Source organism: Toxorhynchites rutilus, chromosome 1, assembly GCF_029784135.1.
Source record: "Toxorhynchites rutilus septentrionalis strain SRP chromosome 1, ASM2978413v1, whole genome shotgun sequence".
In the NCBI taxonomy this organism is placed as follows: Eukaryota; Metazoa; Arthropoda; class Insecta; order Diptera; family Culicidae; genus Toxorhynchites; species Toxorhynchites rutilus.
This window is the reverse complement of record NC_073744.1, coordinates 20,047,705-20,119,793: the sequence shown is the minus strand read 5'-3', so window position 1 is coordinate 20,119,793 and position 72,089 is coordinate 20,047,705. Positions and strand designations below refer to the sequence as shown.

General features: G+C 38.5%; 2 protein-coding genes and 1 long non-coding RNA gene across 4 annotated transcripts; 1 reads left to right on the top strand and 2 right to left on the bottom strand.

The window, feature by feature from the left end:
- The first annotated feature begins 11,870 nt into the window (after positions 1 to 11,870).
- LOC129763064 (uncharacterized) lies at positions 11,871 to 13,082 on the top strand. The gene is made up of 3 exons (XR_008740785.1): positions 11,871 to 11,985; positions 12,066 to 12,849; positions 12,908 to 13,082. It is a non-coding gene; the product is annotated as an uncharacterized LOC129763064 (long non-coding RNA).
- A 6,038-nt stretch (positions 13,083 to 19,120) lies between these two features.
- LOC129773370 (acyl-CoA Delta-9 desaturase) lies at positions 19,121 to 39,859 on the bottom strand. The gene is made up of 5 exons (XM_055776971.1): positions 39,451 to 39,859; positions 20,294 to 20,559; positions 20,093 to 20,223; positions 19,535 to 20,030; positions 19,121 to 19,474 (listed from the first exon to the last, which is right to left on the bottom strand). The coding sequence occupies exons 2-5, from the start codon at positions 20,529 to 20,531 to the stop codon at positions 19,263 to 19,265; spliced, it is 1,077 nt and encodes a 358-aa protein (XP_055632946.1). The 5' UTR covers positions 20,532 to 20,559; positions 39,451 to 39,859; the 3' UTR covers positions 19,121 to 19,262.
- Positions 39,860 to 46,028: 6,169 nt separating this feature from the next.
- On the bottom strand, positions 46,029 to 69,500 carry LOC129761844 (acyl-CoA Delta-9 desaturase). Of its 2 annotated transcripts, none has more exons than XM_055759637.1 (7): positions 69,072 to 69,500; positions 52,266 to 52,670; positions 52,075 to 52,205; positions 51,787 to 51,992; positions 46,620 to 46,805; positions 46,376 to 46,551; positions 46,029 to 46,307 (listed from the first exon to the last, which is right to left on the bottom strand). In XM_055759637.1, the coding sequence occupies exons 2-7, from the start codon at positions 52,594 to 52,596 to the stop codon at positions 46,144 to 46,146; spliced, it is 1,194 nt and encodes a 397-aa protein (XP_055615612.1). In that variant the 5' UTR covers positions 52,597 to 52,670; positions 69,072 to 69,500; the 3' UTR covers positions 46,029 to 46,143. The 2 variants fall into 2 exon arrangements, with proteins under 2 accessions (XP_055615612.1, XP_055615613.1); XM_055759638.1 differs by having other exon boundaries at positions 52,266 to 52,667.
- Between the last annotated feature and the right edge of the window lie 2,589 nt (positions 69,501 to 72,089).

The window sequence follows — 72,089 nt, the reverse complement described above, 5'->3', positions numbered from 1 at the left end:
AGGAACGCTCGAAACGCACTTTTGCGGATATTTTAAAGGGCGCTTCTCCACGGGCCCAACAACAACAACCAATCAACACACAAAATGTCTTCGCCACGTTGCCCGTTGACGAAATAGAAGCGGACACAGCTAACGGGGGCACACCGTTCTTTTTCCAAGGGAATCCCCGGCGCAAAAATGTGACCACTCCCAAAGTTCAAGGACAAGCCCCTCCGGTGATACCCCCTGTTAGCATGCCTAAAAAATCGAGTGCAGCGGACAAGCAAAATCAGGTTCCTCCTGGATTCCGTGGGAATAATTCACCTTCGAATGGCCCAGCACTCGAGGGGACATCAAAAACCCCAACTGTCCCTGTTTTTCCGTCCAGTTCAACTTCCCAATCGGGATTTATAAAGTTGTCTGACCTTTTGGACCAAATCTTCAAGTGTTTTAATGTTTCCGACTCCATCAGAACCATTGTCACCGCAATGCTTCCAGTACTAAAGACAATTTTGCAGCAATTGATGCAAACATGGCCCCTCCTTGCAATGATTATCTCTCTTGATGTCTAATTTAAATAGAGAGGTCGGAGACATCACTGTTTTACAGTGGAATTGTCGTAGTCTTATCCCTAAATTGGATACATTCAAATTTTTAATTCATAACTTCAATTGTGATGTTTTTGCTCTGTCCGAAACTTGGCTTTCTTCGCGAGATGATCTCTCTTTCCACGATTTTAATATTATACGCTTGGACCGTGATGACAGATACGGAGGGGTGCTATTGGGTATCAATAAGTGCCACTCATTTTTTCGAATTGACCTTCCACCTATTGGAGGGATCGAAGCTGTTGCTTGTCATGCAAACATCAGAGGCAAAGACCTCTGTATTGTCAGCTTGTATTGGCCTCCGAGAGCTGCGGTTAGCCGCAATCAACTTGTTGACATGTGCTCACTCCTTCCTGAGCCACGATTGATCTTGGGAGACTTCAACTCTCACGGAACTGCCTGGGGGGAACAGTACGACGACAATCGTTCATTGTTGATATATGACCTTTGTAACAGCTTCAATATGACCGTTTTGAACACTGGGGAAACAACACGTGTACCTAAACCTCCTGCTAACCCAAGTGCTCTTGACCTCTCGCTTTGCTCGAATTCACTATCGTTAGATTGCAAGTGGAATGTAATCCAGGACCCCAACGGTAGTGATCACTTGCCAATCAAAATTTCCATCACCACTGGGTCGAATTCTTCTGAATCTATAAATTTGGCATATGACACAATTGACTGGAAAAAATATGCGGACGCGATTACTCTAGCCATCAATTCCAGAGATGGTTTACCTCCATTGGAGGAGTATAACTTCCTTTCTCGTTTGATATATGACAGCGCGGTTCGCGCTCAAACGAAACCCATCCCAGGTTCCACTATTCGTCGAAGGCCTCCCAATCCATGGTGGGATAGCCAATGTTCCAAGCTTTATCAGGATAAATCGAACGCATTTAAAGCTTTTCGGAAACGTGGAACCATTGAGAATTTTCAAACGTATTTTGACCTTGAAAATCAATTTAAAAACTTGATCAAAGGGAAAAAACGTGCTTATTGGCGAAATTTCGTGGGAGGTTTGTCACGAGAAACGTCAATGAAAAAATTATGGAAAGTGGCTCGAAACATGAGAAATCGCTCTTCATCGAATGAAAGCGAAGAATATTCACATCGATGGATTTTTAATTTTGCACGGAAGGTTTGTCCTGATTCCGCTCCTGTGCAAAAAATTGTTCGAGATATACCACAAGATAGGTGCGATCTTGATTCCGAGTTTTCGATGGTAGAATTCTCTCTTGCTCTCCTTTCTTGTAACAATTCTGCTCCAGGAACGGATAGAATTAAGTTCAACTTATTAAAAAACCTCCCTGATGTGGCGAAACATCGCTTGTTGAATTTATTCAATCGGTTTCTGTAGCATAATATTGTTCCAGATGATTGGAGACAAGTGCGAATTATAGCTATTCAAAAACCCGGAAAACCCGCGTCCGACTTCAATTCGTACCGCCCAATAGCAATGCTGTCTTGTATACGGAAATTGTTGGAGAAAATGATCTTGTTTCGCCTTGATCGATGGGTTGAAACGAATGGCCTACTCTCAGATACACAATATGGGTTCCGCAGGGGCAAGGGGACGAATGATTGTCTTGCGTTGCTTTCTTCAGAAATTCAAATGGCTTACGCCGAAAAAAAACAAATGGCTTCAGTATTCTTGGACATAAAGGGGGCCTTTGATTCAGTTTCAATAGAGGTTTTGTCAGACAAATTACACTCTCGGGGTCTGCCGCCTCTGTTGAATAATATGTTATATAACTTGCTTTGTGAGAAACAGTTGAATTTTTCTCACGGGGATTCGACAGTAAATCGGGTCTCCTACATGGGCCTCCCCCAGGGCTCATGTCTAAGCCCCCTTTTGTACAACTTCTATGTAAACGACATCGACAATTGTCTTACACAAAATTGCAGCCTAAGACAACTTGCAGATGATGGAGTGGTGTCTGTCGTAGGATCAAACGAATCCGACCTGCAAGGTCCCTTACAAGATACTTTGAACAATTTTTCAACCTGGGCCATTGGGCTAGGGATCGAATTCTCCACGGAGAAAACAGAGATGGTGGTTTTTTCTAGGAAGCATAGACCAGCAAAACCAAAGCTTCAACTTTTGGGTAAACCGATCACTCATGCTATGTCATTCAAGTATCTTGGGGTCTGGTTCGACTCCAAATGTACTTGGGGGGCCCATATTAGGTATCTGAGTAAAAAATGCCAACAAAGAATAAACTTTCTCCGTACAATTACCGGCACCTGGTGGGGAGCCCATCCCGAAGATCTTATAATGTTGTATCGAACAACTATTCTCTCAGTGATGGAGTATGGCAGTTTCTGTTTTCAATCAGCTGCCAAAACACATCTCATTAAACTCGAGCGAATTCAGTATCTTTGTCTCCGTATTGCGTTGGGATGTATGCCCTCAACGCATACCATGAGTCTCGAGGTTTTGGCAGGCGTACTCCCACTAAAAGATCGCTTCAATTTATTATCTCTTCGGTTCCTCATCCGGTGTAAGTTTATGAACCCATTGGTGATCGGAAATTTTGAGCAGCTTACCGAGCTAAATTTTCATTCAGGATTCATGAGCTCATATCATGAATTCATCTCCATGCAGGTTGATCCTTCTTCGTATACTCCCAACCGTGTTTGTTTTCCTGACTACATCAATTCCTCTGTACATTTTGATCTGTTCATGAAGGAGAAAATCCATGGAATTCCAGATTATCATCGATCGGGGATCGTTCCTACGATCTTCAATGCAAAGTATGGGCGTGTCAATTGTGATAATATGTACTTTACTGATGGGTCCTCTATGAATGAGTCCACAGGATTTGGAGTGTTCAACGAAATTTTTAGCACCTCCCACAGTCTTCAGAATCCTTGCTCTGTGTATATTGCTGAATTGGCAGCGATACACTGGGCGCTGGACAGCGTCGCCTCACGACCTGTTGAACACTATTACATTGTAACGGATAGTCTTAGCTCTGTCGAAGCTATCCGTTCAGTGAGGCCGGAAAAGCACTCGCCGTACTTCCTTGAGAGAATACGAGAAAATTTGAGTGCTTTAACCAGACGCTGTTATGTCATTACCTTTGTCTGGGTCCCTTCACATTGCTCAATTCTGGGTAACGAGAGGGCTGACTCATTGGCAAAGGTAGGTGCAATTGAAGGCGATATTTATCAGCGTCAAATCGCTTTCAATGAATTTTATTCTTTAGTCCGTAAAAATACCATCGCTAACTGGCAACGTAAATGGAACGAAGATGAATTGGGCCGGTGGTTTCACTCGATTATCCCTAAGGTTAGCCTCAAACCATGGTTCAAAAGTCTGGACTTGAGTCGGGACTTTATTCGCACCTTCTCCCGACTCATGTCCAATCACTGTTCGTTAGACGCGCTACTCTTTCGTTTTAATCTTGCCGATGGCAATATCTGTGCTTGTGGCCAAGGTTACCACGACATCGAACACGTTGTTTGGTCGTGCGAGGAGTATCTTGTTGCCAGATCGAATTTAGAAAACTCTCTTCGGGCTAGAGGAAGGCAGCCCAATGTGCCGGTGAGAGATGTGTTGGCTCGGTTAGACCTTGATTACATGTCCCAAATATATGTCTTCCTAAAAGCTATCGATCTTCGTGTGTGATTGTCCTTATATCCTTATATTCTCCTTTTCCTTTTCCTTCGCGAGAAATCAAATCCCTTCTTACTAACAATAGAATAAGGTGAAATGTAAATACATGTTAGATATAAGATAGGCTTAAGAATTGAGTATGATGAATGTGAGTGCGAATGTGAGTGTGAACATTGTCAACATATCCTTATATCCCATCCTTTTCCTGAAACAAAATGTCACCCTTCTAAACTCGAGCAAGCCGCGAGTAATCGGTTCTCTACTTCATTAACATTAGCATTAATAAAAAATGTTTATATATACTTGTAACTATACAGATAGGAGTTTGGCTCCTTTAAACTTATGTAACTGAGCCTGTAAAAATAAACGATTTAATAAAAAAAAAAAAATTAGATGACACTTGCCTCGAAATTTTATTGCCCCTTGCAATGCGTTCGTTTTTTGCAGGGCTCGAGCCTGCCTTCCTCTTCTTCTTGCTCATCACACTACGCGAAGCGTCCAATTTATGACGCGGAAAGAAAAACACACGATACGAATAACGCGAAAAACGAACAGAAAAACCAAACGACGATATCCAAGTTGGATTACCACTGGTGGGGTCCAATCTTAGATCGAAGCTCAACGAAAGCAAAGTGAACTGGATTGCTCAACAGTCCGATGCCGAATGAAAGTTTGCCTCAGCGAGATCCACTGTTTATACTCTAGGCAAGTGTTTGCCTTCATTCTTCTACTTTTCCTTTGTTCACGGAGAACTTAAATCCTACGATTTCCCCTCCGTTGGTCGTCGATGAGTTGCTCGTTATTGACCGCTCTGTTCGGGAAAGCACACAAATGAACAGAACAAATGTATGGGAAAATGGAAACGCTTAAAGTTTTCATGAAATTTAACCATTTACAAACCAGGGGATTCTAATGTATAACATATTAAACAAATCTTACGGTATTTCCGATTCGTTTAGTATGTAAATCGCCAAAATCCGTTCGCGGCAAAAATAGTTATTAACGTTAACTTTATTTCATAAAAACGTGACCTGTTTTCTGATGTGGCACCCTTAATGAAAGACGTAGTTCTACGTCAAAAATCTAGCTCACTTGTAGTACAATGTACTGGAAAAAAGGTAATGAAGATGGTAGAGTTTCGAGCGACATAGCATGCGCTGCCATAACTATTTCTCAAATAGTGACGTCAGTCGTTGTGTTTATCTTTGATTGCCCACCGCATCCATGTGAAAATGCTATTTTTAGGAAGTAATTTATCAATTAAAAACGTTATTTTTTTAGTGTTTCCGTTGAATATAAGGCTAGTGTAATAGCGTGAAGTGAACATTTGTGAAATCACGTCTGAAAAGACGGATAAAAGTGATATTTCCATGTGCCATTTTTACTCCCACACGTTCATAGAAACAAATAATCCACGATACAATTGTCATCTGTTGAAAAACCAACAGTTGAATAATTTCATGAGAATTTTGGCTCAAATTATCATGCAACTGTGAGTACTTTCAACATTGTTTTGAATCTTCCTTATAAGTTTAATATTGAATGCAAATAATTACGACACGATATTTTGCTTGCCAATACAGATATACTTCACCTACTGCTCCATCTTTCTATGTACCTCATTGCTTGTAGTATATGTCAAACCACGTTGAAATCAAACATCGATACATGCATACGTGATACATAAGAGAGAGAAACGAATTCATTTTGAGGGGAGTCACTTCAAAATGCAATGAAGTCCATTTGACGGTGAAAAATTAAATGAGATAGTCTAGTCGTAGAGGGAGATAGCGACTAAACGCATGTTGACAGAGAAACTGCGAGAAGAAGTTGAATATGACTATGCCGTACCCTGATATGTGGACAAACCAACATGAGATCATCGGACAAACCATGATCAGAATTGAGGTCATTAATTACATGATTTAGATATATAAATCTGATACAAATGGTATGTAGGCATGATGTTTACAATATTTGTAAATGTTATAATCCAAGAATGGTCTTAATATGTACCAAACGTTCATTTGGTGGTTGATCAAAAGTTAACTCGAACGAGGGGCGCATTGACACCAATAGAAGGTGGACTTTATAAACCTTCAAAACATGTGAATCCGTAAAAATATCCTTCAAAACTACTGTAAATGATGAAAAAGACAATTTTATTTATATGTTTGGAAACATTTGAATACCTGATTTGGCACAGGTGCACTGAAATAGAGCTTTCCAAAAAGTGAACAAATCAACATTTATCCAACTGACGATTTTCGAACGAAATTCTATGACTACGTTTTACTCCGCCACTCTGTTGCCTTATTATGCCTATATATTGTTATTTCACTGCCATAATTACTTCTTTTGACCTCCTTTCCGTACCTGTTTTCTTATCCCTTTTATCAAAGTTCACTCATACGTTCCACACCAAGGAGCTCACACAAAGCCTTCTAGATATGAACTACTTTTTAATATTAAAACCAGTCTTCCGAAACACACTTATACATGTGCATGCGATGTTAAAATTCCATGTTTTTGTTGGACACGAACATGCTTTTCGGTAGTATTCAATGTTACCAAATACACCCAATGATGCACAAACATAAACATGTATATATGAAACGCTCCGTTGTCGAAGTATTCTTTGCTCTTCGTTTTCTTTCATGCACGAAAAGAGAATGAACCTGAAACACTTCTTTGTAGAATACTTTTTCATAGAAACAATCTAGAAATTTAGTTCGTATTGCAAAAATTCAATGAACTCAGATGCTATGAGTTCATGCACATTTTGCAAGTCTGATTAAATAATCCATAGTTTCTTCCGTGAAAAGAAAACATTCTTTGAATAGAACGAAGCTTTCTATGAAAATTTTTTTCTCCATGCATGTTGCAAATTAAAGTCTGGGGAACCGACTGCACAGCGGGGCGACGTCATGCAAATGCTGGCCAAATAAATAAATGAATACCTAAAAATTTGTTTTAGATGTATGTTATCAGGAAAGTTCAAACATGTTCTTGGTATTTTTCTGAAAGTTCAATAAGGATTCCGAAAAATACATTTTGTAGGGAAGTGTTTCTGAAAAATTTCTGCATTAAATGCATAAAATCAGCTGAGTTGAAACAGATTGTCACCTGCAAAATTATTATGGAAAAATCCTCCTTTGCTCAATGTTCTTTATTTCGATACTCTCGCTAATGTATTTATACCATTCTAAGCGGGTGTTAGAGAAAAAAATAGCTTTAATTACAGGTATACTACACATAGAGGAATATCGCTAAGGAAAGCCGAGAAAAACGTTGATAAAAATTTATTTCACAATGAAACTTTGTGGATGGGACAACCATTGTTATATTGAGGAACGTACACCGGAAAGGAAGAACGTATCAGCACACACTTTATTGGAGAAACAAGTAGATAGTTAAAATGATGTTTCACGATTTCTTGGTTCATGCGCTCAGATCGATTGATAAAAAGATTATCGATATATCTTACTACAACCGGCAAATTTCTAAACGATTGACGGATATGCATCAAACAATGACAATGAAGCACTAGAAGAAAACAAACGGAACAATCTTGCATTGGAAAAGGTGCTTCGAAAAAAATAAATCAAAATAAGTGAAATAGATTTGATTGTAAAAGGAATCCCCGAACTAATAGATTTTGATAGAGATTCCTGAGAATATGTTCAATATGACTTCCTAAAATTGGAATGAAATTCGAGTTGAATTAAAATGGCAAACGTGTTGCCATTTAGAAGGCAGCTTCATTATACCCCCCCCCCCCCCCTACTTATTTGCAAAAAACTCAGACAACCAGTTTTCGCAAACCTCTTTTGAGGCCAACTTAGTATCACCAAGAATGTTTGCATGGACCGGAAGAGATGATAATTACTTGGAGTCAGGTCCGGACTATATGGTGGGTGCAATAGGACATCCCATCCGAGCTCCCGTAGCTTCTGCTGGGTCATCAAAGATGTGTGAGGCCGAGCGTTGTCCTGGTGAAAAACAACACCATTATTATTGATCATTTCTGGCCGCTTCTGGTCAATCGCCTGCTTCAAACGGTCATGCTGCTCACAGTAGAGAACCGAGTTGAGGGTCTGGCCATAGTTGAGCAGCTCATAGTGGATGATTCCCTTCCAATCCCACCAAACACACAGCAAAACCTTCCTGGCCGTCAATCCGGGCTTGGCGATGGTTTGGGCCGGCTCACCGCGCTTCGACCACGACTTTTTTCGCTTTAGGTTGTCGTACATAATCCACTTTTCATCACCAGTCACCATCTTCTTCAAAAATGGGACGAGTTCGTTCCGTTTCAGCAGTGCATGGAGGCGTTGATTCGAACTAAAGATTTTTTTGCGTCAACTCGTGTGGCACCCATACATCCAGCTTTTTTTGGAATCCAATCTTCTGCAAATGGTTCCAAACGGTTTCATGGTCTATACCCAGTTCCTGGCCAATCGAGCGAGTGTTCACATGCCGGTCTACTTGGACGATGTCAACGATTTTATCGATTTCCACGACGATTGGCCTACCAGTACTGGGTGTACCTTCGACAGCCACTACACCAGAACGAAATCGATAAACCAACGCTGTATTGTGCGAATTATTACAGTATCTGGTCCATAAACTACACGATTTTTTTTCGGCCGCCTTCGTTGCAGTATTACCTCGCAGGTAGTAAAAACGTAAAATATGACGAATTTCTTGTTTGGTGGACTCCATCTTTTTTTTTTTTATTAAATCGTTTATTTTTACAGGCTCAGTTACATAAGTTTAAAGGAGCCAAACTCCTATCTGTATTGTTACAAGTATATATAAACATTTTTCATTAATTCTAGTGTTAATGAATAGAGAACCGATTACTCGCGGTTTGCTCGAGTTTAGAAGGGTGACATTTTTTTCAGGAAAAGGAAGGGATATAAGGATATGTTGACAATGTTCACACTCACATTCGCACTCACATTCATCATACTCAATTCTTAAGCCTATCTTATATCTAATACGTATTTACATTTCACCTTATTCTATTGTTAGTAAGAAGGGATTTGCTTTCTCGCGAAGGAAAAGGAAAAGGAGAATATAAGGACAATCACACACGAAGATCGATAACTTTTAGGAAGACATATATTTGGGACATGTAATCAAGGTCTAACCGAGCCAACACATCTCTCACCGGCACATTGGGCTGTCTTCCTCTGGCCCGAAGAGAGTTTTGTAAGGACTCCATCTTTGACGCGCTATAACTTGAGACTGAAAAGGACAATCACAACACTGTAAATATCACAACCTGATATTTAACTTCTCTGTATTAGAATTATTCTTGAACCAATAAACTGTTGTAACGATTCTGAGAGAGCAGAATCGGTGACGTGATAATTAGCACGTCACTTGCTTGGACTGTTGTATCCTATCGCTAGGAACACAATCCACGAGGATAACGAGGAAGTAATCATGACGGTGATGGTAAGCTGAATCCCACTGTTCTCGATCCATTTCCTTATCCTTTTATTCCCTAAAATCAAACTTCACAGTCCTTTCCCTACATCAGCTGTCATTTGTGAAATGGCTCTCCTCGGCGAAAGCCCTAAACGACAGCCATGCCAGGGCGAAGCGTCCTGATGGTGGATACGCGACGAGTGACGATTTCTTCTGGATTGAGCCGTGAACGAGTCAACACGTTAATCGACATCCTCATTTGATTAGTTTGCCGAAATTTGCCTTCTCCATTGTAGTTCCGCGAGTGGAAGTGGTGTACTAAGTAGAGGCATCCGTTGATCGCCGCAGTCAAACGAGCTAACCGGAAGGGGTCGTGGGTGGACCGCGAGGATAACCGTCAAGGAGTCATCGAGTCCCCACAAGTGGAAGCAGCTTCCTTCAAGACGTATCCTGAACCGACGGGAGCGGTTGGTGGAGGTAAGCCTGAACCTGATTGTGACCTGAATCAGCGTCCTCACCGAGCGTGCGAGGAGCGATTAGTTGCAATCAGTTCCTGTACTTGACGGGTGAACGTTGTGTCACCGTGAAATTCTCTCTTTTCGTTGCAGACCCGCCCTGCCCTCATAGCTCTACCGACAACGCGAGCTGCTTTCGAATAAGAGAGATAGAACGAACAAAAGAAATCCGCGTGTGTACACGCGAACAATTAGTTTATTGAATTAAATATTATTATATCAATTGAAAATACACTGAATTCAAACACATTTTACATTTGCCGAATAAATCAAGTTACACTGTTCGTCTAACCACGTGTTCTATTTTTACAATTCCTATATCACCTGATACTCACCTGATACCTTCTGAACAAACACTCGTCTTGTCCTTTCCATTTCATGCTGATTTGCAAAAAAGTTTACAAAGCGATTGTCAATCATTTTAGGCCATCCATTTATCATGAAGGATATGATATCCTGCATAAATTTATCGTTCGCTGTGATTTTGGGTTAATTTTTTTGGAGTCACTCTTTTTTATTTTCTAAATTTGTCAAATAATTCGTCATAAAATTTTCTAAAAATCGGGTCATTTTCATTGAGTACTGCCACACAATCAACAATAAGATTAAAAGAATCCTAGTTAAAAGACTTCCACCCACTGTTTCATCCACAATGATTGAAAATTTTATGAAATTTTGATTGAGCAATCTTGATGTATTAGTTTTCTTTATAGCTTACCCGAGTAATAACAATGTTTTCATGATACGGCATATAGCAAACATTGTTATTACTATCTCTCCCAGTCTTTGAAATAATGATCTGGGTTGTACAGTGCATTCTTTTTTACGCCTTTTTTCCGCGATTTCCTTTTTGAGCGATTCTTTCAAAATTACGCGATTTGCTCGAAACTACGCGATGTTTTTGCGCGCACGCATCATTTACGCAAATTTAAAATAAGTTAAACGTAAAATAAGAATCTAGTGTATTGCGATAATCCAACATCGAAATGACGCAATGAGAACTGGAAAAATGAATCTAGAATCTAGGATCTAGAATTAAGTAGAAGACGTGGCTTTGGAAAGCAAATTGTTGGAATTCAATCAATATGTTTTTGCATTTCAAATTATTTGTATTGCATTTGAGAGAAGCTTTACATTCACCGTGCAGTACTCTCTGATTGTTCGGGTAGCAAAGCTTGATGTTCGCAACAAAAACGGATACTGTTTGCATACCATTAACGAAATCGTAATGTGAGAGGCAATACTCCAAACAAGCCGTTAAAAAGCTTTACGTAAAAAGCATTCCAAGACCGGGTGCGAACTGAACCAACACCAGGCAAGTGCTTTGCCCCTTCAGAAGATGACGTAAAGCTTACCTTTATCGCGAGCGTCATAAAAAGTCAAGTCGTAGTTCCACACTCCAATGGCAAGGTCCGATCGACCTCCGAGTGATCGAACAATCACGACTTTCCTCTGGTGAAAGATTTTTTCTAACTCATTCGAATACACATGCTACTGGCATGTGGTTGTTCCCATGTCGATTAGGTAACGGAAAATAACCTTCGCAGTAATGATGACCACTGAGGTAGGTCCATACTTACGACAGCTGGATGACGATCGGAGTGATTAGTATCATGAGTCATTGCACGTAGGTCAATTCTCCGCATTCACATTCTTGCCTAATTCTTCGTGGGAATTCTGGTATGAATACTCTGGTTCAGTATTCTTTGGCCTCTTTAGTTTAATGGGATGGAGTGGGTTCGAAAAGGGAGATCAATACAGTTTTGTAGTTATATTTAGGCGCTTTCAAAGAATTTTGTCAATTACTAAAAGATGTCCAGTTTTTGGAGTGAGTTCCATGCACAGAGCACGTGATCAGTGTTTGCCTCCAATGGATCTACAATATAATCTCCTTTCGTTTTGAAATAGACAATATTCGCTAGGGTCCACCAGATCACGTTGATTGGGTGCGTCATCGAAGTGAACTCAATAACATATCAACAGTTAAATATTGTGATAGGAATATTCTGCATCGCATGCACCGGCTAGGATCAGAACGGGGTCGTAGGCCGAATGCTGCAGTCACTCACGTACATGCTTCAGCCCGCAGACGTCACCGGTCACTCTACCGGAACACTATCTCCACTCGGATCGGAATCGACCGATTATCGCTTCAAACAGCTATCACTAATGAAAGCACTAATTAATGTGCCAATCGGGCACAGCATTGATCAGTTGGCGTTTGTCTCACATCATTGTGCCCTTGATTGAGGTTCCACTAATCAATCCTAATTGTTATTGGAGAAGGAGCCGCACGAAATTTTCTGCAAACGTTTTGTTCTTCCTTTTAGGCTTTCGTTTCGTGACAGACCTTCGCCTTCATCGCGAATGATTTCAAGCTTGAATACATTTTCTCACCATATCACCAACATGGTGATCAACCTACAGATGTATGCTGTATCATCTTTACACAAGCAGTGAAACCGACAATTTTTTTTTCTCATCAAAAAAACAATATTTGATCAAAATACGATATTCCTCTTTTTCCATTTTCCATACGAATGCTCAGGTAGTGACACTTGAACAACTGTAGTGTGTGAACAAATGAACGAAATGTCATGAAACTTCAAACATAAGCTAGTGACAGATGAACCTCTCGAAATGAATCTTGTTGATTTTTAGTGGCGCCAGCTGCCGGGACTTTTCAGACCATGTAGTATATTCACATTTTTGTCCAAATGCTGTTGGTTAATTTTTTTTTTACTTTTCAGAAATTATTTCCTTCTTCTGTAAAATAATATTTTGATAAAACTGACCGGGTGAGTGGATATTGACGAAGACGTTGGAAAAGTGGTATACGAAGTGTTGTATCCGAGATTAACAAAACGATAACTTCAGTAATATTATATTGAATTTACTAATAAATTATGTATAATTAAAAATAAAACGCTAGGATTTTGTGAATATATATCGGGAATCTGTAATTTAAATATTCTCGCTGAAGATTTTTCAGTTTTTTATTTTTTTATTTGGTCAGTTTTGAGCGCGATCTGTCATTTAAATCGTTTACAGTGTCATTAAGAACAAGTTAACTTTTTATTTCTCAGTGATTTTTTAAAATGATGTTGTCCATTCGGAATTTCATCTGAAAGGTCAAACGGTCAATAGAGAGTATTACCAAATACCTCATGGTGTTTGAGGAAGAGAAAATTCGTCGCAAACGGGCATATTCGTGGAAGGATAACACATGGATTTTGCAGCATGATAATGCGACAGCTTACAACATTTTGACAGTATTGAAGACATAAAAACGAATTCGCTGCGTATACTGAAGGCAATTCCTGAATACTGTTCATTGAATACAAGTGTATTGCTTCAAAAGGAGCTTATTTTGAAGGAGTTAATATTGTGTTGGGGAAAAAGAAATGTCGTATATTGTCAGTATATGGCAACACACTATACGGCTATTTAAAGACGAAAATCTGTGCTACAAGTGTCGTTTTGACAGTGTTGTGATTGAAATTCGCCATATTTTACGTTTTTACTACATGCGAGGTAAAACTGCAACGAAGGCGGCCGAAAAAAATCATGTAGTTTATGGACCTGATATTGTAACGATTCGCATAGCATAGTGTTGGTTTGATCGATTTCGTTCTGGTGTAGTGACTGTCGAAGATACACCCCGTACTGGTAGGCCAATCGTTGTGGAAACCGATAAAATCGTTCAAATCATCCAAGTAGACCGGCATGTGACCACTCGCTCGATTGGCCAGGAACTAGGTATAGACCATAAAACAGTTTGGAACCATTTGCCGAAGACTGGATTCCAAAAAAAGCTGGATGTATGGGTGCCACACGAGTTGACGCAAAAAAATCTTTTAGACCGAATCAACGCCTGCAATGCACTGCTGAAATGGAACGAACTCGACCCATTTTTAAAGAAGATGGTGACTGGTGATGAAAAGTGGATCACGTACGACAACCTAAAGCGAAAAAAGTCGTAGTCGAAGCGCGGTGAGCCGGCCCAAACCATCGCCAAGCCCGGATTGACGACCAGGAAGGTTTTGCTGTGTGTTTGGTGGGATTGGATGGGAATCATACACTATGAGCTGGTCAACTATGGCCAGACTCTCAACTCGGTTCTCTATTGTGAGCAGCTTGACCGTTCGAAGCAGGCGATTGACCAGAAGCGGCCAGAAATCATCAATAGGAATGGTGTTGTTTTTCACCAGGACAACGCTCGGCCTTACACATCTTTGATGACCCGCCGGAAGCTACGGGAGCTCGGATGGGATGTCTTATTGCACCCACCGTACCTGGCTACAAGTGATTATCATCTCTTCCGGTCCATGCAAAACGCTCTTGGTGATACTAAGTTGGCCTCAAAAGAGGCTTACGAAAACTGGCTGTCTGAGTTTTTTGCAAATAAGTAGGGGGGGTTTTATAAGGGGGGAATAATGAAGTTGCCTTCTAAATGGCAACAAGTTTGCGAACGAAACGGCGCATATTTGATTTAAATTGGATAATTTTAAGTATGTTAAATAAAGCGTCAAATTTCGATCAAAAAAATACGACATTTCTTTTTCCCCAACCCTATTTCTCCCAAGATTTCTTGACATTCTTGAATCTAGTACTCGACAGCTGGCTTTACCTTATTGTCTGAGGTATTGTGATCACCTTTGAGGTCTTTCTTGAGTAGGGGAAATAAAGAAATTCGCAGGGATCAGATCCGGATAAATGATTCCATAACTAGAAATTAAGAACTTCATCAAGGGCAGTAGTGTCGAGCAAATCCTTCACACCCGGGGCGGAAGAGTTAATCCCTCTCCACAAAAAAATATATACATTTGCATCCAGGGCAGAAGAGGCGATTTGCACCCCTGTCGGTAATGAGATCAATCATATTTATTCAATATCTTATATATAAAATTCTCGTGTCACGATGTTCGTGGTCAAACTCCTCCGAAACGGCTCGACCGATTTTAATGATATTATACTCAAAAAACTTGATAGGCATGAGAATAGGTCGTAAACTATATATGATACCGCTAGGATACCTATTACTTTATATTTGATACCGATTAGGGTGGTCCAATGCAAATAAAATCTGAATAACTTTGTTATCGTATTTTTTGCATAAATTTGGCTTGAAAAAAAAAACTTATAACCATATATAACCAATTTTCACCCTCATCTCATTTTTTTTCGCGATATATGTATTTTTATATAAACGATACCAAATAATTGATTCGTCGTTCGTTTTTTAAACAGGACGAATTTATTTACGTTGTTTAATGCCATATGGCACTTCGTCCTCTTCATCGATTTAACCCTACATATACGCAAGTAACCTCAATTCGACTAAAACTAGGAATATCGCCGGCGAGCTGGAAGCCTTTTTGGATGAGCACAATGAATTATTGAAATTATTCTAATCACACCCATGCTCGGTATGCAAAATAACAGTCACGCTATTGTCGTCAATCCTGAGAAAAAACCGATTGAAGAGCACATGTGTAGATCCAATGCGCCACAGTTACTTTAATTATTAGGAACATCATTACTCATTTTGAATTAATATTTTAATATTATCTGGTTGGAGGAGAAGGAACAAACAAAAGATTGTCCTCGATGGATTCTTATGTGTGTCGTTTGATGAATTGGCACAGTCAGGACAACGTCATTCTAGGATGTCTTGAGCTGTGTCAATAACCCATGGTCAACATATTCGCAAAGGTAGAGAGCGAACGATTGCGATTCCTATGAGACAATCAACAGAAGCGGTTCGAGGAATGATAGCGAGACGCTATCATGAGTAACACCTACACAGCCTTTGTTCAAACGACAGCACGTGTGTTCAAACAAAAGAAATGCAGTCTTTGATGGGCTCTATTACAAAATTACACGTATTTCGTCCAACATGTTGCTGGATGTATACAACATTTATATATGTTATATATTTTATATTCATAGCACGAATGATCAGATTTCTGAATGCAAAAGACGAATCCTGAGATCCGATCGATCCGGTCCATTTCTCTGTACATCATAGATCTCATCTCCATCTTCACATCACACTCAGGTTCGAGAAGTTCCCATGGTCCAATGCAATACACGGTCAAATCTTCACGTATCTGCTCGATATCCACGTGGAATCTATCCTTCATCGATCATAATCAATTAATTTTATAGATCGTTGAAAGATTTGAACACACATGTATTGCAATACATTAGTTATTTTTTATTCAACAGTCAAAATATAATTTATATGGCAGAACAACGTTTACCGGGTCAGCTAGTATCTTCATAAAAATTCGGTTCATTCTGCACCCCTTAAATCGTATATCCGGAGACGATCCGCCCCTCCAGTCGACGCCACTCAGGCGATGTATGTTTCATCTCCAGGTGTTCATAACGAAGTTACAATTTGTTTAGCAATAATATAAACCATTCTTCTTAATTTCAGAGAAATCAGAGAAAAGCATACATTTCACCCCTGTTATCTCAGCACTTTTTCCATTGGATTTCCATTGGACGGTCAGTTTCGATCGCGTTGATCGACGAAAGTGATAAAAGTTGATATATGGTGACATCGCATGCAATACATCAGGCGAGGTGAGTATGGGATAAACACCACAACAAGTAAATAACTGTCGTTAGAACGATTGGGCCTATAAGAGGACAGTTTCAGTAGTTACGCCGTTCCCCAGTTGCATACACTGGGGTGTATAACGCATCGTGAGGACTTGTGATTATGTTACGGAGCAGCTATATTAGGTTGGGAAAAAGGGAATTGATTGTTATTACGAGAATTTGAAAACTGAGTTTGATGTGAAAACATATTTACCAAAGCCCTTACTACTGATAATAGATTAAATTTTTCCGATCCAATTATAACTTAGGTATAATGAGTCGAAGAAATTAAATCTAGATGATCCATTGCCGTTGCTTAATATTGGAGAAAGTTTGGTGGTTTGGGGGAGGGTTCCTCAAAACATTTAGTGGGTCCATAGTTATGGAATGGAGAATATGTTTTACATTAAGCAACTTCAATAATAATATTCTCATATTTTTTTCCCAATTTTCAGTATATCCGTTGGAAAGTGCTCTACAAACCGAATTGAAAGTTCATGACAATTCGCAAAGCACGCAACTAAAACTATCACATGCGCTGTAGGGCTCGGAACTCATCCGCAACTCATCCGCAATTCATCCGAACTATTCTCTTCATCAACATTCAATTTTGTTATTACAGTAGACCCCCGATTATTCGCGAAATAGTCTAAGAAGGCCATCGTGAAAAACAAAAATCGCGCGGTAAAGGACTAAAAACGAGATGCAAACGCGAAATGAAAATATATCAGCATCAAAACAATGTTTAATCAATACAAATATCATCAAAATATCTATCAGTACACCAGGGGGGGCGGGGGATGTCTAACTTGCAAATGAAACACAAATTTCTAAATTTCTCGAGAAATAATGAAGCAAATGAAACGAAATTTGCCGTGTGGAGGTTTTAGGGTGCAATAAATTATTCAATGGTGGTTAGAAACCCCTTCCCCCCTCTCTTAGGGTGGGGGGGCCTGCCATACAAATGATATATATATATATATATATATATATATATATATATATATATATATATATATATATATATATATATATATATATATATATATATATATATATATATATATATATATATATATAAACAATTTTCTTACATCTATGATTAGTAAGGTGGGAGACCGATTACTAATCGAGAATTAATCAAGCAAATGAAACCAATTTGGGCATATGGAGGTTTAAGGGTGCAATAAATAATTCTATGGTGGTTAGACACTAGAATCCCTATCTCCTCCTGCCAGTTTTGCAACTTGGTTGAATTCGTGCTGGCAGTTGTTGGCTTCCGCAAAATCAAAGGCCAGACGCCGTAAATCTTTGAGAGTGATACCATAGAAAGCTTTGTCCAGTGCCCTGCAGTGGTTCGCCAGATCCTCAGACTGCTCACTCGCCGGCACATCCCAGCAGAAGTACAAATGTCAATGAAAGAGGATTCTAATCATAAATCACTTTCTGATATGAGCCTCTTCCTCAGAGCTGATTCAGAAATACCGAGGACTGCTGCAATCCGACGTTTCGAGACTCCCTCCCGAAGCCTCTGTCGGGCGATTTGAGCATTTCTGGAGTGCATTTGTTCAAATCAGTTTTCTTCTTGTGGGTCCCGTTAAAAATCTTGTTGAAAAAATTGCCTTGCCCCACAAACAATTTTTGAACTCATCCAATTTTTAAAAAAATCTCTTGAACTTTTTCACAAAAACACACTATCATCTACTATAGAATGAAGGTTTCCTTGACAGTGTAGTTTCGAACTTTCCAGTTATTTTAGATAAGTTAATCGTCATCTCCAAAACTAAAAAAATAGATCAAAACATCGAAAAACTTTTTTTACCTCATCACTTCTTGCCACTTTCATGAAATGTATCTTGTTTATATGTGTGAGCTGCTGGTGTAATAATGTTTCAAACGAATACGTTGTGGTCGATTTTTATGCTCGTTTGCTTCAAAAAGGCCAATGCGCACTTTTGCCCCGTGCGTACCTTTGCCCCGCACTACTCTATTCAATGTGATATTTTTTTTAGACCGTATTGGTTTTTAAATAATAGGCGATTTGCTTAGAAGGTTCAAATTCCCCCCATTTCCCCTACTAGATGTTCAGTAAATTTGGTTTGCGTTCGGAATTTGCGTCAAAACGGTATAAGGTTTTATCAGAATACTTTTTTAAACTGATTGACATAACTTAAAAAAACTCATTTGAAAACATTTTTGATGACGATGTCCAAGACACGACCGCGTATGACTTCTTTTCCTCCACACTTCATTCAAAACAATACCTTCTTATTGACGATCTGAGTTACACAATCCGAGATGCTGGAGCGGACAGTTCTCTTGAGAAACAAAAAAAAATAAACAAAACTATGTAGGTGCAATTCAGCTTTTTTTTTACTCAAAAATAAGTGTTCGTTACAAAAATCTTTTAAATAAATTACTCACTCCTTTCGGGTTTATCGATTGCTAATGCTAAAAAATGGAGTTCAACGTGTTGGCTCGTTGGTTTCTCCCTCAGTGAAGTCTTTCGTTCTTGAGATAGTGTTCACGTTGCAGATTGCACATATCCTCGGCTCCGGCCTGCTTCAGGCAGTCCACAATCGGCCGGCCACTGTCAACGGCCATCGTCAAACCCTTCTTGACGGCTTCGGTGGTCATGGTTTGCAGCTTGGTTGCCATTCCCATGGCGGCGCAGATACGGATGAAGGCAGTGGTGCATCCGGAACCTGAAATAAATAATCGAGTGTCAATTACCGGTGCTAGTTTGAAAAATACATGTTTGTCACCGTAGCTGCCAAACTCCCCGCTTTGGTAGTCGAACGGCAGCAGATAATGGTACTGTGGCCAGTAGCTCTTGGTCACCACGAACACCATGTTGGAGTCACTCTGTTTATGGTTTTTGTCCAATCCCCAGACGAAATGGGCCGAATTGATCAGCCAGGAAATGTTCAGCACTAGCAGATAGCGAAGGGAGAAAGCAACGAAGATCGCAGCTTGCACGGTGTCTCCCCAGTATTCCAGCGGTGCGTTGATTGGCAGCAGGACAAACAGCACCGGGTAGAGGACCCAGTAGAAGCGCTTCTGGAACATTGCGATTCCGTCCGATTCGAGATCGCTCATGTCGATCTTTTCGAGCAGCTGCTCCTGGCGAGGGCTGAACTTGCGAATGTTGGCGAAAACCTGTGCGTGCAGGAAGTCTTTGTCGCTGTAGTACGGATCGTCCGCGGTACGGAATTTCTCGTGATGCAGACGGTGCATCCGGACCCAATCGTAGATGGAACCCTGGAGGAGAAAGATGGCTCTTCATGATTCAAGTCACGTTTGGTGTGAATGATGACACCTACCTGTCCGGCCATAGTTTGACACAGCATCAGGGTGAATCTCAGCAGGGCGGACGCCTGATAGGTCTTGTGCGCCCACAGTCTATGGGCCCCAGCAGTGACGCCCAAAATTCCACATAAGGTTAACAATGACGCTGTGAATATGAATGCGAATGAGTGAAATGGAATAAATTACCGAAACCATCAACAGCTGCGAACACTCACTAAAAAGGAACGTAATCGCTGAGGTGTGAGAAAAAAGCACAAAAATGCCATAAATTCCTAAGATGTTAAGATGGATGTAAAACAGCACCGACGGCCAGCTTGCTTCCCGTTTGGTGTCACGTGAGCCACTCGGTTCACTCGGATGGGGTACCTCGGTGGCGGAACCATTTGTCGTCTCCGGAACGCTGGGATTTTCCTTATTCTCCGATCCGGGGCTCGTCGCTTCGGTCGTCGACATTTTTCCAACTGTGAAGAAGTGTTTTATTCTGTAACGAAGCGGAAGAAGAATGTGCGTAAGTGAATTGTCGTTACAATTGGATGACCAGTTGACGACTGGTCAGCCGCGATGCTGTTGCAGCATAAAAGCTAACCTTGGAAGATGTACGGTTCTCGTCGCGATAACAACCGGCTTTTTACGCCGTCACAAACCGGTTCGTCGATTAGTGCGACTTATGGGACTGATTTCCGCGCTGCTGTTTTGCTAGTAAAATTGAAACCGACTGTCGGTGTGTGGGAAGTTTCTCGCGATTTTTCCTGAGAAAATTCATTGTGTGGATAGAAAGCGTATCTTCCGCTAGAACAATGTCAAGTACGTGTGTATATATTGCATCAAAATGACGTCTTGACTCGCCAACAGTAGCGTATTAGCTGCTATATTTGGCATTGTGAATTGAAATTCGCGATCAAAGTTAATTAGTACTTTGACATAATTTCCTATTGTACACACAGGGGGCTGATCACTACTTGCGTATCGTCGGCTTTCGTTATTTGAATTATGCAACTGGTATGAGCTTGCATAAAGCTTGCGTCAGTACTGGTTTTGGTCACAACAAAATGCTGGTTTGGAATGACTGAACATTGAACCCGAACTTTGTTTCCTGTATGCAAATGTTTTCGAATTTTTAATACCACTCAGAATGAGTTTGAGAAAATGAGTTTTCTAATGAAGAAGGGGGAACGTGTTTCCTGGTCGCTATTAATCGCCGGTGGAGTTTGGAGTGGTGGAGTCAAATTGATCATAGAATGAAGACTAATGATCAAAACTGAACTGACAGATTATGAATGGAGATTTTTTAAAGAAAATGCATTCTAATTTCTTCCGTGTGCTGCCCAAAAATCCGACAGCACAAGCGTAGGCAGCTTTAGTCGTAGCCAAATATTGGCGTTATACACCCAAACTAGCGTTGACAGAAAACATTTCATCTTTGGCAGAAATGATGCCATTTAGTGTGCTGTAGAGTCAAATGCGCAAATAATGATCTGTTTTAAAAGCATGAAAATAGTTTGTATGTATACGTGCAGACACCTCTTTCTGATTTCTTTTCTCATTTCATTTGGGATTGTGCCAATAGAAAAAGTCCATACGACGTCAATGGGGATCGAACCAAGGTCGGCTGGAATGCAAAGCTACACAACTGGTGGTGCAAAATTCATGGACGATCCATCACCAATCGATCAAGTGCTATAAAATTGTTTCTATCTTTTTTTTTTTTATTGAAATTACCACTGAACTTTCTATAAGCATACAATATCCACATCGCATGTGTTTTTCATATCTCCCATCGAATTGACTCTTAAATCGTTCATTGGGACGTCTACCGTCGCGACTTTACTTCGTACTCCGGATAACAACGACCACACTATCCACATGGCTAATGATGCTTCGGCAGTTGTTCAGAAAATACGTGATAATATTGCACCTGATTATAAAATGAAGTTTGGAAGCGTTTTCTAGGAGTAAAAAAGGAGCGCATGAAGGAGAACAATATCTATCTCGGTCTGGGCCGTGTATGTGGCAAAGTATGCGGGAAGTTTATTTGTCTTTTGTTTCGCTCGCTCGTATTAATCTTATATTGCTGTACCGTATACAAATACTTACCAGTATTTGTGAGTCATGACATCTTCTGTTATGTTATGTCTCATTTAATGTCATAAATCGGGATGAAAAACATGAGCTCAAAATCAATTTTGGGTGTAGGAAGGAGGGTGTTACTGAATTTTTATGTTGTCCAAAATAGGGTCACCAAAATTGTCGATGAAATATAAAAATATAACATTCTTATGTTTCTTGATAGAGGTGAACATAGTTCTACAATGTTATAGCCCCAGTTATTTGAGATATCTTTGTAGAACGAAGTTTTTTTCTATCTCTTGAAATAACCGATATAGCGCTTTTTCCTATGTTGCGTTAGGGTTACCATGAAAAAACTCTTTTTTTATCGAACTTTTATATTTCAAATTCTACATGCAAACTGTTTTCAAAAGGCTTTGAAAACTAACTAATACAAGCATTTTGCGATGCAGAACTTGCCAATATCTCAACTCTACTCAAAGTTATTGATATTTCTTCCAAAAAATATACTTTCTTCATCGGTTTGTCATTTTTGCTGAGGCAAACATATAAAATGTTTATTGGCGGCATTTGAAAGAAAATATTTCACTCTTCATAATGTATGATTTTTAAAGCTATTCTATTGTTTCTATTTGAGTACATTAAAATTGAATTCATGAGTTTTCGGGTGAAAAAGCAGCAATAACTTTGAGTAGGATAAAAAAATTGACAAGTTATGCATTGCAAAATTAACTCTAAAAGTCGTACGAAGACAATTTTGATGTAGAATTTGGTTTATAAAAGTTGAGAGAAAAATTTTTTTTATCATGGTCTTCTTAATGCAACTCAGTTAGAATGTGTTAAAAACAACTTTATGGATGATATTCATTCTCTAGACAAAAACTGTCTTCTATAAAGTTATTACATATAATGGAGCGCTTGATTCAATGTTGTCAAAAATAGGAGGACCAAAATTTTAGGTGAAATCTAAAATCAAACTTTCTTATCTTTATAGATAGAGAAAATCGGTTTTTTGTTCTAACTTTCAAATTTCAAACTCTACATCAAAATTGTCTTAGAACGACTTTTAGAGCTTATCAAGACCAACATTTGATATGTGGAGTGAAATATGGTGCCAATATACTTTGGACCTGATCACGAACATCACTGTCACAAACGCTTTCACGTTACTTACACTTCACTTAATCTTTTTGTGTCTATCATCATTGTCACGAAAAGTTGTGTAAAAATAAACTCCGTGAAGTGAAAGAGTTCATTCCCGTTTATAAGAGACATGTCAGTTGCATAATTTCGGGCGTTTAAACGTTATGTAGGTAAATTAATAAGTGTATGAGATAATATACCCTTTAATATGTTTTAGAGTAACAAGTTTGCGATTATACCTCGATGATTCGGTATTCCAATTCAATTATTCGGACTCATTTAATGAATCATTTGCTTGGCGCGTTAGTTTGCTGATTCAAACGCTGGTTCAAAGATGAGGAGGAATACTTGGTTGCTCTTGAATAATGTAGTTATTGAACATATGGGAATGTAATTTTATTTCTTCTTACTAAAAATAACTCTAGAGATAAAGCATGACTATCATGAGTTAAATAATCGATATATCGCATACTCTTGTACTTAGCTCTGTCTTAATCGTTCCTTCCCATTCTCGTGTAATCGATATACGGGACATGAGGTTCGATATAATTATTTAGACATAAACTGGTCAGTAGCGTCGGTCAGAAGCATAATTTTCATATGAAAGATCTGATGAGTTTCAAGGAATTTGCCAAAAGCAGAAAATGATTCAGATTTTCTTTAGACGGATATCAAAATTATGGAAAAAGAACTAGAGAATAAATATTAAATTAATTATTAATTTAAAAATTTTGCAATGATAGGTTCATTTTTTTTCTTATTTGAAACTTAAATATTCTTTCATTCAAAGTATGTCTTCAACACAATATCGTTGAAAATATCTATTACGTAAAAACAAAAGATGAATGGCCTTATTCGATGTAGCTATCCTGATTCGGGTCTTGTCTACCAATTGCGAATGTTTGAAATTCAAAAACCAACTCTGCAATGTTGGAAAACATTACAGTTATTTTTTTATATTCAAAATATCAACAAATCAATATTATGCATAATCAATCATAATGACCGTTTTGGGCCAGTGGCCTCCATTGCCATTTATGGGGTTGCAAGTCTGTTAGTCTAATCCTTAAAATAGAAACACAACATTTCTATTCATTTAGGACAATCGAAATTAGAACTTTCGCCATGTTTCAATTGGTCTACGGGAGTTACATTTTTAGTCCTCAATTACACCCCTAGCGCATTCAGCGAATCCAAATAAACAAATTTACGTCCTCTGGATACGTCAGGATTTCGTTCTAAAAATGCCACCAAGCTGGTAAATTGCTGTTTGTTTATCTTTTCATTCTTAAAAAGCAAGACATGATTCAAAATGTTAGCAAAAAAGCTAAATAAATCCGAAATCAAACCTACACCATTCCGAGTGACTAGCTTTCACCATCTAAAACACAAGTGACAAATATACTTGTTTTTACCCGTGACGTGACAGTATCGTGGTATCCATAATAACACATCAAAGTTGTCACGACGGACGAATTCTTCCGGATTCTTTCTACAACAAAATACAGGAGGCTAAAATCGGACCATTCCTTCTTCTGGTTTCCGCTTACCAACAGATTTTGTCTTACATTTTTATTTATAAAGATATATTCTCTCGTTTTCGTTTTTCTAAATTTATTTTGAGCTCAGTGTAATGGGGACGAAGTCCTCAATTAGCGAGGATAAGAAATCGAGGCGGCTCAAGCCGCCAAGATGACTCGATCCGAGTCCACCTCCGATCCGCCGTCGAAAGCGGCGGTGTCTCGCACGCAAATCTGGGATCCACTGATTGCCCGGTTGCCACAATATTTCTAGCCTACCGCATTTCCTATAACATGCAAATAGTTTGACATCGTTGAGAAACAAGCCACAGCAAACATTTATTGAAATTTACTAACATTCAATTTGATTCGCGATCTGAGCAATATTTTGAAGTAGTTTATCTCGCCTACATGTCGTTACACAGGAACTTTCAAATCAAATAGAAGGTAAACGTTACATATTACACAGTCAGAAAATTTTCCATAAATCTTGTGACTACAGCTGATAGCTATAGTTATCACGAATGCTTCAAAATATTTTTTTTCTGCTCAATTCTCATGTTTTGTATTATTTGTTATGTTTCAATAAACGTGAAATAAACGAAACATTTTTATTGATAAATTCGAGAGTTTTATAAAGGAGACGTGATAGAAACCCACAGTGATATAATTGAAACGTTACGGTATTTGCAAGTGAAACAAAAATCTTGAGCGAAAATTGTGTCTGAAAATAAAATTATAGTGGTGCGTTTTGGTAGAAGTAATGGGAAATTTGAAGTAAATGGAAGTTCTAAAGAAACAAATGGAAATTGTGAAGATCAATCAATGGAGAGTGAATTCATATCAAAAAAATTATTTTGGGCGGAACGAAGTTCGCCGGGTCAGCTAGTTTGGAAAAGAATCCATGTTGCTGCTCGGCCATGTAACTTCTGCAGGTATCTGATATGTAGTCCAAAATGATGATTTCGGATAATTTAGAATCAGCACATAAGCAAGCAATTCCTCTATAGTTTATCACTTGCTGTTTGTTACCTTTTTCGAGAACCGGAAAAACAAAGGAGTTCTTCCATATTTTCGGGAAGATGAATGGACCGACATAATAAGAGACTCAGAGGTTGAGACAGGCTTGTATAGCATCTTTCAAGGACAGAAGAATAATGTCATCAGGTACAAGTGTAGAAGAATACGTGTATGTGTATGTCGCAGAAATGGGTGCGATATACTATGCTCTAGGGATCATTGAAACACTGCCCATCGACCATTATTTTATTTTTTCAGACAATCTCAGCTCAATAGAGGCAATCCGCTCAATGAAAGTTGATAAACGCTCATCTTATTTCTTAGCAAGAATAAGACATCTATTGAGTGTTTTGGTCGAAAAATTATTCAAGATTACCTTAGCATGGGTTCCCTCTCATTGTTCGATTCCGGGGAATGAGAAAGCGGACTCGCTAGCTAAGGTGGGCGCTTCAGAAGGCACACTTCTTGAAAGGCAAATTGCCTATAATGAATTTTTTCACATTCCATGTGGAGTGAAGATGAGTTCGGTCGTTGGTTACACACGATTATGCTTGGTTTAAGGGATTGAATGTAGGTCGTGATTTCATTCGCGTGATATCTCGGCTCATGTCCAATCACTACAACCTAAACGCGCATCTCTATCGCATTGGGCTCGCAGCAAACAATCTTTGTGATTGTGGCGATGGCTACCACGACATCGAGCATATTGTCTGGTCGTATATCCGGTTCCATGCTGCTCGCTATCAGCTCTCTAGAGCACTGAGAGCATAAGGCAGACAATCGGATATCCCCGTCCGGGATATCTTAGGTAGCCGTGATCCTGATCTTCTGCTTCATCTATACCTGTTCCTCAGAAACGCCGGTGTCAACGTTTAATGATGTTTCCTTCGTTGTGTCCCTGTTTCATATCCCTCCTATCTGATCTATAAACTCTTACCTAGTCGCGGCAATACATACACACACTCTTTACAGATACACGGGCCAAAGGTTGTGCAGTCCACTGATGATTCAACAAGAGCCAAAGGTTGTACCTCTCATGACAACTCTACACGAGCTGATGATTGCGCCGGCTAGTGACCATTCTATCCTGGATTCCTCGAGTCGAGAAGACGCACCACGCTAGATATGGGGTACAGACTAGGGGGCGTTGCTGATTAATGGTCAGCTGCATCCCAATAAGAAGTATCCCGTGTCGGGCACACGTACAGAGCATTGGAGACAGCAACATCCCAATTACGAGAACACTTGTAATACTAACCTCGAGCCGACCGCGAGTAATCGGTTACACATTACTAACATAGATAATAAGAAAAACTGTCAAAATATTGAACTCCCGCCCCCCTCAGGCTAACGCCATATGAGCCTTGATAAAAATATATATTTTGGAAAAAAAAAGAATACCTTAACTTTTGGCATCCACGATGTCAGAATTAGAATATATCCCATCATGTCATCAGTTCACTAAACTTTTACGCACACCGTTTGATGATTAGGCTAAATTTTAATAATCATTTGCTGCGATAACGTCGTTTAATTAAACAATATGCGTCCAACGTGCATCTATCTATCTATATATATATAATAATGGAGTGATGTCTGTCTGTCTTTCTGTCTTTCTGATTCTTATGGACTCGAAAACTACTGAACTGGGGCTGCCATACAAATTAAATAAAAATTTCTACATTATTCGTGAATTAATCAAGTAAATGAAACGAAATTTGGCATACGGAGGTTTTAGGGTGCAATAAATGATTCTATGGTGTTTGACTCTCCACCTCCCTCTCTAAGGTAATAGTAAAAGATAAATACAATGGGGTCGATTAGAATATCAATCAATGAACAGTTCTTCGATTGGACCCATGAACTTGCTCATAGTAAGAAAACGTGAATGTTTGAAGGTATTGATAACAAAAAACAAATTTTGGGTGCGACGAAGTTTGCCGGGTCAGCTAGTGTTAAATTAAAAACTGGGTGCCTGAAGTTTATCAAATAAAGTAGATTTGCAGTTAAAGGGGTACGTATACTTGCAATAACTTCAGAGCGAAAATTTAAAATACATTGATAGTTTGCAATTCTTCCGTTCACATATTTTGCAAGTCCACGATAAATGAATGAAATGACCAAAGCATCATGCCATCCGTAGAAGAATGACGGATGGTCAGAATTACTCTTAGATTTACTTGTTATAAAGAACGTAATCTATTACAATGCATGAATTGGAATTTGTTTAAAATCGTAAGTTGTTTCATTCGTTTACTAGTTTAACCAAGAGTTTGATCAATACACACAAATTATAGTCGAAAAGACACAAATGATTACTAAGCCAACGGCAGTCCTACGTCAACCTTGCGGTTATATACGACACAAGTGACTCGAGCTATAACGCCGAATAACGCCGTGCGTTCCCCCATGAACATCTTAGCGAAAGCTATGACTGGTCAATATGACGGAAGATGTGAAAATATCCAGCCAAGAAACGCGATTAGGTGATAGAGGTGTTCTAACCGTCCTCGTAGTCTGACATTCATAGCTATTTAATTATTTTACGAAGTGCATTTCGATATATGTGATTTACTACAACCAGACCCAGACAGTGTTGCCACCCGTACAGATTTATCTGGAAAGGTACAGATTTTTTTGTTATTTTTGGTACAGATTCTGTACGGTACAGATTACAGATTTTCGTCAAAAAGTACAGATTGGTACAGATTTTTTAAGAAAGAAAAATAAGAGATGAAAAAGATTTTTCCCTTCTGGTACAGAATAAAATATGGCTACACTGGACCCAGGTTTAATAACTTCTGATTGATTCACAAAATCGTGTTGTAAACAACGAAACCAGAATCCGATTGCTAATATTACAAGCGGAGTTCCCGTTTCATCATTGAATGACGCGACAAGTGTTGCGTGGAATGACGCACAAACACCTCACGGGCCACAGTTGAGTTGGACAAAAATATCAAAAGAGTCGACGGAATCTTCCATGCTTAGATGAGACTCCAGTCGATTGCGGCATACTTTTTCTAGTGCTTGATAAAAAAAGATACATTTATATTATCGTTCTAATATTGATTTGTATATATGAGGAAAACAACCACTTAAAGGTAAATATAGTATAAACTTCTCCCAGAGACCACTGGTAGCAGGGTTCATAAATTCACGGAAGCGTTGAAATTGGCACGTGCAACAAGTTCAACACGACGCCGGGGGATCCCTGCTTGGGCAGGCAATGAAATCACTGGTTGCCTGTACTGCTTGGATGATCGTGTTTCGAGATCCGTTGTGGGGGTGCAATCGAAAAGCGACACTTTATTGCACACTGGAAAGCTACAATAAAGGCACAAACTCGAAGCTGAAAGGAAAGAGCGTGTATGTGGGCCCAATGATGGGATATTACTAAATTAATGACCCTCGAAAGAATAATTGAAATTGCACCAATTGCGATCAGTAGAGGAAACTTGCATTAGACAATTCACCAGAGCATGAATCTGCTATATAGATTTATTTCATTTACCGCCAGTTTACGAAAACGCTTTGCCACTAGTAGACGGGTTCAAAGTGGAAACCACAGAGTCTGATCGTCGATTGATCATTTTCACTCAGATCACTGAGTGACTTCTTTGGAACCATTCAATGATGTTGAGGCTGCTGTGCCTTGACTGATGTTTAATGGTCGATTTCAAACGGCACACCGCGAGAACAAGCACTAAAACTTGGCATTGTTTGTTGATTTAACGGGGAGCCTTGAAATACGCCAACCTTTTACATTACGATAAGCAAAGACCCTCCGGAGCAACAACAAGCATTGGCATCGGCTCGGGGCTGGGTGCTAATGTCACACAGATGCGACAAAGTTGATAATGAGAATTCGAAAGATTTGGGTTTCGCGGCCACTCGAAGGTGAACAAAATTACCGCTCAAATATTGACTCCCATGCCAGTGCCGATATTGGGGACGGTTGCATCAGGCCGTTGGGAAATTTCTTCGCCCGATGATCGATGGATGTTTGTTTGCACGAGTTTCGAGGAATTTTTCCCTGCAATACTGTTTATTCCACAACTATTTGAGTTCCGGGCATCGTTCACACATCACAGATGATGAAATGTTGCCTTGTTTTAATAATTTACTGTTGGGAGAAATAAAAACAAAACTTAAACATCGACACAGCTGACGAAAGTGTCTCCTCAGAAATCATTGACAATATAAACTATCATGTTGAATCAACCAGCTTCCTGATTGCTTCAATGACATTGTGTTTTCCCACTGGCAACATGAAGAATTTTAGTGCTTTTTGTAAGCATCAAAAACGCTTTCGACCTAGGGCAATAAACGCAGAACTCTGCCATATCGTAAACATAGATGCAAAGTCATTCCAATTTTGTATTCTAACGAGTTTGAGTTTCTGTTTCTGGTTAGACAAAATAGGCTCCAAATTATTGGTTTACATTGCTAAAAGACCTGGGCCTTTATGTACGCGTTTCTTAATCGGAACATCGGTTCCTGACCTCTGATCAACTGCATGTAATGTTGCCCAACATTACAATTTATCTACACGCGGTAGAATCGTTAAGAAAAGGCATATGAGGAAGAACAAACCGCAAACCGTAAGTGGAGTGAAAGGTTCCCCACAGAAGTGCATTAACCGTCCGTAGTCTGGACCTGCACCAACAGTAATCATACTCTTAAACTTGACCTTGGAAGGCTGCCGTTTCTCGGATGAACCGGTTCACTGAAACGACGCTGAGTCAGGCAGGCTCTTGTTGCTGTTTTTCCTCTTGAGAGGCAAATTGTACCGTATGGAATTTTCTGCCGTCGCAAAATTTCCGATCTGTGTTCACAGTGTATACAATCGATTATTCAAAAGGAGGGGTTGCTATTTTCGTGCTTTTCAAGGTGTACTTCCGATGGACTGGTTTTGAACCCGGGGATTTTGTCGCATTTTTTCAGACAACGCAAATTTGGTTTCTGATTCGTTATCGATTGATTTTACCTCAGGCTCATCAGGTGATATCGATTTTTATTTGGCTGAATGCTGCAAACTAGTTTTAATTTCATAAGGCGTTCATCGTATTGTATGCTCTATCGATCATTACGACGAATTTATTTCTTCTAGTTTTCACAGAAAAATGGCACTTGTAATAGCTTATGAGAATATTGAGTTATCAGAATAAGTATAAGTAGCACCACATACTATTATTAATTGTGAGTTATTCGTTTGGATAAATTGTTCATAGCGATACGGTTTGCTATCGGTTAGTGTAGCGTTGTTTGATTGTTTTGATTTGGTTTCATGGCTATTGCAGCCTCCGGGCATTTGTGTGCGCAGCGTGTGAAATAGAGAAGCTATCTCATTGATAAATCAATGACGACTCAGAAGCTTGTGGTGGGATTTGAGATGATCGATATCTTTGGTATTGCAATTCGTTTACACAAGCGGCTGCATAGTTGATAAATGGAAATGTGAGTAATCACTTGAGGTATCACAATACATTTTTGGATCATTCTTTTGATGAATGATTTGACGGTCCAGAAAAAGATTGTGCCTTGCAACGAAAGATGGGAAAACTAATCTTTCTATGCACTGGATGGCCAATACATTGGAACTTCGATATAAGGAACTCTGTTATTTATATGTCAATTCATCAACGGGCTGTAAGGGCCCCAATGATGTGCTTAAGGATATATAAAATTCTAAATCTACATTTAAATCTAAACATGAATCAAATAACATCGTATTACAATTAATTACATCAAATTACAGTCATCACATATTAAAGATACACTTAAAAACAATAATCACGGGACTGTTTGTTCTGTAAAAAAAGAACTAAATCTCCGACGAAGAAGCATTCGGGATAAATGGTAATCGAACAGCATGGCTACCCTGTTGAAGAGTCTTTGTAGACCATTTAATCCACCGAACATGCCGTAGTTTGTACGTAGGGCGGGCAATCGTAACATCAAGTTATTTCGAAGAGCCCGAGGTCGAACGTTGAAATTATTTTTTTCCAGAAGACCGGGACAATCGATGCGTCCTTGTAAGGTATCAGCTATCATCAAAGCCCTGGCTGTGTCTCGACGAACCGACAAAGTTTCCAAGCTGATCAGCTGACATCGGCTCTGGTAACTCGGTAATCGGAGGGGGTCAGTCCACGGCAATCTACGCAGAGCATATCTTATAAATCTTCGTTGAACTGATTCGATCCTTTCGACACCGTTGTTGTAGTGTGGAGTCCAAACAGCTGCGCCATACTCTAAGATGGAGCGAGTGAGGGAGCAGTAGAGGGATTTCAGACAGTAGATGTCGGTAAAATTTTTAGCAATCCTGAAGATAAACCCCAGAGTTCTGGATGCTTTATTCACCATGTATGTGATGTGCGGTTTGAAAGAGAGTTGCACGTCTAAAATGACACCCAGGTCCTTGACTTCGCTGACACGCTCAATTTCCGGGCCGAACAGGACATAGTTGTGCAATATGGTCTGTCTCGTGCGCGAAAACGAGATGACAGAACATTTAGCGGGGTTAACCTCCATTCGGTTAAGAATACACCAATCGGCGAAAGCATCCATCTGTCGTTGAAGGAAGCGACAATCTTCAATCGAGCTGACCTGAAGGTAAATTTTTAAATCGTCAGCATATGATAGCCGTGGACCTTCAATTACCAGATTTACGTCATTAAAGTATATCAGAAATATCAAGGGGCCCAGATGGCTACCTTGTGGTATACCAGACGTAGCAGCGAAAAAAGGAAAAGGAAGGTCTTGAATTATAGAGACTTTAAACTTTTGCAGTTCATTCGTCTCTACTAAAAAAGGGGATTGGCAATCACCTATAACGACGGCTAGTCGACGGCCAGTGAAATATGATTGAAACCATTGTAGAAGGTTGCCGTTAATCCCAAGCCTGTCCAGTTTGGCGACAGCTATACAGTGGTTTAATCTATCGAAGGCTGCAGTCAGATCAGTGTAAATAGCGTCCGTTTGGGCATGCTTCAACATGCTGTCGGTGATGTAAGAAGTGAGGCACAGTAAATTTGTGGTGGTGGAGCGGCCCGTCATGAATCCGTGTTGGTCAGTACTTATGTACGGTTTGCTGAGAGCGTCTAGCGGTTCCAAAATAACGAGCTCAAATAGTTTTGCCAAAGCGCAAAGCGAAGTGACGCCGCGATAATTGTTAATATCTCGTCTATTTCCCTTTTTATGGACTGGGAACATATGCGATAGTTTCCAACAGGTCGGAAAAACACCGGTGGCTACAGAGAGTTGAAATATGTGGAGCAGCGGGATCAATAGGTCATTCATGTGCGTTTTGAGAAAAGCTGAAGGAATACCGTCGGGTCCCGGGTTGAACGACGTTTTGAGCTTTGAGAATGACCTTGAAATCATCTCCGTATTGATGTCGAACCTACTCAGAGTTTGGTTAGAACGGGGGAGGTAGCTCGTGACTTAGTAACGTGCATATTCAATAGACGAAATTCATGCCAATTCGTCCTAGGAGTTGGCAGCACCTTTAAGGCCAAAATACCTAAAAAAAACTTTGGTCAATGGATAAAATGTAGAAAATTGTTTAAATAAATAAAAAAATACCATTTTTTGTTAAATTACTCTGATTTTTTTTTAATCTCCAAATAATTACCGAAAGCAACAGTACCTTTCTTCCAATGTAGTAGTCTTCTTGTTGGTAGTTGTATGAACTATACATATGATTTTGTTGATAAAAAGGAAAATATGTTTTTGAGGAAAACAAATTTTAATTTTTTTAGAATATTTTTTAATGGATTTTTTTGACATTTGTTTTCCTTTTTTTATGAAAGTTTGAACAATTTCCTATTTCCTATTCATTGTCTGTCCAAAATTTGGTAGTTTTTACAGTTTTTAAGTTATTTTTTTAAATTTAAGCTTTCTTTTCGGAAAAAAATATCTCAAAAACTTCAAGGCCTACAAAAATTTAGTCATAAAATGTCATAATAGAAAATAATCCAATCTTTCATAAAAAAACAAAAAAAAATAACACATTATTATAAATTTTGAAATTTATTTTTCTAAAACTATGTATTTTTTTTTTTAATTCTGAACGAAATTATTTACAAATATAAGAAAAAATTACATTAGAAAAATATTTTGAAAATTAAAATTCGTTTTTCTCAAAAACATATTTTTTTTTAATTTTTTTTTCCTGAATTATATGAATAATCTTTACAACTATTAACAAGTCTCCCATACATGGGAAGAAGGGGTTACTTTCGGCAATTTTTCTGAGATTTTTTTTATTCTTTTTAAGTTTAATTTTTAAATATATTTGGTAATGAAAATTCAAACAATTTCCTACATATAACTCTTTGACCAAAATTTTGTAATTACAGATCAGACTCGATTATCCGGAATTTTAGACTCGATTATCCGGAGTATTTTATTTTGGATTTTCGGAAATTTTGAATAATTTGCATAATACTTCCATATTGAATAGCCAAGATGGGTATCAAACGAAAGGGCTAGACCAGTAGAACATAGTTATTTATGAAAAATGTAAATCCAAGATTGCGTCCACTACAAAATGGCGGATTACATATTTTCTCGGAACCCCATCAATATGAATATCAAATGAAAGGGATTGACTAGTAGAACACAGTTATTATTGAAAAATGAAAATCCAAAATGGGCGCCACCACAAGATGGTGATTTCTGCGTGACCCTAGTAGCTAGAATAATACACAAAGATGATCGATTGAGAGCCGTGAGTTTTGAGTCCACGATTACGAAGACCCTCTAACCCCCTTCCATCCTCTCACAGGAGACTCTCTTGTTTATATAGATCATAACTGAAGAGATAAAAATAAATCATTGTGTAATCATTTTTTTCGAAAAAGATAAATACAATTTCTAGAATATATGGAATTTGTGATGCTTATTGATACTATTTTGTGTTTGTCTGGTAGTATCACATCATTTGAAACGATTTTTCTATGATGAATTATTAACCTGATAAATGATAAACAGAACTTCAATCTCGACTAAATTTACGAAAATCACAATCTTCTTCGCAAAGCCTCGTCGGTATTTGAATATTTTTTCGTTGTTGAGAGCAAAGCAGTCTAAGAATGTTGGAAGTACTTGCTTTGCTTCAAAGATGCTTTTTTTATTCATTCAAAAAAAAAACTTCAAAAAATATTATATCTCTTTGTTTGTTTGTTTTTTTTGTTTTACGTGTCACGTTTTATTCCCTGAATTGTGTGGTCTGAAAATATTACCTCAAAAGAAAAAATACTCTCAATCAACGGTATGGGGGAAACATCATGAGAAAGATGGGTTTCACCTTCTAATGGGATTTTTGCATCATTATTTATTAACTCTACCCAAACAGCATCACAACAAAGTAATATGAGCTATGTTTCTAAGTTTTTTATAACGTTTCGATATCACGTTCAAGTTTGCCAAGTTATATCTCGAAATACCTATCCTTCGTTTTTTTGTGTATTTATATTGGGAAGCCCTTCCAATTTAACAGATATTACTAACAAACATTATCTATATATATATATATATATATATATATATATATATATATATATATATATATATATATATATATATATATATAATATATATATATATATATATATATATATATATATATATATATATATATATATATATATATATTATATATATATAAATATATATACTAACTAACCCGGCAAACTTCGTCCCGCCCATTTACTTGGTTAATTCTCGAGTAATGCAGAAATTTGTGTTTTATTTGTATGGCAGCCACCCCTAAGAGAGGGGGGAGGGGTATCTAACCACCATAGAAACATTCATTGCACCCTAAAGTTTCCATATGCGTAATTTGGTTTAATTTGCTTGATTAATTCTCGGGTAATGCAAAAATTTGTGTTTCATTTGTACGGCAGCCCCCTCTAAGAGAGGGGAAAGGAGTATCTTAACACCATAGAAACATTTATTGCATCCTAAAACCTCCACATGCCAAATTTAGTTTCATTTGCTTGATTAATTCTCGAGTAATGCAGAAATTTGTGTTTCATTTGTATGGCAGCCCCCCCTTTGAGTGGGGGAAGGACTGTCTAACCATCATAGAAACATTTATTGCACCCTAAAACTTTCACATGCCAACTTTGGTTTCGTTTGATTGATTAATTTCCGAGTAATGCAAAAAATTGAGTTTCATTTGTATGGCAGCCCCCTCTAAGAGAGGGGGAAGGAGTATCTTATCACCATAGAAACATTTATTGCATCCTGAAACCTCCACATGCCAAATTTGGTTTCATTTGCTTGATTAATTCTCGAGTAATGCAGAAATTTGTGTTTCATTTGTATGGCAGCCCTTCCTTTGAGTGGGGAAAGGACTGTCTAACCATCATAGAAACATTTATTGCACCCTAAAACTTTCACATGCCAACTTTGGTTTCGTTTGCTTGGTTAATTTCCGAGTAATGCAGAAATTTGTGTTTCATTTGTATGGCAGCCCCCCCTTAGAGAGGGGGGAGGGGTCTCAAAATATCACGAAAACCTTCCCCGGCCCCAAAAACCCCTACATACCAATTTTCATGTCGATCGGTTCAGTAGTTTCCGAGTCTATAAGAATCAGACAGACAGACAGACATCACTCCATTTTTATATATAGATATATATATATATATATATATATATATATATATATATATATATATATATATATATATATATATATATATGACGCAAGTAATACTACGTTGAGAAGGCGAACGTTGGGACTTTCAGCGCCCTTGAAAATGAACATAGTCCTACGAACGGTGTGTGTCAACAATGAATTCCAGTCATTTTGTAATCCGAGCAAGCACGATTTGAAGAATTTCAATAATTCATTGTGCTCATTCAAAAAGACATCCAGCTTCAAATTTAAGGAAAAAATAGTCAATTTTCTTTGCATAGGGCCACCCTGATTGGCAATAAATATATAATAATTGGTATCCTAATGGTATCGTATATAGCTTACAACCTTTTCTCATGCCTAGCAAGTTTTTAGTGAATAATTTCATCAACCGAATAATTTTTTCGAAGCGTTTTGGTGGAGTTCGACCTATATATACATATATATATATATATATATATATATATATATATATATATATATATATATATGTATATATGTATATATGTATATATGTATATATGTATATATAGGTCGAACTCCACCAAAACGCTTCGAAAAAATTATTCGGTTGATGAAATTATTCACTAAAAACTTGCTAGGCATGAGAAAAGGTTGTAAGCTATATACGATACCATTAGGATACCAATTATTATATATTTATTGCCAATCAGGGTGGCCCTATGCAAAGAAAATTGACTATTTTTTCCTTAAATTTGAAGCTGGATGTCTTTTTGAATGAGCACAATGAATTATTGAAATTCTTCAAATCGTGCTTGCTCGGATTACAAAATGACTGGAATTCATTGTTGACACACACCGTTCGTAGGACTATGTTCATTTTCAAGGGCGCTGAAAGTCCCAACGTTCGCCTTCTCAACGTAGTATTACTTGCGTCATTTTTATTAGTACTTAGCTGAGGAAGGTAAAGATGAGAATCGAATGACTTCGATGCCGACGACACAATCAACAAAAGCGGTCACTTGCGAGACGCTATCATGAGCAAAGCTGACACAGTCTTTGCTATTGGCAGTTAAAAACGCTATGCATTGTCATGTTTAAATCGATAGTTCGACATAGACGACATTGAGCTCCATGTTCTATTTCTGTGAAACATAAATGGTAATGGATTTTCGAGTGGAATAAACACACTTTTTAAACAAAAATTATAAATGAAAATTATCTCTACATGTCAATAATGTGTCCTTTGTAACAAAGTGGTGTCACTCTAGTGGTTCTCGACAATTGTGGAAAAATCTACGAACGAAAAATATATCTAATAATGATGTTATAATATAAATAAAGCTTAGGCGGAAATGCTAGAAAATTTGTAGAAAAATAGATAAGATAGGGTCAGGATTATGTCTTATAGGTATTCAAATAACATCGAGTAAAAATTTGAACTCAAATTGCTTTAGACTCTGCTAATCTGATAAAGTGTAAATTACTCCACAAATACGTATACGTATACAAATACTCCGTAAAATACGTATGTATTTTGATGTTTGTGTTGCGTCAAGGCAATGTTGGCACTTTGCATAGAAAGATTGAACTTAAGTCGAACGAATTTTAGAGAATATAACAGTAGATTTCACCCCGTGCGCCCGTGACCGAGTGGTTAGCGTCTCACATTATCATGCCGGGTGTTCGGGTTCGATTCCCGTTCTGGCCGGAGGATTTTTCGTCAAAGGAATTTCCTTCGACTTGCACTGTGGTCACGCGTATTCAAGAGCTTGCCCCTCGGAATACATTCAAGGCGTGTTATTTGGCTTAAGAAATCTCATCTAAGTATTAATAAATGACGCTAGTTAATGCATACGTTGAGACGGCAAAAGTTCCACAGGGAACGTTAACGCCATTCAAGAAGAAGAAGAACAGTAGATTTCGATTGAATCGTGAAATTCAATCGGTTTTAAACCAATCGGATTCTGGAATATGGGTAACTGCTCGATATTTCGTTGCCTGGTGTATCTTTGGGTTCCCAATTCATGAACGGGACCCAGAAGTTAGAAGTTTAGCCAAAATATTTACTAGAAGTAGTATATTGAACAACGTTTGCCGGGCCAGCTAGTTTTCACTATAAAGAGAAATGATTATATCGAGAACGGTTAGTCCTAGGATAAAATGTTATATATAGCTTTTCATGTAGAATCGCTTCATTTATTTTCTAACAACTTTGTCAAACATCGTATTTTAATCGGACATCTGGATTTTGAGTCACTATTTTCTGAAAAAAAGTTCAATGTTATAAAAAATATAAATCCTTTAAAAAATCAGTAGTAATTAAAATTGGTCATATGATAGTGAAATTTGTAATTTTAGGTAGCATCATTCATACCGATTTTCAATAAAATCGGAAATCTGAATTTTTCGCTCGGAAAAAGATAAACTCGGACAGTAACTGTGTTGTATTCGTTATGTAATATGCAATGAATTGAACACCCATAGGAAGCAAAAATTGGCGTTGAGCAAAATATCTTTTTTTTTGCAACGGCTCCGGTTCGAGAGTCATAAAATTACAACAAATGCATGATTTGTTATCTCATGCAGCGCTATGTGAGGGTCATATACAATATCAAACGTATATAAAATGTACGACCATAATTTCGCCTGACTCCATCTTCAGTATTTCTGAGGAAATCATTCAGAATGCAACCGCCGATACTCCACACTCCGCAGTCGAGACTCCAGTTTGGCTACGAGGCCAATAAATTCTGAAAACAAGTTCCTGCGTAAATTTATGCACCCCGTCCGAAGATCATTTTCGCGCCGAAACAGATCCGTATTTGTTGCGATTTGAATTGCAACTCACACACTAGCATGCTCTTCGATACTACCTCAGACTCAAGATTTTAGATTAAAATATGTTTTTTGGAATGGCGACGTCTACAGAAGTCAAATTCCGGTTCCAAGATCACACTGAATACGAGGCTAAACAGCACATGTTTGGGGTGGGCACAGAAACGATTCTTACCTTGTAGTGTATTGTCCACTGAAAGGTGGGATGGTACTTCTTTATCAATTCCTGGGGAACGTTTTTTCCTCCGACTGTTCCCAAACTTTGAAGCGTTTTTGATCCGCTACCAAGTCACGTGCTAGAATTTCTCCAGTTATCACTTTTCCATGAAAAAAAGTACACTTCTAGAGACAAATCACGATCACGAACTGATACTCAACGATTTCCATCCGCGCGCTTTTGCTTTGTTCCTCTGTCGCTGGAAACTGGAAACCGTTGGGGAGGGGGGGCGAATTCTCTTCTTCGAATTATTCAACAGAGCTCTAACCGCGAGTTTTTAGCCGCGTGTCCGATCGGCGCGAGCGTTCAAGTGCGAATAATCGAATCGATAAGCGGCGGGAAGCTTTCGAGGCTCGGCACTGTCGTGATGCATGCTGCTCCTGCGTTGTTGATATCGAAGAATCCGCTGCCCGACGGAAGCTCGAGGGAAGAAGGAAACAAAACCGGTAAAGTTCAGTCTGTTACTCGAGGGGGACATGACGCGCGCTAAAGAACGCCGAATGCATATATGCCTACTGGAAGAATCGTGCGGCTTTTAGATTCGCGGTTGAACTTTTGATCTGGTAAGTGGAAAAGCAAAAATCCACGCGTGAGCGTGAGTTGGACAAAATTACGATGCGTTTCGGGATTTCGGTTTCGTTGCAACGCTTCACCGATGTCAACGCATTTCACATTTCATTTTTTTGAAAATAAGTCTGACACGAAACGATTCAATTATTGATTAATAGAAAGGGAATTTAGCGCAATTGGTATATTTTGTTCTTATATTGTGTCAGGTCAACAACTTTTGTGATTGCCCTTGTAGGCAAGACGTCTTCGTATAAATAAAGCATTTTATTTTCTGCGTTGTTAACTGATCATTCGTTCGGGACAACCTCGATGGACGAATAAGAATCTTTATTGATAGTTTATTAATTGTGACAGTGAATCGTTAAGAAACCCTGTAAATTTTGGTTTACCCCAAGAATGTGTTTTGAGACCACTTTGTTCCTTTTTTTGTATTAATGATATTAAACCTCTTTCACCTTCACCTTCACCGGGTCACCTTCTAAACCTTGACCCATGAGCTAAGCTGATAGGATTGAGGAAAGAACTGGCTTCTAAGGAGTTGTGTCTAGGTGATCTGAAGAAAGACGATCCCATCACCCACCCGCAAATGGAACAGTCGTACCTAAGACGATTTCTACTTTCGCTAGCCAAGAGAATTGTATGCTGTCGGTAGGAGTTCTGAATGCTACAAAGTGCTAAATAGTGAGAGGATCGTAAATCGAGCTGTGCTGTGCAAATTCGGCTTTTTGCACCCTAAAAGTCGTACGTCGTCCATCTGTCAGACTCACTCAATCGACATCCATATCTATCATTATCACTAAACAAGCAAAAAAAATCGGAAAATCAATTCACTTTTTATTAATTCGGGTATCACTTCAGAATACATCAAAGTTATATAATTGGAGGTGAAACGAGGCGATTGGTTTGCGTGGTTTTGTAGAAGCAGCTCAAGATGGTTGAGTCCTTCACGAGTATCGACGCTTTCGCAATCGTCGCCGTCTAGCTGAATGACTGTTGAATCATGAATGTCACCGAGAATGAGAAAGAAGGAAAGAAAATGCCTTGAATTACAGAGGCTCTATTGGCGATGAGTGAGTCACAACTGATAATATGATGAGTGGGAGTGGTGTTCCGATGTTCTCATTTCCGACTCTGTAGATCCTACAATGAGGAAAATTCGTTTGCACGTGAGCTAATTTAAGCACGCAGTGCTCAAACATGCGATTAAAAATGTGTCAACTCAACTCTATACTTTGGAACCTTTGCATGTTTTTGATAGGAGGCAAAATTCCAATACCTCACAGTGGCTTTCACTCGTTGTTACATACTACGACTCATGACACAATCGAGAAACTTGCCTCGGTTGGCACTTCATGATACACAAACATGCAATCCAAAATGTCATGATCGCTTTCGGTGCGCAAGTTATAGTTTTCTCTGGCTCTCATTCACTACATACCGACACAACACCGATCCAGTGAGAAACAAAACCTTCCTCGTTTTAGTTCTTCCCTCATTCACAGCTCGCGTCTGTTGAATAATGACGTTTGTAATGCTTCATGTATCATTCATCGCTTTGTTCTCGTCTGTGCAGCGGTCATTCACGATAACGAGAAAGAGATCTGCCGTAATCTCGCAGAGTGACACATGCGCCAGAGGGAAGAATTTGCAGTACGAGGTTTCTCTTAAAATTGCATTTATAATCAGCATACGCGTACACTATACTAAAATCTGATTTGTACAAAATGTATGACGTAGTTGAGAACCCGATTGTAATAATTATGGACAACACCGATTTTTCCCAATTCTAAATGCAATCGAAACCACCATACAAATGAAAAACAAATTTCTGCACCACTCGGGAATTAATCAAGCAAATGAAACCAAATTTGGCACTGTGGAGGTTTTAGGGTGCAATAAATGTTTTTATGGTGGTTAGATACTCCCCCCCTCTCTTAGGAGGGGCTGCCATAAAAATGAAAGACAAATTTATGCATAAACCGAAAACTGATCAAGCAAATGGAGCCAAATTTGTCATGCGAATGATTTAGGGGGCACGAAACGTTTCCATGGTGAATAGACACTCCTCCCTTATCTGAGGGGGGGGGGGGGGGTACTGCCATACAAATGAAACATACATTTCTGCATAATTCAATAACTAATCAAGCTAACTGAACCAAATTTGGCATGTGGAGGTTTTAGGGGGCAAGAAACATTCTGATATTATCTGATATTATGATGATGAGTTTTGTTAGAAATACTAGGAATTTTATAGTAAAGGGTAAATTCAACGGGGTCGATTAGAAGATCAATCAATGAACAGTTCTGCGATTGGACTCATTAACTTGCTCATAGTAAGAAAACGTGAATGTTTGAAGGCATTGATAACAAAAAACAAATGTTGGGCGGGACGAAGTTTGCCGGGTCAGCTAGTATAAGATAATTACCAATACCGAACACAATTATCAATTTTTCTCATCAGTAAAAACATGTTACTTTAATATAGAGAAAACATATTTGAAATGGAAAAGGTAATTTTGCTTTATAATTTTTACTTCCTGAGTGTTTATACAACCCAATGCGAATTTTAATTGAGCTAACAACACCTAATACTATATGTGGAGCATATGAGAAATCACTTTTTTGAATATTTCTTCACTTTTCCAATTTTTTCTCGCCGCTTGAACTTTGCTTGGGTGAAAATGAACACAACACAACAGACAGCCTAAACCGAACGATCCGTTCTCGAGCGGGAACACACATTGGTTTTTATTTATGAAAATTAAAATAAATCGTTTCATATATTAAGTCATTTTTAACACAACTGCTAACATATACAATTCTACACTTACACTTGTGCTAAATTTTTCACAATACACGACCGGTCATTGATATGAAATTTCACCAAGCAACCAACATTAAAGTTCCAAATTTAAATTTTATTTTCTAGAATTAATCGTATCACTCACCCTACTTTCAATATAAAAATGTCCCCTACTTTCATGTATTTGCAATGTCGATCTCCCCCAGGCAGCTTGGTTTTGATGTCTCTGTTAGGGAACAGCCGCATGTATCGTCAATTTCGACCAATTAGAAGTGAATATTTCTGTTAGGATAGGGGTTGGGATTTTTCAATTGTTCGATAGTTAGTTTCATGACATATACAGGGTTTTCCAACTTTAAATTCCGAAAGTAAATTGGAATAAAACACACTTAGAATTCGAATTTCGATGAAACTTTTATTTCAAATTAAAGTTTGGTTTATGCCATTATGTGTGAAATACAATCATTCAAATGTCCACCTAGGGCTTCCTCGCACACCTTGATCCGGAACAGGTAATTTTCGATGACTTTTCGGCACATATGGGGCGGTATCTCGGTCATAACTTCACGAATGTTGTCTTTCAAATGTTCAAGAGTTTGCGGAGAGTTGGCATTTTCAAAGACATACGGCCCGATGACTCCACCAGACCATAATGCGCACTAAACAGTGACTTTTGGCGGATGCAATGGCCTCTCAACAATCACGTGTGGATTTTCTGAGCCCCATATACGGAAATTTTGACTGTTCACATAGCCACCGAGCTCGAAATGTGCCTCATCGCTGAAGAAAATTTGATGCGATAATTCAGCATTTTGCTGCTGTTGTTCGTTCACCCAATCGACGTATGCCCGACGCATTCCATGGTCACCACGCTCTAATTTTTGTACCAGTTGGACTTTATATGGATGTAGGTGCAAGTCCAAATGCAAAATTCGCCACAATGATGTGTTTGACAAGCCCAATTGCTGAGCACGCCGTGGAATCGAAACATTCGGGTCATCCTCCACACTGGCAGCAACAGCAGCAATATTTGCGGCCGAACACACATTACGATGATGCACAGGTTTCACAATATCCGCGACGGATCCAGTTTGTCCGAATTTACGCACTACATTAGCGATTGTGTGCTCTGTAGACCGTCCATGACGACCAAAATCCGTCCGTAATGCTCGAAAAACATTTGCCGGTTTTTCATCATTTTTATAGTATAATTCAACAAAATTAACACGTTGTGCAATGCTAAAACGATCCATATTGTAAAATGGCAGACATTCAAATAACGATATGACGCTTTGGTTGACAGCTATGTCAAACGGTTGTCAGCGCAGGGCTGTATACTTTCGGAAGCCCGAAATGGAAAACCCTGTATTATTTTATTCAGTATACAAATTGTTATGGAGTGCCGAAATCGATTGATGCAAAAATTTCATCAGTCCATCATGAAATGACTTAGCAATAAGCGTTTGAAATTGGACAATTTTCACGATGTGTTCGATTCTCGATTTTCAATTTGTACCCCAATATGTTCCCGAAAGACGTAATCCTACGTCAATAACAGCGTAGTTCTACGACAACAATGCGGTCGTGTCTTGGACACAACCTCCTATAATTTTTCGGCCAATTTGTGCTGTTTGAGAATCCTACATCTTGGTTTTTATGTGGATTCTGTCAATAATGAATTTTTTTTTACTGTATGTATCGAATAAGAGATTTTCATAAGTGCATTTGATCAATTTAAAAATTATTTACTAAGCTTTTATATAAGCATACCAGAGATAATAGGATCTGGCACTGATAGTGCACCATTTGCGATCAAATAGGCACAATTTTGAACCAAAACTCGAAAACATCATGACACTGTTCATCGATCAGGTCGGCACGTTCCGCACCACGGTATGACGCGCTGAAAAATTCACCCCAAGTTGACCCTATTAACGTTACTGGAATTGTTTTATTTCTTTTCCATAATGAGAATTTTAATTAAAGGTAGCACCGTCTCGTCGTTGACTTTGAACATTGCCCATTGGTCGTGACATTCATTCTGACTAAGTGAAAAATAACTTTATTTTACGAAGAGACCTGTGCACACAAATCGTTTGTAAATAAAATATGTTAGGCTGATGTCTGATATTCGATCCAGTTGTATAAATCCACACAAGACAGTAAATAATATTAAACAAAATCAGCATCCGCTCGATAGGGCAACCCGTTCGTGCGCATCTTAAATTATATTTTAACGTAACAGCTAGCGCAACACAGTTCAGCGTGATCTTAGCCCATGATAAGTGAGTTCCCATTGTCGAAACGCACCCACCGAACGACGGAGGGATGACTTTCCCATCAGAGCACGTGTTGTGTTTGTTATTACCGCACGCAAAACGAGAAGAGCTTCAAATAATGAGTTGCAGATTCAAATGATATTCGTTGTTTCGGCACTGGAAAACTGGCGAGCTTTCAGAAGTTACTCTTGATCGATCCACAACGTAGCGAAGCTTTCAACGCAAAATGAGTCGGCACTGGACGATAGTAACGCTTCCTAACGCCACAGCTCTCATTCTACACTCCGTTTCATGAATGTAGAACCACTCAATATTTCAAGTGATATATGAGGGGCTCATAAGGAAAGGGATGTAAGTGACATATTCGATTTTCTAAATGTTTGGTCATACCTTAGCTGTATTTGACAATTTGGACAATAGGTCAGAATTCCATATATCGGTTTCTGTAGCAAACTCAAATTGTAACGTTTCCGCAGCAGAGTTATTAAGGAAAGAAAAAGTTGATGATCAGAGAATCGATAAGGTTCACTTACACCCCTTTCCTTCTGAGCCTCTCATATGTATAAAAGTTCGGTTGTAAAAAGGAAGGGACAAATGATCTTCAAAGTGTAAAGTCTCTTAAGAACAAAGAAGGAGAAGAAGATTGGGATTTTTTTTGGTTTCTTACCTTTTATTATTTTGGTTGTGCAAAAACAAATATTTTAAAAAGCACAATAATTTGTATTAGGGTGTTGGAGAAAAACTCAACCGTGAAATTTTATCATCGATTAACGTGACACAACTTACAACTCATCTCATCAATGCGTAATGCTAATTCATTAATGACCAAGAAGTCTCTCAATTGGTTCTGTAGTTATGAAGGCGGGTGTAGAATGAAAAATCTGTTTCTTCAATTAGACAACAAATGCTTTATTTCTTCTTTTGAATAAAGTTCAAACTTCATATTTTAATATATTCAACTTTGTTTTTCATAGCACACTTGTTGATATCACGGCTCGTTCACTCCTGCTGCCTCATAATGTCTTCCAAATCTTCCGCTGGAATGTCACCATCTCCGAAGCCCCACACGGCATCCTTGTGCGCGAATTCATCGCTGAGAAAGCGCGTTCCGTCCCCGTACTTGGCCGCCCTGCGTTCGATGATTCCCTGGGAGACCGATTTGCCTACGGGTGAACGAGAAAAAGTACTCACGTGCCCATTTACACAACGGAGGAGAGTCTAGGGTACTCACGTTCATAGGCCCATCCGAGTTTGGCAAAGGCATCGATGAAACCGGTGGTTACATTGAACATGTAGTTTCCCAGCTCTCCGGTTTTGTAATCCCAGGGAAATACGTGGTGGTAGTTGTGCCATCCCTCGCCCATCGCTGCGATGGCAACTGAAAGGTTTTCCACTGGGCTGATGTTCCTTGAAGCCGAAAAAAAACGAATTTAGTTTTGAAATTGGGAACATTTATTTTGAGAACTGTTACATACTTATCGTAAGGTCGATTGCCGAACATGTGCGCGACACTGTTTACGAAAAAGGCAATGTTGAGGGTGGTTGTGAACCGAAGGGTGAAGCAGACCCAGAAAGCTACCCATATGTTTTCGGACCAGTAGTAATATGGCACTAGCACTGGGAGGCCGATGACTAGTAGAGCGAACAAAACGGTGTAATACCTGTGATGAAAATTGAATAAAACGAAGTCTCATCAATGTCGGAGTTGTCACTATTTCAATACACTGCATTTCACAACTATAGAACCACTCATTTTTTTCTGAGTTTCCAGAGATATGTAATAAGTCGGTTGAATTGAAGTATATAGTGTAGAATACAATAACTATTTTCATTCATAAAACTGGCTATTTCAACTTTATTGTTGTGTTCAGGCGCAGAACATTCAAAAAACTATAATTCCAGTGTTTCGTAACTATAGAACCAGATGGAAAAACTCTTACTCCCTTACAAAATTAACGCCAATTTAACATGAAATACGATAAGTTTCTAATTCGTAGATCATCTTTAGTTCTAAATCAGTTCAAATAACCTATTCGGGGTGGTTTCGACCAAGCTGCGCCATGCTGTGGTGTGTATCTCGTTCTACGCAGAGGATACTGATCGTTTAGGCTCTTCAAATAACTCATAGTGTTTATAAGCTGCATCTACTATTCGTTCGATCTCTCCTAATAAGTTCCTGACAGGGTTTAGATTTGGTAAACAAGCTGACCAGCCCAGAATCTGAAACCCCCATTCATTAAACCATGCCATGACCTTCCAGATTTTATGAATTGATGCCAAATAACCCAATTATCAACCTGTTTTAGATGCAAAAATAGCAGTAATTGATTCTGAATACTTCGTTGCTCTTCTGACTGTTCATTCGTGTTGATGGTAAGCCATCTAAACCAGGCCTTTTTGTGAAAATTCTAAAAGAAAATGAGTGGTTCTATAGTTGCGAAACGCAGTATATAAGGATGTCTTAGATCATTCAGAAATTATCCGCGGTTATCTGTCACTGGATGGTGTTGATGGCCATGTATCAGACAATACAAGTCAAATTGTGTTGAAGAGCAATTCCAAGTGAAATCGACAAATGGCAAAACATGAGTATGTTTGATTCGAATGATTCGAGTGAATTTGTATTCCGTTTGGGTTAGAAGTAATATGAGTTTTCCACAGCAATTGGAATTTTTTTGACTCAAGTGTAACTTTTTAAAATGTATGTTTAGTAAGAGAAATATTTGATAATTTATATCTCACAAAATATGAATCATACCGAAATAGTGTCTTAGAATAAGTTATAGAATATTGATAATTAAACGCGAAAAAATATACACTGAGAAAAAACAATTACTTTTCAAAAATATAATTTCCAAAAAAACATGAATTTGCAATATCTAAAATACGTATTTTTAATTTTTTTAATTTTTTTTTCATATAAAATAGAAGTCATGATTCAACCGAACATTATGGGTACAAAAATGATTAAAATAATTTATAAAAAGTTACTCAGATTCAAACATCGTTAGTCAGTCGAACAATCTTCCTTATAGAGTGAATAACAGTTTACCACAATGGACTGCAACAACATTTTATCGTGTTGAAGACCGTTTCCGAAAATCGGTAAGAAATGTTCATCTGAAAAACGTTTCTTGCCCGTGTCCGTGATGGAGAAACATAAGTTAATGGGATGCAATGCCCTTTTAGATACATCTTTGAAAATTCGCGGATCATGCCGTTTATCTTCGATTCACAAACACAACACGTGAATTAGATCAGACAAAAAAAAACCAAACAAAGTATGTAGGCAAGCGAACACTTCCTCCAAAGGTGTTGAAAAAAAAAGATAAATTGGAAGTTGCTGACGGTACATCTCTCATTATTTGCTTGTCTTGTGTGCATCGCAAATTAAGTGTTCAATGACCCCCATTCTTAGGTAAGATATCATCGATCTTCTAAAGGTATCCACACTCAATTATTTGTTGTTGTCACTGTGTATAATTGAGTTAAACGAATCAATTTCTATCAGATTCGTCAGCATGATGATTCTGACGAAACTGAACAACGATGTGAGAGACAATTTTTCACGCTAACCAAATCTCACTCAAATGTGCCATCCATCGTTTCGCTGTTCTAAAACATGTCGTGAAATGCAACACTATGAACTGATTGTAACTTCCTTCTCAACCTTGGTTCTTCAAATGTACATGAAAATTGTTGATTCTTACTGTAGACAATTTTTGTTGAACCACGCGATTTAGGTACATAAATAAATGGTGCGTTTGTTTCCTCGAATTCACATCAGATATTCAAGCTGCTGCTGAGTCCAACACTGATATGTTGAGCTTATTGATCTTCTCATGATTGTATGTTTTTGATTAGTTTGGACGAGGCAAACATTGTTAGAAAAGGTACTTTCCAAGAAACTCGAATCAGCCCAAAAAAACCAAATGAGTGGATCATTCAACTTCAATAATAGGAAAAAAGTGAAGAGAGCTCTTTCGAATGTTTATCAACCAAATATGTCCACCAATGACTCCATTTATTTGTTCGGCAAAAATTTGCGCTTTCCACTCATTTAAATATAAGGTAGGGGAAAAAGTTATCCATTATTTTTGAGTGAAATTCAAAATTATTTTCAATATGCTTCAAATTAATAAAATTTGTTGTCATTCTAAAGGTAGCTTCATAATGCCTCTGTCATAGAAGTTTTAGTCGATATTGGCGAAAAACTCAGATAATAGTTTTTTACGGTCTACTCTTAATCCCAATTTCTTATCACTCAGGAAGTTTTACAATGCAAAAAACAATCCAAACGTGACATGGCGACCAGGGATTCGTGGTTGAGTAAATTGTTCCACCGCTCGAAATAGACTGACTGCCCTTCGCTCCTAGACCTCACATTTTATGCGGTTTGACTGACTAATTTCAAGGAGTGGGGCTTGCGATGTAGTTTTCGCTTCTTTGATGATGTTTTGAATGATAGAAATGGCTTGAAATGACCAATTTGGAAAATTAAAACTAGAGACGAATGAACTCTCCTAGTTTTAAGTCTCTAGCATCAACAAAAACAACAACTTAAACTAAACTCTCGACCATCAGAAGCATGTAATATACTATATTGGCTTAAAAGTCCCGGGATTTTTCAACAGATGGCGTCACTAAAAATTGAACAAGATTCATTTCGAGAGGTATGTCTGTCACTAGCTTATGTGTGAAGTTTCATGACATTTTGTTTATTTGTTCACAATCTACAGTTGTTTAAGTGTCACTTCCTGAGCATTTGTATGGGAAATGGGAAAAAAATATCGTATTTTATCAAGAATTGTTTTTTGATGGGAAAAACTCCTGAACAATCAATGCAGTGGTTGACGAAATGTTATTCCTTTTTTGCTTCTTCGAGAGCACCAGTTTATCGGTGGTTTAGTGAATTTAAAATGGGCCGTACAAACACCGCAGGTGCACCTCGCTCTGGGAGACCAAAAGAGACTCGTTTTGAACGATCGTAAAGTGAAGTTACACGAGTTAGCTGAGGCCGTAGGCATTTCAAAAGAACGAGTGTGGTACATTTTGCACGACATTTTGGACATGAAAAATCTAACGCGCGATGTTTGCTGACCGTCGACAAAAAACAGCAGCGCGCTGATGATTCAACAGTCGGTTTGGCGTTGTTAAAGTGTAATCGAGTGGACCTCTTTCGACGTTTTGTAACAATTGATGAAACGTGGTTCCATTACCATACTCCTGAGTACAATGGGCAGTCTGCAGAGTCACTGACAAGCCACGAAAGCCGGCCAAAGCGGTCAAAAAACCAACGGTCGGTCGGGAAGATTTTAGACTCCGTTTTCTAGGATGCGCATGGCATAATCTTTATCGATTATCTGCAAAAGGGAAAAACAATTAACGGCGAGTATTATTCAGCATTATTGGGCCGTCTGAACGACGAAATAAAAAAAAAACCGCCCAATATAGTGAAGAAAAAAGTTCTGTATCATCACGACAACCCACTATCGCATACGTCCTTAAAAGCGATGGCCATGTTGGACCAATTACGATTCCAATTGGTTGCTCACCCACAATATTCTCCAGACTTGATCCCCAGTGACTGCTATATGTTCCCAAGCCTCAAGCGGTGGCTCCAGGGAGTGGTTAGCGTCACACCTAACATGCCGGGGGTTCGGGTTCGATTCCCGTTCTAGTTGGGGGAATTTTTCCTCAACAAAATTTCCTCCGACTTGCACTGTGGTCATGCGTTTTCTAGAGTTTGCCACTCAGGATGCATTCTAGGTGTGTAATTTGGCATAGAAATCTCAACTAAGTATCTCAGAAACTGGGGCATATTTCGAAGACCTAGACGTTTCGTACTACAGAAAGGGAATTGAAATGATGGAAACTCGCTATACCAAGTGTATATCACTCGAAGGAAACTATGTTGAGAAACAAATACAGCTCTGCCCAAATTGTTTTTATTAAAAATCCCGGGACTTTCAGCCCATGTAGTATGTGCCGCACATCAGCGGAAAATTAATCGTATTTCTGTTTCTATAGAGTGCAGATAAACAGGATGTGAGGGCAAGGACTGCTTTTACGAATCGACCAATCAGAACGCGGGATTTTAATTAAGATCATGGTTGAGATTGCGATGAATAATTATGGAGTGCCCTAATCGATTGGTGCAGAAAACTGGTAAATTCATCAGGAAATGACTGAGCAATAATTGTGAGTACAAGAGAAAGCTTGTATCTTCGATTTTGACCAAACAGAACGCAGGATTTTCGTTTGGGTAATGGATGAGATTTTCATCAATGTAATAAATTGTGATGAAATACCCAAATCGATTGACGCAAAAATCTCATTAATCCATCATGAAATTACTGAGCAATAAGCTCTTGAAATTGTTTTTTTTCATGATGTGATGAATTTTCATTTTCCAATTTGTACCCCCAATATGCTCCCGAAAGACGGAATCCCACGTCAAAAGGAAATATGGTACTTCGCACTACTATAGAAATATAGTAGCAAAAAATGATTTTATCGCAAGTCGCATCTCATTTTACAGAAAACCAATTAGGAGTATTAAAATGTGAATGAGTGAAAAAAACACACAAAAAACAACACAACACACTGTAAAAACATCACACTTAATGTTTGCGAACTCACTTCCTCTGCCACATGACGACCTCATCCGCCTCGAGGTCGCTCATGTCGATTATCTTCCGCTTGGCCACCACCTCCGGATGGGGCGTCAAGAACACCCAGCCCACGTGAGCGAAAAAGAAACCCCGCTTGGCGTTGTGAGGATCCGCGTCCGTTTCCGAGTACTTGTGGTGCACCCTGTGGTCGTGGGCCCAGGTGTAGGCGTCTCGCTAAAAACATACAGAAACATGATCAGTGAATTATATCTATTCATTGCAATTCTCGTTAATTTGATTCGATTCCTATCCATACCTGCCCACAGATGGTGAAGAGGAACATCAACAGCACGCGTAAAGGCCACTTGGCTTTGTACGATTTGTGGGACCACAGCCGATGGGCCCCGGCTGTTATTCCGAAGCCGGAACCCCAAATAAGTAGGAGAGCTGGGAAAACAAACATATCGTTCCAGAAGTTCTGGTTATTCTAGAACCATTTATACTCACTCCACACGATTGTGTAGAATTTAACCTGCAACGTGAGCAGCTGCCACACTCCTATGACGAAGCCCACATGCAGAAAGAGTTGTGCAAAAAAATCTGGCCATCGGATTTGTGGCCGAAATTCTCCCTGAGTGTTTTCTTCCTTGTCCCTGATTTGATTGTTGTTATCATCGCTGCTGACTAGTTTATCCGCACTGCTGGCTGAGGTTGTACTGTTGTGAAGTCGTTGATGAACTGTCGTCGTCGTCATCGTCGTCGTGGGTGTGGGAGCGCCCTGGCAACCGCCGGCACTGCTAACCACCGGAATCACTGGGTCTCCAATGTCTGGCGCCATTTGTGCTGTTAGCGCTTGAGGAACGTTGGCCGGACAGGTTGGTGTTCGAATAAGATATGCGCGAACCACAGCTGCTGGAGAAATCGATAAAGCAAATTGGGAATTACATTATCAAGCACGAACAGGTGAGTACTAGTGTAAACAAATTTCTGTAATTGCCAACGCTAGTGAGGAAATATGATCTTATCAGCTGGCCGTTGCATGCGACATCGCATCGGCTACGAATCTAATCATTTCCAGGGAATGGGACAGTTGTGGTATTGATTAGGTCACGCGAATGATTCATTTGTGGGCTACCAGACGGGTTCAAGGATGGATATTCCTAGATTGTGACTTGATTCAAAAAGAATACCATATACGTTTGATGAATCTCAGATCCGACACCAGACGAATATCTCGCATCAGTTCCGAAGTCGATCACGTTATCATCATTATTAGAACAGTTTGAGCAAACAGGTGCTAGCATTGATTGATTGAAACTCGAACAACTGGCTTTGAAGCAACAAGTTAACGGTGGTGATAAAATCGGTCACACCTCCAACTCCCAATACTTCCCATTTCCCAAATGTCTACAAACATCCCACACATCCCACTGAACTATACTCGTTTTACGATGCGTCTACTCATATCCTGTGAGCGTCCAATATGAGTCAGCCCCAAACAAACAGAGAGTGGTTTTGTCTATTTGCCGTCTCAAATCTTGCACGAGCCAAAAACAAACGCGACGCGTTATCGGCATGGTTGAATTTGTTGTTCATTTGTTCTTTTGTTTTTGTGTATATTTGCCCCGCCGTTCTGTCGGCTCGTGCCGCCAGCTCGAATGGGTATGAACATATATGTGTTCAGGTTTGGAGTGGATCGCGACGTGAATGGCGACGGGTGCGACACACGAGGGAGATGATGTAATCTAGAGGTGCTGCTCATTCTTACGAAATTGTTCTCTACGCACTGACGCTGGGGTGGTTCCAATTCAATCGTACGATTAACACGTTGAGCCTCAAATTTTTCTGGCTACGCTTTCTATTCAGCCCGCATCATGAGTGTTTTCATAAAATCAGTGTTGGCCCTGGCTCCCAAAAATACTTATTGTATAAATACGAAATAGTCAGGAATTCGACTAGAAAGTAGTCACAATTTGTAACACATCCGAAATCAAACCATATACTTTTTATTTTCTTATTTTGTAGCTGTCAGTCCCAGTCAGTCAGTGTTTTTCTTCCAAAAAGCTCAATGTCGGCCCGTAGGGACCGACGCTGGTCTCAACGTGTTAATTGATTCGGCGACAATAACTGTTAACTTTTTCACTAAATTTAGTAGGTTAACGACTGATTATTATTCTGGCCCGACTACATTACATATTTAAATACCAGATTTCAGATTCAGTTTCAGATTTCGCATTTAGATCTATTTTTGATTCGAATTCCGTAGCGGTTCCTCGAAGATTCCATTATTACACATTATTACACACAGATCCAGAATTTTTAAATCGAATATTATACTTTGATTACAGATTCTGACTCCTTAACACATTAAGAACCGCACGTTTTGTAGCAAACTTGAACGCGTCATTTGTTCGGATTCCACGAATGAGATCGTTTCCTTCGATGTGGATGAGACGAAGGCGAGGCATCGGTAGGCCTTGTTAGATTCTTGGGAAACCAAGGATTTAACCTTCAAGTGTAGAAAACACTGGTTATTTCGGGATTCATCCGTAACAGACGGAACGCGAAACACGAGAAATCCCGTAAGCGGTCCGCAATGAGTTAAGAACATACCAGAATGAGATGCCCATTTTTCGAACACTAGCCTCAGCTCCCAGTTTCTAAACTATATTTCAAGCTTCAGGGCATAAATACAGTTTTAAGAATCAGAGCACAGATATTAAATGTTACTACAGTTGTAGACAAAATAAAAATACCTCCGTCATGTGCTTAAATTTCATTTCAAATATTTCATTAACCCATAGACTCTAGCTCCTTCCAGATTAGTTTTTTCTGGAACAAATCCGTGAAAAATTTCTTCCTTTCTTTCTTCCTTTGAGTGGTTGAGTTTTTATTTTTAATCCAGTCTACACTTATGGTTAAAGTGGAAGGAAGCCACAAATGGCTGCCACAATGGCCCACACTTCTTTCATCTCCGTCCCTTACCTCTCGTCCAATATGCCAAAAAATTTCAATAATTTTGCAAACAATGGGAAGAAAATTATCGTTTTCACACATTTCCCATCAAGTAATATCAACCAAACTCTAATCTATTACTCTCAAGATATTAAATTTTCATCTGCCGTGGCAATGTATGATGAAAAACGTCGGAAAACTCGAGCTGGTGCTCTGAAAGTTAATTCATTTTTTCAATTTTCCGCAATGGTTTTGTTTGTATTGGTTATTTTTTCGACACTGATGCCAGACAACATCATCGAAACAGCTATAACAGAGATGGCCAAACGGTAGTCCGCGGTCTACCGGTCGCCCGCGTAGGTATTCCTAGACGCCCTAGCTGGTCTAGGATAGTGTCACCTCCAAACGCAATAGATTTGAATATATAATCCCACCTTTTGCCGTGAATATTTTATAAGGTGTTTATGCTAACCTTAATAAAACATATCAGTTGTAGAAGTAGATTTTTCTTCTCTTCTATATCTCTTCTATATCCAGCATCGGCCATAACTTGTAATAAAGCAAAAAATTGTCACTAGGAACAATTTCAACAATGTTTTCTCCAGAAATATCATTTATTAAATGACCAATTGAAAATGCTGAAAACATCCGGCGTAAGGTTTCGAAAATCAATAAAAACTGAATTTTCGAAGAAAACTTCGCCTTTGAAGAGTGCGAATGCGAGTTTTAATGCATCATCGTTATTTTAATTTTAAAACTATGATAAGTAATGTGAATTAATTGTGCATATTTCTTTCAAGGAATATAGCCATGAATAGTGCAACAGTGATGAATGAGAAATAATAAATTTCTATAATTAAATATCCAATATTTCCGATAGAGGGTCCTTATACCTCTAGGTAATTGAGGGATACAATAATCATCTTGAGTGAATTTTTATGGAAAATAAATGCTTTGTATGTTCATGAATGACAATTTCCTTAAAAAAAATCGACGATATTGATTGATGATACTTTACAGAAAATAAAGTATTACTTATCAATTATTTTGTAACCGATAATTATTTTTATTCTAAGGAATAATTTATCATTGAATATTTATTAGTATGACCTATGTTTTTCCTTTAATTAAAACGTTGATCTCCGCTTCGGTCTCTAGGGGCCGATGTTGAACTTTTAGGTAGGAAAATGCTAACTGACCGGGACTGACAGTTACAAAATAAGAAAATAAAAATGCATACTGTTTGTTTTCAGATGTTTTACGAAATCTGACTACTTACTAGTCGAATTTATGACTATTTTCTATTCATGCAATAAGTATCTTTGGAAGCTGAGACCGACACAGACATTGTGCAAACGCTCTTGATCCGGGTTGAATGGAAAGCGCATCAATAAAAATTCGAGACTCAACGTGTTAACCCTCCTAGATCCGAGCATACAGTCTCACAGACAGACCAAATTTTGAGAAGGTTGAATTAAAAGACTATTGAAACTGAATGAAGTTGAAGAAAAAGTATTTTCTGGAGTTTTTTTATTTAATTTTAACTTTTACTAAAGGGTGTGTCACATCAAATTGCATCACGGAAAAAACGCTGTAGAAATTCGCCCAGTAGACCGATCCTTTTGAAAATTTTAGACAGAAAATAATAACTATTAAACAACTTTTGGCAATTTCTTTTTATTCATACTTCGAGCCCAAGCCCGTATGCTCGCACCTTCCTCTTTACCCCGTCCATAAGGTTCTGTACAACGTCAGATTGTAGTTTTTTTTTGAACAGAAATCCATTTTCTCTTGAAGTCCGCCTCCGATTTCACAACTTTTGGGTTCTTCCGGAGGGCCTGCTTCATAATCGCGCAATATTTCTCTATTGGGCGAAGCTCCGGCGCGTTGGGCGGGTTCATTTCCTTTGGCACGAAGGTGACCCCGTTGGCTTCGTACCACTCCAACACGTCCTTTGAATAGTGGCACGAAGCGAGATCCGGCCAGAAGATGGTCGGGCCCTCGTGCTGCTTCAATAGTGGTAGTAAGCGCTTCTGTAGACACTCCTTAAGGTAAACCTGCCCGTTTACCGTGCCGGTCATCACGAAGGGGGCGCTCCGCTTTCCGCAAGAGCAGATCGCTTGCCACACCATGTACTTTTTGGCAAACTTGGATTTCTGCTTGCGAATCTCCTCCGGAACGCTGAATTTGTCCTCTGCGGAGAAGAACAACAGGCCCGGCAGCTGACGAAAGTCCGCTTTGACGTAGGTTTCGTCGTCCATTACCAGGCAATGCGGCTTCGTCAGCATTTCGGTGTACAGCTTCCGGGCTCGCGTCTTCCCCACCATGTTTTGCCTTTCGTCGCGGTTAGGAGCCTTCTGAACCTTGTATGTACACAGGCCCTCCCGCTGCTTGGTCCGCTGGACGAATGAACTTGACAAATTCAGCTTATTGGCGACATCCCGGACCGAACTTCTCGGATCACGTCTAAACTGCTTAACTACGCGCTTGTGATCTTTTTCACTGACGGAGCATCCATTTTTGCCGTTCTTTACCTTCCGGTCGATGGTTAGGTTCTCGAAGTATCTTTTTAGTACTCTGCTGACCGTGGATTGGACGATTCCCAGCATCTTACCGATGTCCCGATGTGACAACTCCGGATTCTCGAAATGAGTGCACAGGATTAATTCACGACGCTCTTTTTCGTTCGACGACATTTTTCCAAATTTACGAAAAATTTACAGTGAAGCATGGCCTACGTGATCTATACACTCTTATCTGATTATAAGCGAAAGCTGAAGATATAATTCCTAAAAATTAAATTACAGCGTTAATACAGCGTTTTTTCCGTGATGCAATTTGAAGTGACACACCCTTTATTTTAAATGAATACAAATAACGCCTATAAATACACAACAGCAAAATTACAGAGACAAGCACAGCCTGTGGTTGAAACTTTGTTATATTCTCTAGTACTACATTCATTTTCTAACAATTTTTTGATACAGTCAACGTTGATAGATAAGAGTTCGGCTCCTTTAAACCTATGTAACTGAGCCTGTAAAAATAAATGACTTAAATAAAAAAAAAAAACGTTGATAGACCGCCGGCTAACATTTAAACAATTAGTCGCCCGTAATGGCCAAAAGTTTGGGCACCCTTGAGCTATAAAAACCACTCAATAAAATGTTATTCCTGAGTCATAGAGTTTCATGTTATGAAAATCAATAAAATAAAATTCTGTTGATATCAGTACAGCTATTATTTTTTAGTGATGAAACGGATAGTAGTTTGGCCGGATACCGAATATCCGGTAAGCTTCGAGGCCGGATAGCCGGATATTCGGCTTTTGATTTGCGAACATGAAACTGGAAGAAACTGTATGTGTGCATGAACAAAAAAAAAAAAGGATTACATTTCAGGGAGAAGGATCAACATATTTTTGCAATAATATAATGAACAATGATAAAACTTTCCGTTTAGAATGAATTTTCTTTAATAGAGTATCAAATATTCTACAAGGAATCTTGAACAGATATTTTTCTGATAAGGATTTTCTATCACAATGATGAGATTTTAGTGGGGTGTGTCCTCAGGTTTTATGGTTTTATGGAGCAATGCGTTTGACTTCTAATATCGTTTGATGAAAGAACAAGATTTATAAGCTCTCACCTCTCCTGTATATTCGAGGTAATTTATCATTTTGCTGCATAAAACATATAGTCAGCGACGAAATCGACTGTTATGTGAAAACACTTCAAATCGATCGCAATCACGATCCTAACATTTGGTGGCCATTCTAAGAAGTATCGTCAATTAACAAGATTTTTTAGAATTAATATTTATCTAATATTAATTCTAAAAAATTAGATAAATAATATTTATCTAATTTTGAATAAAAGTCTGGCATTTTAGTAATCAAACATTATTTTTAATTATGTATGAATGATGTTAATGAGCTATTTTCTTATGGTTTATCTTGTGTTAATGAGAAATTATTTATATTTTCTAATATCCGGTATCCGGTCGGATACCGGATAGTTATCGGATATCCGTTTCATCTCTATTATCTTTACGTTTAATGGTTCTATAATGGTTCTATAACTTTAACATTCGTTAACCAATTCGCTGCCAACACTAAATTATATGAAGTCATTCCCACTGCCATTTATATTTTGAGGGTTATTGTTTCTAAAACCCTGTTATTTCTTGGTAAGAGCATATATATTATCATATTATCAAAAAAATTCCTGTAGTAAATGTAATTTAAATGTAAATGTTAGGCAAAATTTTGCCTCCTGTATTTTGTTGTATTCGTCTCTTCCAGTAAATCAATAAAGTGGAGAGAAAAAGCGGAATATTTTGGGAAAACTCTGAAGGAAGGTAGGAAAATTTCGAAAATTTAATTCTCACATGTTCGAAAATTACATCATAATAAGCATTGTTAGTCCATTCGACGTATGCGCTATCGAAATTGATCTTTGTTCGTAAGTGGAAATGGATTCTTAGGCGAAATAACCCATTACCATATATTATATCTATAAATAAAAATGTAAGGCCAAATATGTCGGTAAGCGCAAAATCCGAGGAAGAAATGGTTCAATTGGAGTCATATATATTTCGTTGTATTCATCTGTTCCTGTAGATCACTATAGCGGAGAGAAAAATCGGAAAATTGAATTCCAATATGTTCTACAATTAGCTAAGCGTTGTTAGTCCATTTGATGTTGGCGCTAACGAAATTGATTTTAGTTCGAAAGTGGAAAATGCCATACAAATGAAATACAAATTTCTGCATTACTCGAGAATTAATCAAGAAAATGGAACAAATTTTGCATGTGGAGGTTTTAGGGTGCAATAAATGTTTTTATGGTGGTGAGACACCCCACCCCTCTCTCTAAGGGGGAACTGCCATACAAATGAAAGACAAATTTCTGCATAATTCGAAAACTAATCCAGCAAATGGGGCCAAATTTGTCATGAGAATGTTTTAGGGTGTAATGAATGTTTCTATGGTGGTTAGACTCTCCACCCCTTCTCTAGGGGGGGGGTCTGCCATACAAATGAAACACAAATTTATGCATTACTCGAGAATTAATCAAGCAAATGGAATCAAATTAGGCATATTGAGGTTTTAGGATGCAATAAATGTTTCTATGGTGGTTAGACACTCCACCCACTCTCTAAGGGTGGGCTGTCATACAAATGAAACACAAATTTCTGCATAACTCGAAAACAAATCAAGCAAATGGAGCCAAATTTGGCATGTGAAGGTTTTACGGGACACGAAACGTTTCTATGCTGAATACACTCCTCCCCCTTCTCTAAGGGGGGTTGCCATACAAACGAAACACAAACTTCTGCATAACTCGAGAACTAATCAAGCTCAATTTGGGATGTGAGGGTTTTTGGATATGAGAAATGTCTCTATGATTGTATGACAGCCCTCCAAACATGACACTTGAAATTTTTCGGAAAACTCTGAAGGAAAAAGGAAAAATTCGGAAAATTAAATTCCCATATGTTCTACAACTACATAGTGACAAGTGCTGTTAGTCCATTCGATATTTACGCTAGCGAAATTGATCTTTATTTGAAACTGGAAATGAATTTTAATGTGATGAAACGCACCCATATATCTTCTCGAACTCGAGGAAGGAATTGTCCGATTTAGGGCTGTCTTTATTCTATCATACTTTTTGAATAAAACATTTATTCCATGTAACGGATAAACATGATAGAGTGGTTGAAAAATCTTGACCGAGAATTGTGTCTGAAAATAATATGATATTATAATGATGAGTTTTGTTAGAAATACTAGGAATTTTATAGTAAAAGGTAAATTCAACGGGGTCGATTAAAAGATCAATCAATGAACAGTTCTGCGATTGGACCCATGAACTTGCTCATAGTAAGAAAACGTGAATGTTTGAAGGTATTGATAACAAAAACCAATTTCTCCAAATTATGTCATCCGTCGGCAGACACACATTTTATAAAATCGAATTATAATTATGAATTTCTAAAACGCGATATAACTTTATAATTATTTCAAAAATATAACAATTGTTTCTTTTGTAATATGGTGATTTTTTCCGATGACTACATTACATCGAGCATAGTTCAAACGAACACGTGATGACTCTGACAAACTTGATCAGTTTATTACACTAGTGTAATATAATATTTATACAGGTCGGACCCGATTATATACAAACTCGATTATATGTGATTCGATTATATACAACTTTGGACTCGATTATATTAAGTTTGGAAAAAAAAATTGTTTTTTTGTATTTCAAATATGACTTATTTCAAGAAGAAATGTAACTTTTCAACGTTACGGTGTAATTTTAGCGGCTATTACATGTACAGTGCGGCAAAAATCGTGATTTTTCAAGATTTTGCTTGAAAATTTAACCAGGAATTGTTTATGTCGATATTGTTCTATAACTTTGTCATTTTTGAAGTACGAACATATGCGTAGAAGGAGTTTTATCATCAAATATGATCATCTATCACCTCCTGAGAGTATCTGGATAAATTTATTTTTTTCATGTGAGAAAGGTCTTTTATGACTTTAAGGGGGTGAATCAAAAATCAAATTCCTCTTTTATATTCAAAAAACGAAAAATACATGCAAAAAAACCAATAATTTTTTTTTGTTTCGACTCGAATCCTGTATATAATTATACAGGATTCGATTATATACAGTGAAAAGAAATCAAAAACTGTATATAATCGAGTCCGCGCTGTATTAGAATTTGAATTTAAAAAATACACTCAGAGAATTTGAAAATTTTGTTTTGAACATTTCTAGTCGTTATTTTATGTTCGTACAACATTTTATCAAGTAATTCACGGGCAGAACTCAATTTCTATAACAATGCAATTCATACCCAAATTCAGAAAATCAGTTCCAACACAGGCATGTTGCCGCTTTAATTTCATTCACTCGTGATCATTGGCATATTTCCTTAACATTAACATTCACCACATGACTAAGCATTAAAGAGTTACGCTGATCGTTTGAGAAATAACAAAATTCGGGTAATAGAATCCGAGCCGATCTGCCCATCTAAGAAAAAGTGACAGGCTGGTTTGTGAGAACTAATCGTGTAATCAAGGTCCTGAATGGTTCAATATTCTATCCCTAAACCTTTTTCGTCGTTTATTGTCAATAGTAGACAGATTCATCGAAGTTTGTTTCTCGACGGAACGGATACCTTGCGGCGGAGCTGGATTACGATGGGTGGGCTGGTGGCATTTGCATCGACTCCGGAAAGAACAAGGAGAAGAGGAGTCCAGCGGGCGAGGTGGTAGTACCAGGTTGAACAGAACTCGAATTGGTGAATTGGTGGTTAGATAACTGGGATTATGCCAGTACCCGCACTGGCGAAACATTTCAAAGAAGAACTAATCTTTTAATGGAATATAGAATCATTGTAAATCAATTTTAAAAATGTACGAGGTATATTTTTATCGACGTAGGAAAGTACGACACGACAGGACAATCCATGACTGGACATCTAATCAAGAGTAATCATGCAATCTAACTTTCTCATCAATCACTATCTTAGAAGGCAATACATTGTTACAGCCATCATAAGGCCCGATTGGCCAATCACGTGTAATTCACATTTGCGAATCGTTCAAAACAATACAACCAACAGAGCTGTGACTAATCAATTAGTATTCCTGTTGAGTGCAACTAGCGTTGCATTGTCGTCACCCATCAGATAGTAACGGAGAGTGAAAATGAAAAACCACAACACTGTTCAGCAAGTGGCTGGCGGCTACCAGCTGGGTCGTGCGTCGCCCCCACCTCTCTCTCTCTCTCTCTCTCTCTCACACCCTCTGTTGATACTAATATTTCATAATCACAAACGACTGTTTTTGTTTTCAATCACTCGCCGGTCACTTACTGGTATTTGATGGAATTAAAAATTAAAACACGTGTTCACAGGCAGCACGTGAGCCCTTCAATAATGGTTCCAAACGAGGCGGCCTGCTTCGACCTCCTTGAGGCGGGCAAATCCGCGGACGGAAAAATTTCGTCACTTGCTGGCGCGATGCGTCAAAACCCTGATGAAATCGATTAACTGTCGCATATGCAAACATAATTCGGCCCCACCATACGGCTTTATGCGGTTAATAATTTAGACTGTTTGCGAGACGTTATTTTTAAACCTGTTGCATACTGGAAACGGTCGGTAGTCGGCGCTCGATTTTGGAAATTGCCCAAAAACCGAACCATCGCATCAGGGGCCGAAAGTGCCGGAACAAATTCGATGGGTACGTAACAGATCATATTCCGCCGACCGATCATCAATCGGTTCAATTGGTGCTAATTGATGCAAACAGATATGCTATGTGTGCGGCGTTCGGGGCGTCGAATCAAGTGACAGCCAATTGGCAACAGATTTTTGTTGCGTCCTTCTAATCGAGTAAATATTTGATACTTGGCTGTCGATAGTTTGTTCAATTTTCCCTCGTGTTGGGGAGGTTATGATTTGATACCTGAGAGAGAAGTGTATTGATACTGTAATTGAATTCGTTTCTTGTGGGTACCTTTTGGCGGTTTATACAATGTTGATGGAAGTAATAAAAAATTCTATTAAAGTAAAAGAAGAATATTTCCCCTTACTTACTCCCCTTACCAATCGTTTCAAACCGGATTAAACATGCGGTTCTATGATTTATAAATAAGTTTCTTCGCGAGAAATTTGAGTTTCCAGTTCAACAACCCGGAGAACGTATCGACTATGAATGATCCTTTCAAGAGACATGTTTTACTTTGTCATATTAACAGGTTGCCAGAAATGACAAACCTGGGGTGTGAAATATATAAATCGCGTAACTACAGGTCGTACGTACGGAGATCACCGATGACGACACCATTCGATGATGTGATCATTCACAGTTCTCACAGAGTGGATGTTGATTCTACTGATTCGAGTAGAGAATCAATGCACACCGTTAAATACATGTAAATTTTTGATGCCGCTCCAAAAATTTAATTAATGATCTAACTACATAAGCTGATAAATTGGCAAACAAATTGGAATGCAAAATAGATTTTGTGCATATCAGGATATTTAAAAAATGCTGCTAGGTGCATCCAGAACTAGTATGAATCCAAAAGATATTCACACCAAAATATTTATAAAAGTCTATGGTAAAGAGTGTATTACACACAAAACAAATTTCACCTAAATTACGGATTATGTTGAAACTTTCATAAAATAGAGGACTACCGATAGTTTGGATGCAGTAGCGTAGTGTGCGGGAGGCGAGAGGAGCGATCCGCCCCGGGTGTTACCCTCAGAGGGGTGACATCACTTATTTTTTCCTTTGTTCTCGGATGATGCCAACCTCAAAGTTATCAGTATGATTCAAAAATTATAAAAGTGCCTGCATCTCAGCTGTTTTGGTGCTCGAGATGTTTGCATCAAAAACATGGCTGCCTATGAGAGGCCTGACACCCATGCCATGATAGGTATATTATACTAGCTGACAAACTTCGTCCCGTCCAGAATTGATTTTTTGTTATGAATTTGAATTTGAAACATTCACATTTTTTTTACTAAGCGAACGTTCATAGGTCCAATCGCAGAACTCTTCATTGATTGTTCTTCTAATTGATCCTTCACGATTTCCTTTTACTATAAATTTCTACCAAAACGCGTCATTATAATATAAATCAAGAGAGAGAGAGAGAGAGAGAGAGAGGGTGAGAGGGGGTGGGGGGTAGGCTCCATTTGCTTGATTAGTTCTCAAGTTTTGCAGAAATTTATATTTCATTTTTATAACAGCCTCTTAGAGAGAGAAGAGTCTCAAATCACCATAAAAACATTTAACGTCCCCTAGAACTTCCACTTGCCAAATTCTGCTCCATTTGCTCGATTGGTTCTTAAGTTATGCATAAATTTGTGTTTCATTCGTATGGCAGACAAAGAGGGGCGAAAAGGACTTGAACTATCATAAGAACCTTCCCCGGCCCCAAAAACCCCTACATTCAATTTTACACGCCGATCGGTTCAGTAATTTCTAGGTCCATGAGAATCAAATAGACAGAAAGACAGACAGAAATCTGGGGGTAATATTGACAGGTGGTTAATTTGTATAGTTACATTTTGAATTTCCGATTTCTGTTAATGAGAACGCCTTCTACATGTTATTCTATAATATTTAAGCCACCCTATGGCAATGAATACTGATCAAAAGTGGAAAAGGGAAACAAAAACCGAAAATCATACATGATTCCGCGTGAGGATGTAATTTTAGCTGCTTCGATATTAAACATTTTGAGTGGTTTAATATGTGCTCCCTTGGCCGAGTGGTTAGCGTCATAACTAACATGCCGGGTGTTCGGGTTCGATTCCCGTTCTGGTCGGGGGAATTTTTCGTCAAAGAAATTTCCTCCGACTTGCACTGTGATCACGCGTATTCTAGAGTTTGCCACTCAAAATGCATTCAAGGCGTGTTATTTGGCATAGAAATCTCAACTAAGTACTAATAAAAATGACGCAAGCAATACTACGTTGAGACGGCGAAGTTCCTCTAGGAACGAAGGAAGAAGAAGAAGAAGTGGTTTAATATCAAAATTCAATTCGCTGATGGTTATATTTCGGTTTGTGAATTAACAGAGAAGAGATATTAGGTGTGTACGGAAAAGTAAATTCATTTTTGAGTTTTCAAAGATATGATTGAAGTTCTTCTCAACATATCCGTTTTGCCCCCACCTCCCTTTCGTGCGAGATGGGGCCAAAAAGGTTATAATAAAGGCCTAAATAGTGAAAAAATCAACGGGTCATAAGTCATCGAGTTAGTTAAAACTTGGAAACGGAACTATAAGCAGGTAACTAGTGCAAAACAAGAGCATGTATGACAAGACGCTCACGAAATTTGACCCTGTGAAGCAATCGGTCTTCACAAAAATATACGGTTTTTTATAAATTCGTTTATTTTTACTGGTTCAGTTACATAAGATTAAAGGAGCCGAATTCTGAAATAGATTTTTAAAACTTATATATATAGTTTTAAAAATCTATTTCAGAATATATATATATATATATATATATATATATATAAAGAACTTTCTCAAATTTATGTTTAGTAATGTATAAGGATATATGGATAATCACACACGAACATCGATAGCTCTAAGGAAAACATATATTTGGGACATGTAATCAAGGTCTAACCGAGCCAAGACATCTCTCACCGGCACATTGGGCTGCCTTCCTCTAGTTCGAAGGGAGTTTTCAAAATTCGATCTGGCGACAAGATACACCTCACACGACCAAACAACGTGTTCGATGTCGTGGTACACTCGGCCACAAACGCAGAGATTGTTGCCGGCCAGATTGAAACGAAAGAGTAGCGCGTCTCACGAACAGTACTTGGACATGAGTCGGGAGAAGGAGCGAATAAAGTCCCGACTCAAGTCCAGACTTTTGAGCCATGGTTTAAGACTAACCTTAGGGGAAATATACGGTTTGACAAAACATTTATTGTTAAGGACTGCAGAGCATAATTTCATTACTTCAAGCCGAAGAATAAACAAGTATATGTCACAGAGTGACTACAGAAGCGACTACCGCCTTTTATCCAAAAGCACACATGTTCCGTGTTGTTCTGGCCTGGAGTCTTGCCAACACGCGGAATATACTCGGAAGTGGTATACGGAAAATAATATATATACATTGCGCCTAAAGACTGCCATTCTCCAAACACCTACTCAGAACCTCGTCCGATCGAAAGATACTGGGCAAAAACGAATCAAAATTTGAGAAAATCGAAAGGAAAGACAAGCAATCAGCAATATTTCACAAAGATGAGGAAAACAGATTCGAAACCGGTGACCGAGGATACTGTGCAAAATCTTATGGCTAGAAACAAAGGTAACTCGAGCACTTGAATATAAATTTATTTCTTTATTTCGTCAAACTATAGTAGACAACAAATTACATACATTACATTACAATTACAATATTTTTAATGAATCATTTATAGCTATATTTATGAAAATCAATTATAAGAGGTATCATGTCTTTAGTATTAATAATAAATTACGAACTGCAACGCGATGAATTAAAAGCTTTTTGATATGAATTCGGAATAAAATTATCCCTTATTATGATTAATTATTCCTGATATAAATATAATATATTAAAGTGAATTTGAACTGCATGTTTTTCATTCGTTAAGTTTGCTATGTATATACCTAACTTTTGACGTTGGAGTATTCTATTCTATATCATTGACAGGGTCTTAACTCAACAATGTTGTTTGAATGCCAAAATGCCAAGGTTGTTTATAACAAAAGGAGCTTTTCATGATGATATCGCTATTTCGCATTTCGTTTTCAATTGGATCCTATGAAAAAGAGTCACCCTAGGAATCTGTTGGCGTAAAATGAAAAGAATCCATCAATCGTCGTTTGAACATGTGAGCAGCTTAGATCCTATAAAATTTATGAAAGGCATATTGTGTTCGCCCTCTATTGAAACGTTGCATTGAGACAAGAGGCTGTATAGCAATTAAATCCAAGTATTTATTAATGGAAAACAATGCATCCAGTAAAAGCCACAGAACGATTTACAACTTGAGTGCCGTTTTCAATGTTCTGTGCGTTATCATATTTGTGTTCTTTTCTTTTCCATGCCAAGAATCACTGCCTAGTTTACGTAAAATTGTTTGCACTCGGAACACTTCCAAGCAAATGCGGTTTTTTTTTCAGGAATAATGGTCATGTATCAACTATACCCTCAGAGAAATGTAGAATGGTCAATTGTAAGTTGTGCTCAATCATTTTTCGCCAAAAAATTTCGACCAAATGAAGAAAAACAAATCAAGACGTTCGTTTTCAGCGGTAATTTGAGTTTCTGGAATAGTAAAAAGTCACACGGGGCCATACCTGGAGGGTATTTGCTTGTTCAATCACATTTGTGCTCTCGAACTTAAATGAAAATTTCCGAAAATATATTCTGCAATATTTTCAACGAGCAAAAAAAGTTGATGATGTTTTGAGGGTATCACTTACGAAATGGCAATAAGAAATGGTTTGGGCAACAATTTGTTTTCATTGCTTGCGTCCAGCTTCGATAAAAGAAATGAATAATCAAGGGCAATTCCAGGTGAATATAAAGTACATATGTAATTTTATAAAGGTATTGTTTTTGCCGAAGCTCATCGTGGTGCAATTTACATCAGTCTTTTCTATGAAACACTTCATGTGAAGGTCGCTAAACTTGCAGACTACACTTATTCTTATATATGCCTAAATGTTCAAGGTAGACTAAACAATTGAAATCCATAAAATAGCTTTTTCATTTTTACACTCGACATGCCGACATAAACAGCTTAGTGCCTCCCTAGTGTTTAGAGCGGTCGTCATATTGAACATTTCCACGGAATTCTTTGGAGCACTTGTATCTATCGTAAACGCATTGTCACTCAAAGTAACGAAACTCCTCGAAATATTGAGTGTTACACTACATTTTAAATGTAATGTGCTAAACGTTGTTCCGTTTCCATCATTGAGAACGAGAAAAACCTAGTCCTTATTAACCTTTTTTTACGTGTGACACTGAGTGAATCAAATTAGGTAATTACCTGTCGCCTATCGAGCCGTAATGATTCAGGTAGATATGACCAATAAAAACAATTGGATGTCACGTACGCCCAGACACCATTTTTATCTAAGCTAAACACGACTCATAAAAACGATAGCCGAGATAACACCGTAACTTTACGTTGTAATCAAAGTGTCATTAAAGGCGAAATTTACTAAAGAAACGCACTCGTCTAGTACCGAGCACTCAAATGTATCATCATTACGGGGTTTGACGAATATTTGTGGGGCAGTGGGAAAGGTTCAATGCCAAAGGTGAATTAGCGGCGTGAGCTCACTGGACCATCAGGCAAGATTGGTAAAGAAGGATATCAAGCCGGAAACCGGATGCTAGCGTGACTTCGGGGCGTAGTAGTTAACTATCGAAACACTTCTTGTAATTTGATCTCAATGGAAAACACTGAATCGTTTAGAATCCGGAACGCCAACACAAACAACGGTTAAAACTATGATGGATACCAAAAAAAGGGAGGCGACACGATGCTTTTATGTGTCCACCGATAGTCTGTGCCAGTTTACACACCATGACGTAAGAGGCAAATTGTTATCGCCTAGTTACAACGGCACTGGTGCCGGATAACGGCAACATTTGAAAACTCATTGAACAAACACAGGTGCGAAAGGTGTACATATGGCTGATTAGCAGCGCGCCTATCGGAAGGACGACGATTACATCGCTGGCTCATAACCGTCGCTAAAAACTATTCGAAATTGCTCGTTTTATCATCGTGATTACTTACAAGACAACCGATTCCTTCGTCTTTGTGCCTCCCTTCCAATCACTTCTCCATAACAGTTTTCACAATTAACTTCAATTTAAACACTGATTGGTCTTGGTATAAGCATCAATGTCATCGGACACCAGTTGAAACTGTAGCGTAATTGGTCGATTAGATCCAACTTTTCTTTTATATTTTCTCGGATTTTGGTATCGACCTTGAATTTTAGCCATACAACGCACCCTTTCTTGGCCAAACTGAACCGGGGTTACACTCCATGAATCATTGGACAAACCGTTGATGAACCACAAAGTCTTTGATTATGTATCGATGCCGTTGTTATCGCTGTGTGTAGGTGGCCGGCACTAAACCGTGGGAAGTAAGTTTGGAATCGCGTCTCGCTCGATCAATCGCCAGTGACCGACTGGCTGACTGACTGACTGAGAACTAAATATTACACAGCTTTGCGAGCTCAACGGGTGGCGATGCGTGTCATCGATGCATACTTGGGGTGGCAGTGCCGGTGAATGCCGGCGTTTGGGGTGGCTCTGGAGAAGAGAGTGAGCTTTTGCTTCGAAGCACGAGGGACGCTGACTCTTCGGGAGGTTTGAAGAAGTGTTTTCTCTGGTGCTGAAGCGATAGGGTGGTGCCAACTGTAATGAAATTCATTTGAACATTTGAACGATTTAGGAAAAGTTTTTAGAACATTACGTTACGTACATGGAACACCACATTTTAGCTTAGCAATAAATCAAAGTATTCGATAATTCTAAATGATTTCAAATCACAAAATGCAGATGACGTTAAATGCTAACTATTTATCTATTTTAAACTAGCTAACCCGGCAAACTTCGTCCCGCCCAAAATTTATTTTTCATTATCACATCCACGTTTTCTTACTAAGCGCACGTTCACGGGTCCAATCACAGAATTGTTCATTGATTGATCTTCTAATCTACCATTTAAAATTATTTTTTACTATAAAATTTCAGTACTGCCACCAAAACTCGACATTATAATATCAAATTAATTTCAGACACAATTCTCATGCAAGATTTTTCATCCACTTGCAAATAACATGTTTCTCCGTTAGATGGAATAAATGTTTGATACAGAAAATATGATTGAATGAAGACAGACCTAAATCGGACCATTCGGCGAACCATTTTTTTATATAGATAGAAGACGATATAGGAGTGCGTTTTATCACATTAAAAACCATTTCCACATTCGAACGAAGATCAATTTCGTTACCGCAAACATCAAATGGACTAACAACGCTCGTCAATATGTAATTGTAGAATACACGCGAATTGAATTTTTCGAATGTTCCCATTTTCCTTCAGAATTTTCCGAAAATTTTCAATTGTCCTGTTTGGTTGGAATATGTGTATTATTTTTATGGAACCCCCTCTCCATTCCAGAGTAGGGAGGGGTGTTATACCATCATAGAAACATTTCCCGTACCCAAAAACCCTCACATCCCAAATTTGGCTCCATATGCTTTACTAGTTCTTATCTCAAAGGCACAGTTTATGAGGTCCGCCCGGAGAATGTCGGATCATCAACAGAAAACCTGGAAGTGGCAAGAAAGCAAAGATAGTTGATCCTAAATCCTCATTCAGAAGCGGTGGCTCTATTCAGGCAGAATCAGAAGTTGTCATCGAGAATAGTAGGATATTCGCAACCCTGTGTCCAGAAGGCAGAGAAGAGGGCTTGTTTGAGAGGTTTCAAGATACAAATTGTACCGAACTGAGCGCGAAGCAAATTCTAAGAGCAACGAAATGCTCAAGAAAATTCTAAGACGATTTGCAGTTGAGATTCAACTGCGACACCAAGGATGATAAAGCGTACTGTAAGGCTAAATCTCGTTCAATCGCAAAAATGTAGAAATTTCAGGAAAATTACCATGTTTGTTGATTAATCTGCATAGGCGGTTTGAAAACTGACGCTTCTGTAGTTTCAGTATCAGGAAGCATGATCTCAATAAATTTGAGATTGATTATCTGTCTTTTCTGGAGCACATCGAGGTTTTTTTCCAAAATATATATTTTTAGTAAGGCTCATATGGTGTTAGTCTGACGGGCCGGGAGTTCAATATTTTGACAAAAAGTATTGTCATAATTGGAACGTTGCAGTATCCAATGCACTGAACGTGTGGCCGACACGTTCAGCGACGTTTCCTAGTATGTACCCCATATCAATCGCATCTCTCTTGACTCGAGGAATCCAGGGTAGAATGGTCACTAGAATGATCACTTCACATCAGCTCGTGTGGAGTTGTCATGAGCGGTACAATCTTTGGCTCTTGTTGAATGATCAGGGGCCTGCACAACTTTCGGCCTGTGTATCTGTAATGAGTATGTGTATGTATTGCCGCGACTAAGTAACAGTTTATCGATCGGATAGGAGGGATATGATACAGAGATACATTAAGGTAGTAGCCCGGTGTGACGACCGAAATTTCGACGTTTTTTCATAATTTTTTTAACAAGAAAATAAAATGCGATCGCTTTAAAATTTTTACATGTTATTATTAGTGTTTAAAAATATAAATTTTTTTTTCATTTTATTGTACATAAATTTGTTTTTAATATTTGACGTCAGAATGGAGTCCTCGAAAAGAAGATGAGCTATTCCGGGGAAGCACAAAGCCTTCCGAAGTCATCTGAAATAAAAGATTCAAAAAGATTATTATTCTGCAGACTTTATTTTAAAGAACTACCTATAATATACATGAAACAAAAAAACTAAAACAAAATGGCTGACTCGTGAAAAAAGTTTCCAAAATCTAATTTTTTTTTTGGATAAATTGTTTAAAAAAATAGTTTATTATTTAAAAATTAAATGTTTTAAAGGTTACGTATTCGGATATATGTGTCTAGAATAACGGGTAAATTTTTTAGCCAAATCGGTTTATTCGTTTTGAGTCAGTGCTTCCCCGAAATTTCGAAAACATGGTTTTGAGAAAACGCGTTTAAAGTTTTGTCACACGCTTTCATACACACTACAGCGCGCTCTCTTATATTAGCTTTAACT

What these genes read in the sequence shown, in the direction of transcription:
- LOC129773370 (XM_055776971.1), bottom strand. Translation starts at nt 20,531, where the DNA reads ATGTCGACGACCGAAGCGACGAGCCCCGGATCGGAGAATAAGGAAAAT. An exon ending in GTCAAACTATGGCCGGACAG is followed by an intron (nt 20,031 to 20,092) that starts GTAGGTGTCATC and finishes TTTCTCCTCCAG; the next exon opens with GGTTCCATCTACGATTGGGT. An exon ending in CGGGGAGTTTGGCAGCTACG is followed by an intron (nt 19,475 to 19,534) that starts GTGACAAACATG and finishes TATTTATTTCAG; the next exon opens with GTTCCGGATGCACCACTGCC.
- LOC129761844 (XM_055759637.1), bottom strand. Translation starts at nt 52,596, where the DNA reads ATGGCGCCAGACATTGGAGACCCAGTGATTCCGGTGGTTAGCAGTGCC. An exon ending in ATTCTACACAATCGTGTGGA is followed by an intron (nt 52,206 to 52,265) that starts GTGAGTATAAAT and finishes TTGTTTTCCCAG; the next exon opens with CTCTCCTACTTATTTGGGGT. An exon ending in GTCGTCATGTGGCAGAGGAA is followed by an intron (nt 46,806 to 51,786) that starts GTGAGTTCGCAA and finishes TTTTCATCACAG; the next exon opens with GTATTACACCGTTTTGTTCG.